This window comes from Arachis ipaensis, chromosome B1 (genome assembly GCF_059453495.1).
Source record: "Arachis ipaensis isolate K30076 ecotype BB chromosome B1, ASM5945349v1, whole genome shotgun sequence".
NCBI classification, from domain to species: domain Eukaryota; kingdom Viridiplantae; phylum Streptophyta; class Magnoliopsida; order Fabales; family Fabaceae; genus Arachis; species Arachis ipaensis.
In genome coordinates, this window is record NC_142436.1 from 133,655,938 (window position 1) to 133,728,026 (window position 72,089).

Here is a 72,089-nt window from a genome sequence, read left to right on the forward strand (position 1 = left end):
CCCTGCACCAATTTGGGCATGCAAAATGCCCTTGCACACAACTCTGGGCGTTCAGCGCCAGGTTGGTGCCCATTTTGGGCGTTCAACGCCAGAACCATGCTCTGTTCTGGCGTTGAACGCCAGACAGGTGCTTCCTCCAGGGTGTGATTTTTCTTCTGCTGTTTTTGATTCCGTTTTCAATTTTTACTATTTGTTTTGTGACTCCACATGATCATGAACCTAATAAAACATGAAAAACCATGAAAGTAAATAAAAATTGGGTTGCCTCCCAACAAGCGCTTCTTTAATGTCCTTAGCTGGACCTTGCTGAGCTTTTAATCTAGCTTCAGCCTTGAGCATTCTTGCTCAATGTTGCTTTCTAGATAATGCTTGATTCTCTGTCCATTGACAATGAACTTCTTATCAGAATCAATATCTTGAAGCTCCACATAACCATATGGTGATACACTTGTAATCACGTATGGTCCCCTCCACCGGGATTTCAGTTTCCCGGGGAATAGCCTGAGTCTAGAGTTAAACAACAGAACCTTCTGTCCTGGTTCAAAGATTCTAGATGACAGCTTTCTGTCATGCCATTTTTTTGATTTTTCTTTATAAAGCTTGGCATTTTCGAAAGCTGTGAATCTGAATTCCTCTAGCTCATTTAGCTGGAGCAATCGTTTTTCTCCTGCTAATTTGGCATCAAAGTTTAGAAATCTGGTTGCCCAGTAGGCCTTATGTTCCAGTTCCACGGGCAGGTGACATGCCTTACCATACACGAGTTGGTATGGAGAGGTCCCTATAGGGGTCTTGAATGCTGTTCTGTAAGCCCACAGAGCATCATCCAAGCTCCGTGCCCAATCCTTTCTACGGGTATTTACTGTCCGTTCCAGGATTCTCTTTAATTCTCTGTTAGAGACTTCAGCTTGCCCATTGGTTTGTGGATGATATGGAGTGGCCACCTTGTGGCGAATTCCGTACCGAACCATGGCAGAGTAAAGCTGTTTATTGCAGAAGTGAGTGCCCCCATCACTGATTAACACTCTAGGGACACCAAACCTGCTAAAGATATATTTTTGGAGGAACTTCAGCACTGTTTTAGTATCATTGGTGGGTGTGGCAATAGCCTCAACCCATTTTGATACATAGTCAACTGCCACCAGAATATAAGTGTTTGAATATGATGGTGGGAAAGGTCCCATGAAGTCAATTCCCCATACGTCAAACAACTCAATTTCCAAGATTCCTTGTTGAGGCATGGCGTAACCATGAGGCAGATTACCAGCTCTTTGGCAATTGTCACAATTACGTACAAACTCTCGGGAATCTTTATAGAGTGTGGGCCAATAGAAGCCACATTGGAGGACCTTGGTGGCTGTGCGCTCACCTCCGAAATGGCCTCCATATTGAGATCCGTGGCAATGCCACAGGATCCTCTGTGCTTCTTCTCTAGGCACACACCTACGGATAATTCCGTCTGCACATCTCTTAAAGAGATAAGGTTCATCCCACAAGTAGTACTTTGCATCAGTAATTAATTTCTTCTTTTGTATCCTGTTGTACTCCTTGGGTATGAACCTTGCAGCTTTATAGTTTGCAATATCGGCAAACCATGGTGCTTCCTGAATGGCGAATAAATGCTCATCAGGAAACGTCTCAGAGATCTCAAGAGAAGGGAGGGACGTCCCTTCCACTGGCTCTATCCGGGACAGATGATCAACCACTTGGTTCTCTGTCCCTTTTCTGTCTCTTATTTCTATATCAAACTCTTGCAGAAGCAATACCCATCTGATGAGCCTGGGTTTTGAATCCTGCTTTGTGAGTAGATATTTAAGAGCAGCATGGTCAGTATACACAATCACTTTTGATCCTACTAAGTATGATCTGAACTTGTCAATGGCATAAACCACTGCAAGTAGTTCTTTTTCTGTGGTTGTGTAATTTTTCTGGGCATCATTTAGAACGCGACTGGCATAATAAATGACATGCAGAAGCTTGTCATGCCTCTGTCCCAATACTGCACCAATGGCATGATCACTGGCATCACACATTAGCTCAAATGGTAATGTCCAGTCTGGTGCAGAAATGACTGGTGCTGTGACCAGCTTAGCTTTCAGCGTTTCAAACGCCTGCAGGCACTCTGTGTCAAACACAAATAGCGTGTCAGCAGCTAGCAGATTGCTTAGAGGTTTTGTGATTTTTGAAAAATCCTTTATAAACCTCCTATAGAATCCTGCATGCCCCAGAAAGCTTCTGATTGCCTTAACATTAGCAGGTGGTGGTAATTTTTCAATTACCTCTATTTTTGCTTGATCCACCTCTATTCCCTTGTTTGAGATTTTATGCCCAAGAACAATTCCTTCAGTCACCATGAAGTGACACTTTTCCCAGTTTAAAACTAGGTTGGTTTCTTGGCATCTTTTCAGAACAAGTTTCAGGTGATCAAGACAAGAGCTGAATGAGTCTCCATATACTGAGAAGTCATCCATGAAGACTTCCAGAAATTTTTCCACCATGTCAGAGAAAATAGAGAGCATGCATCTCTGGAAGGTTGCAGGCGCATTACATAGCCCAAAGGGCATCCTTCTATAAGCAAACACTCCAGATGGACATGTGAATGCTGTTTTCTCTTGATCCTGGGGATCCACTGTAATCTGGTTATAGCCTGAATAGCCATCCAAAAAGCAGTAATAATCATGACCTGCTAGTCTTTCTAGCATCTGGTCTATGAATGGTAAAGGAAAATGATCCTTTCTGGTGGTTGTATTGAGCCTTCTGTAGTCAATACACATGCGCCACCCTGTAACTGTTCTTGTAGGAACTAGTTCATTTTTTTCATTATGAATCACTGTCATGCCTCCCTTTTTTGGGACGACTTGAACAGGGCTCACCCAGGGGCTATCAGAAATGGGATAAATAATCCCAGCCTCTAGTAATTTGGTGACCTCTTTCTGCACCACTTCCTTCATGGCTGGATTTAGCCGCCTCTGTGGTTGAACCACTGGTTTGGCATTATCTTCCAATAGGATTTTGTGCATACATCTAGCTGGGCTTATGCCCTTAAGGTCACCTATGGACCACCCAAGAGCTGTCTTGTGTGTCCTTAGCACTTGAATAAGTGCTTCCTCTTCCTGTGAATTTAAAGCAGAGCTTATGATCACTGGAAAAGTGTCACCTTCTCCCAGAAATGCATATTTCAAGGATGGTGGTAGTGGCTTGAGCTCGGGTTTAGGAGGTTTTTCCTCTTTCAGAAGAAAGTTCAGAGGCTCCTTCATGTCCTCTGAATCCTCCAAATCAGGCTGAACATCTTTAAAGATGTCTTCCAACTCTGATTCGAGACTCTCAGCCATGTTGATCTCTTCTACCAAAGAGTCAATAAGATCAACTTTCATGCAGTCTGTTGATGTGTCTGGATGCTGCATGGCTTTGACAGCATTCAACTTGAACTCATCATCGTTGACTCTCAGGGTTATTTCCCCCTGTTGGACGTCAATGAGGGATCGTCCAGTTGCTAGGAAGGGTCTTCCTAGAATGAGAGTAGCACTCTTGTGCTCCTCCATTTCCAGCACAACAAAGTCAGTGGGAAAGGCGAATGGCCCAACTCTAACAATCATGTCTTCAATCACGCCTGATGGGTATTTAGTGGAACCATCAGCAAGTTGGAGACATATCCGGGTTGGTTTAACTTCTTCAGTTAAGCCAAGCTTCCTGATAGTGGATGCAGGTATTAGGTTGATGCTTGCCCCAAGATCGCATAACGCTGTCTTGATGCAATCACCTTCTAATATGCATGGTATCAGAAAACTCCCAGGGTCTTTAAGCTTTTCAGGAAAGCTTTTCAGAATGACTGCACTGCATTCTTCAGTGAGGAGAACTCTTTCTGTTTCTCTCCACTCCTTTTTATGACTCAAGATCTCTTTCATGAACTTGGCATAAGAAGGTATTTGCTCAAGTGCCTCTGCAAATGGAATCTTTATTTCAAGAGTCCTTAGATAATCTGCAAAGCGAGCAAATTGCTTATCCTGCTCTTCTTTCCGGAGTTTTTGAGGATAAGGTATCTTGGCTTTATATTCCTCAACCTTAGTGGTTAAAGAAGCCTTTTTAGAGGGGTTGTTATCAGCACTTGTGTGTGTCTGATCCCTCACTGGCAACTGAGTGCCAGAGTCAGAAGCTGGAGTGACGTTAGACGCCAGCTCACTGTCTGTTCCTGGCGCCTGAACGCCAGAAATGTGCCCCTTTTGGGCGTTCAACGTTGGATTCTGCCCCATTTGGGCGTTCAACGCCAGATTCTTGCCCATTTCTGGTGTTGAACGCCAATTCTGCCTTGTTTCTGGCATTGAACGCCAGTTTTGGGCATGGTCTGGGCGTTCAGCGCCAGCCTTCCACCCATTTTCTGGCGTTTTAGTGCCAGAATTATTTTTCCCTGGGCTCTTACTGTCCTCAGGTGAATCTTTGGTGGGTTGCTCATTTCTTGAATTTTTGATGCCTTGAGGTGGGGTATTTAATGTTTTCCCACTTCTTAATTGAACTGCTTGGCATTCTTCTGCTATTTGCCTTGATAGCTGCTGCTTTGTTTGCTTAAACTGTTCGTCCATATGTATATTAGCTATCCTTGTCTCTTGTAGCCTGTCCTTGAATTCAGCTAGCTGCTTTGTTAGAAAATCCAATTGCTGATTGAATTCAGCAGCTTGCTTTACAGTACTGAATTCAGCAGTTACTGTTTTAACCTCTTCATTCATGGAAGGGTTGCTGCTTAGGTACAGATGCTGATTCCTAGCAACTGTATCAATGAGCTCTTGAGCCTCTTCAATTGTCTTTCTCATGTGGATAGATCCACCAGCTGAGTAATCTAGAGACATCTGAGCTCCTTCTGCAAGCCCATAGTAGAAGATGTCTAACTGAACCCACTCTGAAAACATTTCAGAGGGGCATTTTCGTAGCATCTCTCTGTATCTCTCCCAGGCATCATAAAGAGATTCATTATCTCCTTGTTTAAAGCCTTGGATGTCCAGCCTTAGCTGTGTCATCCTTTTTGGAGGAAAATACTGATTCAGGAATTTTTCTGTCAGCTGTTTCCATGTTCTTATGCTGGCCTTAGGTTGGTTATTTAACCACCTCTTAGCTTGATCTTTTACAGCAAATGGAAACAGTAATAGTCTGTAGACATCCTGATCTATTTCCTTATCATGCACTGTGTCAGCAATTTGTAAAAATTGTGCCAGAAACTCTGTAGGTTCTTACTGTGGAAGACCGGAATACTGACAACTTTGCTGCACCATGATAATGAGCTGAGGATTCAACTCAAAGCTACTAACTCCAATGGAGGGTATGCAGATGCTACTCCCATATGAAGCAGTAGAGGGGTTAGAATATGACCCCAGAGTCCTCTTGGACTGTTCATTTCCACTTATGTCCATGATGAACAAAGGGATATAACTTGGATTGATTTACCTTTTTAATTATTTTATTTTATTTATTTATTATTATTATTATTTTTTTTTATTTCGAAAATAAAATGAATTAAAATAAAATAAATGAAAATAGGTGGAGATTTTCGAAAAAATGAGGAGAGAGAAAGTGGTTAGGAAGTTTTGAAAAAGATATGATTTGGAAAAGATTTAAAAATTTTTTTTAAAAAATCTGAAAATTTTTTTTTATTTTGAAATAAAAATCTGAATTTTATAAATATATTTCGAAAATTTGTTTTTAAAATAGAGAGAAAAGATATTTTTGAATTTAAAGAGGAGAGAGAAAAACAATAAGATAGCACAGGATTTAAAATTTTTAGATCTAATGTTCCCTATTTTCGAAAATTTTGGAGGGAAAACACCAAGGAACACCAAACTTAAAAATTTTAAGATCAAGTCACAAGGAAAACTCAAGAACACGAAGAAAGAACACCAAACTTAAAATTTTTAGAAAACCAGAATAATTTTTCGAAAATTTTAAGGAAAATCAACAAGAAAACACCAAACTTAAAGTTTGGCACAGGATTCAATAGAGAAAATATTATTTATGAAAAAGATTTTAAAAAAATATGATAGCCAATTACTATGAACATAAACACCACGTTCTAACTAATTGAGCTATAAATTTAAAGTATTTTAACAAGGGATAAATAGTAAGAGACTCTAAACTAAAAAGAAAAATTTTTCCTAATCTAAGCAACAAAATAATCCGTCAGTTGTTCAAACACGAAAAATCCCCGGCAACGGCGCCAAAAACTTGGTGCACAAATTGTGAATCACACTTTTCACAACTCGTACCACTAACCAGCAAGTGCACTGGGTCGTCCAAGTAATACCTTACGTGAGTAAGGGTCGAATCCCACAGAGATTGTTGGATTGAAGCAATCTATGGTTATTTTGTAAATCTTAGTCAGGAAGTCAATTATGTTTATCAGTTGAATTGTGAATAACCAAGAGAGCATAAATTAAAGGTTACTTGTTGTGCAGTAATGGAGAATATGTTGGAGTTTTGGAGATGCTTTGTCTTCTGAATCTCTGCTTTCCTCTGTCTTCTGATTCACGCACGCACGTCCTCCTATGGCAACCTGTGTGTTGGTGGATCACCGTTGTCAATGGCTATCTTCCATCCTTCCAGTGAAAACTACGCTCACGTGCTCTGTCACAGCACGGCTAATCACCGGTTGGTTCTCGATCCGGTTGGAATAGGATTTACTATCCTTTTGCGTCTGTCACTAACGCCCAGCCTTCAGGAGTTTGAAGCTCGTCACAGTCATTCAATCCTTGAATCCTACTCGGAATACCACAGACAAGGTTTAGACTTTCCGGATTCTCATGAATGCCGCCATCAGTTCTAGCTTATACCACGGAGATTCTGATTAAGGAATCTAAGAGATACTCATTCAATCAGATATAGAACGGAGGTGGTTGTCAGGCACACGTTCGTGGTTTGAGGAAGGTGATGAATGTCACAGATCATCACCTTCATCACAGTTAAGCGCGAATGAACATCTTAGATAGGAACAAGCGTGTTTGAATGGAAAACAGAAATACTTGCATTAATTCATCGAGACACAGCAAAGCTCCTCACCCCCAACAATGGGGTTTAGAGACTCATGCCGTCAGAGAATACAAAGTTTAGATCTAAAAATGTCATGAGATACAAAATAAGTCTCTAAAAGTTGTTTAAATACTAAACTAGTAGCCTAGGTTTACAACAAATGAGTAAACTATGATGGATGATGCAGAGGCCCACTTCTGGGGCCCACTTGGTGTGTGCTGGGGCTGAGAATTAAGCAATCCACGTGCAGAGGCCATTTGTGGAGTTGAACGCCAGTTTTTGTGCCAGTTTGGGCGTTCAACTCCAGCTTTTGATCCTTTTCTGGCGCTGGACGCCAGAATTGGGCAGAGAACTGGCGTTGAACGCCAGTTTACGTCGTCTATCCTTGTGCAAAGTATGGACTATTATATATTGCTGAAAAACCCTGGATGTCTACTTTCCAACACAATTGGAAGCATGCCATTTCGAGTTCTGTAGCTCCAGAAAATCCATTTTGAGTGCAGGGAGGTCAGAATCCAACAGCATCAGCAGTCCTTTTTCAGCCTGAATCAGATTTTTGCTCAGCTCCTTCAATTTCAGCCAGAAAAATACCTGAATTTACAGAAAAACACACAACTCATAGTAAAGTCCAGAAATATGAATTTTCCTTAAAAACTAATGAAATTAAACTAAAAACTAACTAAAACATACTAAAAACTATATGAAATTAACCCCAAAAAGCGTATAAAATATCCGCTCATCAACCACCTAACTAATTTTTCCTTTCTAATTTTCGAAAATCACTAACCTCTTTTTCAAAATCTCTTTTAATTAACTAATTGTTTTAAATTCTAATTTAATTTAATTTAATTTTTTTTTAAAGACTTTCGAATTTTAACTTTAATTTTAAAATAAAAACAAAAATATTTTTACTTTATGTTATTTTCGAAATCTTCCCTCTCTCATCCCCTTCTATTTATTTATTCTTCTACTAACACTTTACTCCCACTCAAAAAATTCGAACCCTATCTTCTTTTCTGTGTTCGAATTTTTCTCTTCTCCTTCTTCTATTTTTCTCTTCTTATACTTACATAAGAAATCTCTATACTGTGACATAGAGGATTCCATATTTTCTTTTGTGTTCTCTTATTTTTCATATGAGTAGGAACAAGGATAAAAACATTCTTGTTGAAGATGATCCTGAACCTGAAAGGACTCTAAAAGAGGAAGCTAAGGAAAGCTAAAGCACAACTCTCTGGAGAAAATCTGACAGGAATTTTCAAAAAAGAAGGAGACATGGCCGAAAATAATAACAATGCAAGTAAGATGCTTGGTGACTTTATTGCACCAAATTCCAATTTACATGGAAGAAGCATCTCAATCCCTGCCATTGGAGTAAACAATTTTGAGCTTAAACCTCAATTAGTTTCTCTGATGCAACAGAACTGCAAGTTTCACGGACTTCCATCTGAAGATCCTTTTCAGTTCTTAACTAAATTCTTGCAAATCTGTGATACTGTTAAGACCAATGGGGTTGATCCCGAGGTCTACAGGCTTATGCTTTTCCCGTTTTCTGTAAGAGACAGAGCTAGAATATGGTTGGACTCTCAACCTAAAGATAGCCCGAACTCTTGGGATAAGCTGGTCACAGCTTTCTTAGCCAAGTTCTTTCCTCCTCAAAAGCTTAGCAAGCTTAGAGTGGATGTTCAAACCTTCAAACAGAAAGAATGTGAATCCCTCTATGAAGCTTGGGAGAGATACAAGGAACTGACCAAAAAGTGTCCTTCTGACATGCTTTCAGAATGGACCATCCTGGATATATTCTATGATGGTCTGTTTGAGTTATCAAAGATGTCATTGGACCATTCTGCAGGTGAATCCATTCGCCTAAAGAAAATGCCTACAGAAGCTCAGGAACTCATTGACATGGTTGCAAATAACAGTTCATGTACACTTCTGAAAGGAATCCTGTGAGTAATGGGACGCCTCAGAGGAAGAGAGTTCTTGAAATTGATGCTCTGAATGCCATATTGGCTCAGAACAAAATATTGACTCAGCAAGTCAATATGATTTCTCAGAGTCTGAATGGATTGCAAGCTGCATCCAACAGTACTAAAGATGCATCTTCTGAAGAAGAAGCTTATGATCCTGAGAACCCTGCAATAGCAGAGGTAAATTACATGGGTGAACCCTATGGAAACACCTATAATCCCTCATGGAGAAATCATCCAAATTTCTAATGGAAGGATCAACAAAAGCCTCAACAAGGCTTTAATAATGGTGGAAGAAACAGGTTTAGCAACAGCAAGTCTTTTCCATTATCCACTCAGCAACAGACAGAGAATTCTGAGCAGAACCCATCTAACTTAGCAAATATAGTCTCTGATCTATCTAAGGCCACTCTAAGTTTCATGAATGAAACAAGGTCCTCCATTAGAAATCTGGAGGCACAAGTGGGCCAGCTGAGTAAAAGGGTCACTGAAACTCCTCTTAGTACTCTCCCAAGCAATACAGAAGAGAATCCAAAATGAGAGTACAAGGCCATTACCTTCCTTGGTGTGGACGAACCCAAAGAGGAGGAGGAGGACGTGAATCCTAGTGAGGAAGACCTCCTGGGACGTCCATTGACCTATAAGGAGTTTCCCTTTGAGGAACCAAAGGAATCTGAGGCTCATCTAGAGACCATAGAGATTCCATTAAACCTCCTTTTACTATTCATGAGCTCAGATGACTATTCATCTTCTGAAGAAGATGAAGACATTGCTAAGAGCAATTTGATCAGTATTTAGGAGCAATCATGAAGCTGAATGCCAAATTATTTGGTAATGAGACTTGGGAGAATGAACCTCCATTGCTCATCAAGGAACTAAATACCTTGGTTCAGCAAACTCTACCTCAAAAGAAATAGGATCATGGTAAATTCTTAATTCCCTGTAACATAGGCACCATGACCTTTGAGAAGGCTCTGTGTGACCTGGGGTCAGGCATAAACTTAATGCCACTCTCTGTAATGGAGAAACTAGGAATCTTTGAGGTACAGGCTGCCAAGTTCTCATTAGAAATGGCAGACAAATCCATGAAATAGGCTTATGGACTAGTAGAGGACGTGTTAGTAAAGGTTGAAGACCTTTACATCCCTGCTGATTTCATAATCCTAGACACTGGGAAGGATGAGGATGAATCCATCATCCTTGGAAGACCCTTCCTAGCCACAGCAAAAGCTGTGATTGATGTGAACAGAGGAGAGTTGGTCCTGCAACTGAATGAGGACAACCTTGTGTTTAAAACTCAAGGATCTCCTTCTGTAACCATGGAGAGGAAGCATGAAAAGCTTCTCTCACTGCAGAGTCAACCAAAGCTCCCACAGTCAAACTCTAAGTTTGGTGTTGAACCCCTCCGTTCAAACTCTAAGTTTGGTGTTGAGAGGTCCCAACAATGCTCTGAACATCTGTGAGGCTATATAAGAGCTCACTGTCAAGCTATTGACACTAAAGAAGCGCTTGTTAGGAGGCAACCCAATGTTATTTAACTATATCTATTTATTTTCTATTGTTATTTTATGTTTTTTTAGGTTGATGATCATGTGGAGTGACAAAAACTACTAAAAAATTAAAAACAGAATAAAAAATAGCATTAAAAATAGTACACCCTGGAGGAAGAGCATTCTGGCATTTAAACGCCAGAAACAAGCATCTGTCTGGCATTTAACGCCAAAAACAAGCACCAAGCTGGCGTTTAACGCCAGAAACAAGCATCAACCTGGCGTTAAACGCCAGAAACAAGCAGCAAGCTGGCGTTTAACGCCAGACATGCATGCTAAGGGCGTTTTACATGCCTAATTGGACCAAGGATGTTAAGTCCTTGACCCATTGGATCTGTGGACCCCACAGGATCCCCACAGGATCTGTGGACCCCACAGGATCCCCACCTACCCCACCTCTTCTTCTCTCCTCTTTACACCTTCTCATAACTCTCTTCCCCAAATACCCTTCACCAATCACCTCAATCACTCTTCCCCATCACCTCTTAACCACTATCATCCATCCACTCTTCCCCATAAACCCCACCTACCTCCAAAATTCAAACTCTTTTCCCTCCCAAACCCAACCCTAATGGCCGAACCCTAAACCTTCCCCACCTCCTATATAAACCCCTCATTCCTTCTTCATTTTCACACAACACAACCCTTTCTTCTTCCCCTTGGCCGAATACACACCTCTCTCCCTCTCCTCCATTTTTCTTCTTCTTCTCCTTCTTTCCTTCTTCTTTTGCTCGGGGACGAGCAAACATTTTAAGTTTGGAGTGGTAAAAGCATTGCTTTTTATTTTTCCATAACCATTAAAGGCACCTAAGGCCAGAGAAACCTCAAGAAAGAGGAAAGAGAAGGCAATTGCTTCTACCTCTGAGTCATGGGAGATGGAGAGATTCATCCCAAAGGTCCATCAAGACTACTTCTATGAAGTTGTGGCCAAGAAGAAAGTGATCCCTGAGGTTCCTTTCAAGCTCAAAAAGAATGAGTATTCGGAGATCCGACATGAAATCCAAAGAAGAGGTTGGGAAGTTCTCACCAACCCCATTCAACAAGTCAGGATCTTAATGGTTCAAGAGTTCTATGCAAACGCATGGATCACTAGGAACCATGATCAAAGTGTGAACCTGAATCCAAAGAATTTGCTTACCATGGTTCGGGGGAATTACTTAGATTTCAGTCCGGAAAATGTAAGGTTGGCGTTCATCTTGCCAATGATGCAAGAAAAAGCATGCCCCTACACTAGAAGGGTCAACTTTGATCAAAGGTTGGACCAAGTCCTCATGGACATATGTGTGGAAGGAGCTCAATGGAAATTTGACTCAAGAGGCAAGCCGGTTCAATTGAGAAGACTGGACCTTAAGCTTGTAGCTAGAGGATGGTTGGAGTTCATCCAACGCTCAATTATTCCTACTAGCAACCGGTCTGAAGTTACTATAGACCGGGCCATCATGATCCATAGTATCATGATTGGGGAGGAAGTGGAAGTTCATGAGATTATACCTCAAGAACTCTATAAGGTGGCTGACAAGTCATCCATGTTGGCAAGGTTAGCCTTTCCTCACCTCATTTGCCACCTATGCAATTCGGCTGGGATTGACATAGAGGGAGACATCCTCATTGATGAAGATAAGCCCATCACTAAGAAAAAGATGGAGCAAACAAGAGATCATGGACCTCAACAAGAGCATGAGGAAATTTCTCACCATGAAATCCCTGAGATGCCTCAAGGGATGCACTTCCCTCCACAAAATTATTGGGAGCAAATCAACACCTCCCTAGGAGAATTAAGCTCCAACATGGGACAACTAAGGATGGAGCACCAAGAGCACTCCATCATCCTCCATGAAATTAGAGAAGATCAAAGAGCTATGAGGGAGGAGCAACAAAGGCAAGGAAGAGACATAGAGGAGCTCAAGAGCACCATTGGTTCTTCAAGAAGAGGAAGATGCCACCCTCACTAAGGTGGACCCGTTTCTTAATCTCCTTGTTCTTATTTTCCTGTTTTTCGTTTACTATGCTTCATGTTTAATTATGTTTGTGTCTTTACTATATGATCATTAGTGTCTAAGTGTCTATGCCTTAAAGCTATGAATGTCCTATGAATCCATCACCTCTCTTAAATGAAAACTGTTCTAAAAACAAAAGAACAAGAAGTACATGGTTTCGAATTCATCCTTGAAATTAGTTTAATTATTTTGATGTGGTGACAATATTTTTTATTTTCTGAATGAATGCTTGAACAATGCATATGTCTTTTGATATTGTTGTTTATGAATGTTAAATATGTTGGCTCTTGAAAGAATGATGAAAAAGGAGAAATATTATTTGATAATCTGAAAAATCATAAAAATGATTATTGAAGCAAGAAAAATTAGTGAATAGAGAAAAGCTTGCAAAAAAAGAAAAGAAAAGAAAAGAAAAATGGCGAAAAAAAAAGAGAGAAAGAAAGAAAAAGAAAAAGTAAGCAGAAAAAGCCAAGAGCTCTTTAAACCAAAAGGCAAGAGCAAAAAGCCAATAGCCCTTAAAACCAAAAGGCAAGGGTAAAAAGGATCCAAGGCTTTGAGCATCAGTGGATAGGAGGGCCTAAAGGAATAAAATCCTGGCCTAAGCGGCTAAACCAAGCTGTCCCTAACCATGTGCTTGTGGCATGAAGGTGTCAAGTAAAAACTTGAGACTGAGCGGTTAAAGTCAAGGTCCAAAGCAAAAAAAGAGTGTGCTTAAGAACCCTGGACACCTCTAATTGGGGACTTTAGCAAAGCTGAGTCACAATCTGAAAAGGTTCACCCAATTATGTGTCTGTGGTATTTATGTATCCGGTGGTAATACTAGAAAACAAAGTGCTTAGGGCCACGACCAAGACTCATAAAGTAGCTGTGTTCAAGAATCAACATACTAAACTAGGAGAATCAATAACACTATCTAAATTCTAAGTTCCTATAGATGCCAATCATTCTGAACTTCAATGGATAAAGTGAGATGCCAAAACTATTCAAGAGGCAAAAAGCTACTAGTCCCGCTCATCTGATTGGAGCTAAGTTTCATTGATATTTTGGGATTTATAGTATATTCTCTTCTTTTTATCCTATTTGATTTTCAGTTGCTTGGGGACAAGCAACAATTTATGTTTGGTGTTGTGATGAGCGGATAATTTATACGCTTTTTGGCATTGTTTTTACATAGTTTTTAGTATGATTTAGTTAGTTTTTAATATATTTTTATTAGTTTTTAAATAAAAATCACATTTCTGGACTTTACTATGAGTTTATGTGTTTTTCTATGATTTCAGGTAATTTCTGGCTGAAATTGAGGGACTTGAGAGCAAAAATCTGATTCAGAGGCTGAAGAAGGACTGCAGATGCTGTTGGATTCTGACCTCCCTGCACTCAAAGTGGATTTGCTGGAGCTACAGAAGTTCAAATGGCGCACTCTCAATTGAGTTGGAAAGTAGACATCCAGGGCTTTCCAGTAATATATAATAGTCCATACTTTTCCTGAGTTTAGATGACGCAAACTGGCGTTCAATGCCAGCTCTCTGCCCTATTCTGGAGTTAAACGCCAGAAACAGGTTACAAACTGGCGTTCAACTCCAAGGAAGACCTCTACACGTGAAAGCTTCAATGCTCAGCCCAAGCACACACCAAGTGGGCTTGGAAGTGGATTTTTGCATCATTTACTCATTTCTGTAAACCATAGTATCTAGTTTAGCATAAATAGAACTTTTTACTATTATACTTGGGGTCTTTTTTCCCTAATTTCGAATTCATATGCCATTTGGGGAGGCTGGCCATTCGGCCATGCCTAGACCTTGTTCTTATGTATTTTCAACGGTAGAGTTTCTACATACCACAGATTAAGGTGTGGAGCTCTGCTGTTCCTCATGAATTAATGCAAAGTACTATCGTTTTTCTATTCAATTCAAGCCTATTTCTTCTCTAAGATATCCATTCGCACCCAAGAACATGATGAATGTGATGATTATGTGACACTCATCACCATTCTCACCTATGAACGCGTGCCTGACAACCCCTTCCGTTCTACATGCAAACAAGCTTAAATGTGTATCTCATAGCCTTCTGATCTACGATCAGAGTCTTCGTGGTATAGGCTAGCATTATTGGCAGCCATTCTTGAGATCCAGAAAGTCTAAACCTTGTCTATGGTATTCCGAGTAGGATCTGGGAAGGGATGACTGTGACGAGCTTCAAACTCGCGAGTGCTGGGCGTAGTGACAGACGCAAAAGAATTACTGAATCCTATTCCAGCAGGATCGAGAACCGACAGATGATTAGCCGTGCGGTGACAGCGCATTTTGGACCATTTTCACTGAGAGGACAGGATGTAGCCATTGACAACGGTGATGCCCAACATAAAGCTTGCCATGGAAAGGAGTATGAAGGATTGGATGAAAGCAGTAAGAAAGCGGAGGTTCAGAAGGAGTAAAAGCATCTCTATACACTTATCTAAAATTCTCACCAATGAATTACATAAGTATCTCTATCTTTATTTTATGTTTTATTTATATTTTAATTATCAATTCACCATAACCATTTGAATCTGCCTGACTGAGATTTACAAGGTGACCATAGCTTGCTTCAAGCCGACAATCTCCGTGGGATCGACCCTTACTCACGTAAGGTTTATTACTTGGACGACCCAGTGCACTTGCTGGTTAGTTGTGCGAAGTTGCGACAAAGAACTAAAATTATAAACGTACGCGTGAAGTTTTTGGCGCCGTTACCAAGGAATGAACGATCACGATTTTGCATACCAAGTTTTTGGTGCCGTTGCTGGGGATTGTTCGAGTTTGGACAACTGACGGTTCATCTTGTTGCTCAGATTAGGTAATTTTATTTTAATTTAAGCTTTTTGTTTTTATTATTTTTATTTTCGAAAAATCTTCAAAAAAAATTAATTTTATTTTTCTATGGCTTTAGAATTTTTAAGAATGAATTCTAGAGTTTCAAGAGATATGTTGAATCCTGGCTGGCTGTTAAGCCATGTCTAATCTTTTGGACTGAGGTTTCACTTATCCTTAAGAGAAGAGCTTCTTTGTCTTCTTTATCAATTCAGCTGTTATATGCCTGATTTGTATTTGCTAAAGCTTGGCTGGCCATTGGCCATGTCTAATTCCTGGACCGAAGCTTTAGGCTAACATTGCATGATTCCTGGAATTCTTATTAAAAATTTTGGAAATCCTTATTTTTCTTTTCCAATTAATTTTCGAAAAATCCAAAAAATTTTAATAAATCATAAAACCAAAAATATTTTATGTTTCTTGTTTGAGTCTAGATTCAAGTTTTAAGTTTGGTGTCAATTGCATGTTTTTAAAATTTGTGCATTTTTCGAAAAATTCATGAATTGCATTCTTCATGATCTTCAAGTTGTTCTTGATAAGTCTTCTTGTTTGATCTTCATATTTTCTTGTTTTGTGTCTTTTGTTGTTTTTCATATACATTCTCAAGTTGTTAGTGTCTAAAGTTTGAAAATTTCTAAGTTTGGTGTCTTGCATGTTTTTCTTTTCTTAAATATTTTCAAAAATAAGTTCTTGGTGTTCATCTTGACATTCAAAGTGTTCTTGCATGCATTGTATGTTTTGAGTCTTTTCATTATTTTTCTCTTTCACCATTAAAAATTCAAAAATAAAAAAATCTTTCCTTTATTTATCTCATAAATTTTCAAAAATTTGAGTTGACTTTTTCAAAACTTTTTAAAATTTAGTTGTTTCTTATGAGTCAAGTTAAATTTTCAATTTAAAAAATCCTATCTTTTTCAAAAATCAAATTCTTTTTCAATTTTTCTTTCATAATTTTGAAATTTTCAAAATTTATTTTCAAAATCTTTTTCTTATTTCTATTTCATATTTTCGAAATTCATGCTAACAATTAATGTGATTGATTAAAAAATTTTTAGTTTGTTACTTGCCTAGTAAGAAAGGTTCAATCTTTAAACTCTAGAATCATATCTTTTTAGTTTCTTGTTAGTCAAGTAATCAACTTTAATTTTCAAAATCAAATCTTTTTAAGTTTCTTTTTCAAATCTTTTTCAAAATAAATTTCAATCACATCTTTTTCAAAATCAATTTCAAAATCTTTTCTAACTTCTTATCTTTTCAAATTTAATTTTCAAATCCTTTTCAATTAACCACTTGACTTTTTGTTTGATTTTAAAAGTTTTATGTTTCAATCATATCTTTTTCAAAACCACCTAACTAATTTTTTCTTTCTAATTTTCGAAAATCACTAACCTCTTTTTCAAAATCTCTTTTAATTAACTAATTGTTTTAAATTCTAATTTAATTTAATTTAATTTTTCTTTTTTTTAAAGACTTTCAAATTTTAACTTTAATTTTAAAATAAAAACAAAAATATTTTTATTTTATGTTATTTTCGAAATCTTCCCTCTCTCATCCCCTTTTATTTATTTATTCATCTACTAACACTTTACTCCCACTCAAAAAATTTGAACCCCATCTTCTTTTCTGTGTTTGAATTTTTCTCTTCTCCTTCTTCTATTTTTCTCTTCTTATACTTACATAAGGAATCTCTATACTGTGACATAGAGGATTCCATATTTTCTTTTGTGTTCTCTTCTTTTTCATATGAGCAGGAACAAGGATAAGAACATTCTTGTTGAAGCTGATCCTGAACCTGAAAGGACTCTGAAGAAGAAGCTAAGGGAAGCTAAAGCACAACTCTCTGGAGAAAATCTGACAGAAATTTTCGAAAAAGAAGGAGACATGGCCGAAAATAATAACAATGCAAGTAAGATGCTTGGTGACTTTACTGCACCAAATTCCAATTTACATGGAAGAAGCATCTCAATCCCTGCCATTGGAGCAAACAATTTTGAGCTTAAACCTCAATTAGTTTCTCTGATGTAATAGAACTGCAAGTTTCACGGACTTCCATCTGAAGATCCTTTTCAGTTCTTAACTGAATTCTTGCAAATCTGTGATATTGTTAAGACCAATGGGGTTGATCCCGAGGTCTACAGGCTTATGCTTTTCCTGTTTGCTGTAAGAGACAGAGCTAGAATATGGTTGGACTCTCAACCTAAAGATAGCCTGAACTCTTGGGATAAGCTGGTCACATCTTTCTTAGCCAAGTTCTTTCCTCCTCAAAAGCTTAGCAAGCTTAGAGTGGATGTTCAAACCTTCAAACAGAAAGAATGTGAATCCCTCTATAAAGCTTGGGAGAGATACAAGAAACTGACCAAAAAGTGTCCTTCTGACATGCTTTCAGAATGGACCATCCTGGATATATTCTATGATGGTCTGTTTGAGTTATCAAAGATGTCATTGGACCATTCTGCAGGCGGATCCATTCACCTAAAGAAAATGCCTACAGAAGCTCAGGAACTCATTGACATGGTTGCAAACAACCAGTTCATGTACACTTCTGAAAGGAATCCTGTGAGTAATGGGACGCCTCAGAGGAAGGGAGTTCTTGAAATTGATGCTTTGAATGCCATATTAGCTCAGAACAAAATATTGACTCAGCAAGTCAATATGATTTCTCAGAGTCTGAATGGATTGCAAGCTGTATCCAACAGTACTAAAGAAGCATCTTCTGAAGAAGAAGCTTATGATCCTGAGAACCCTGCAATAGCAGAGGTGAATTACATGGGTGAACCCTATGGAAACACCTATAATCCCTCATGGAGAAATCATCCAAATTTCTCATGGAAAGATCAACAAAAGCCTCAACAAGGCTTTAATAATTGTGGAAGAAACAGGTTTAGCAACAGCAAGCCTTTTCCATCATTCACTCAACAACAGACAGAGAATTCTGAGCAGAACCCATCTAGCTTAGCAAATATAGTCTCTGATCTATCGAAGGCCACTCTAAGTTTCATGAATGAAACAAGGTCCTCTATTAGAAATCTGGAGGCACAAGGGGCCAGCTGAGTAAAAGGGTCACTGAAACTCCTCCTAGTACTCTCCCAAGCAATACGGAAGAGAATCCAAAAAGAGAGTGCAAGGCCATTACCTTCCTTGGTGTGGCCGAACCCAAAGAGGAGGAGGAGGACGTGAATCTTAGTGCGGAAGACCTCCTGGGACGTCCATTGACCTATAAGGAGTTTCCCTTTGAGGAACCAAAGGAATCTGAGGCTCATCTAGAGACCATAGAGATTCCATTGAACCTCCTTTTACCATTCATGAGCTCTGATGACTATTCATCTTCTGAAGAAGATGAAGACATTGCTGAAGAGCAAGTTGCTCAGTATTTAGGAGCAATCATAAAGCTGAATGCCAAATTATTTGGTAATGAGACTTGGGAGAATAAACCTCCATTGCTCATCAAGGAACTAAATACCTTGGTTCAGCAAACTCTACCTCAAAAGAAACAGGATCCTGGTAAATTCTTAATTCCCTATAACATAGGCACCATGACCTTTGAGAAGGCTCTGTGTGACCTGAGATCAGGCATAAACTTAATGCCACTCTCTGTAATGGAGAAACTAGGAATCTTTGAGGTACAGGCTGCCAAGTTCTCATTAGAAATGGCAGACAAATCCATGAAACAGGCTTATGGACTAGTAGAGGACGTGTTAGTAAAGGTTGAAGGCCTTTACATCCCTGCTGATTTCATAATCCTAGACACTGGGAAGGATAAGGATGAATCCATCATCCTTGGAAGACCCTTCCTAGCCACAGCAAAAGCTGTGATTGATGTGGACAGAGGAGAGTTGGTCCTGCAACTGAATGAGGACAACCTTGTGTTTAAAACTCAAGGATCTCCTTCTGTAACCATGGAGAGGAAGCATGAAAAGCTTCTCTCACTGCAGAGTCAACCAAAGCCCCCACAGTCAAATTCTAAGTTTGGTGTTGGGAGGCCACATCCAAACTCTAAGTTTGGTGTTGGGAGGTCCCAGCAATGCTCTGAACATCTGTGAGGTTCCATGAGAGCTCACTGTCAAGCTATTAACACTAAAGAAGCGCTTGTTGGGAGGCAACCAATGTTATTTAACTATATCTATTTATTTTCTATTGTTATTTTATGTTTTTTTAGGTTGATGATCATGTGGAGTCACAAAAACTACTGAAAAATCAAAAACAGAATGAAAAACAACATTAAAAATAGCACACCCTGGAGGAAGAGCATTCTGGCATTTAAACGCCAGAAACAAGCATCTGTCTGGCGTTTAACGCCAGAAACAAGCACCAAGCTGGCGTTTAATGCCAGAAACAAGCATCAACCTGGCATTAAACGCCAGAAATAGGCTACATTTGGGCGTTTAACGCCAAAAACAAGCAGCAAGCTGGCGTTTAACGCCAGACATGCATGCTAAGGGCGTTTTACACGCCTAATTGGAGCAGGGATGTTAAGTCCTTGACCCACTGGATCTGTGGACCCCACAGGATCCCCACAAGATCTGTGGACCCCACAGGATCCCCACCTACCCCACCTCTTCTTCTCTCCTCTTTACACCTTCTCATAACTCTCTTCCCCAAATACCCTTCACCAATCACCTCAATCACTCTTCCCCATCACCTCTTAACCACTATCATCCATCCACTCTTCCCCATAAACCCCACCTACCTCCAAAATTCAAACTCTTTTCCCTCCCAAACCCAACCCTAATGGCTGAACCCTAAACCTTCCCCACCTCCTCTATAAACCCCTCATTCCTTCTTCATTTTCACACAACACAACCCTTTCTTCTTCCCCTTGGCCGAATACACACCCCTCTCTCTCTCTCCTCCATTTTTCTTCTTCTTCTCCTTCTTTCCTTCTTCTTTTGCTCGGGGACGAGAAAACATTTTAAGTTTGGTGTGGTAAAAGCATTACTTTTTATTTTTCCATAACCATTAATGGCACCTAAGGCCAGAGAAACCTCAAGAAAGAGGAAAGGGAAGGCAATTGCTTCCACCTCTGAGTCATGGGAGATGGAGAGATTCATCTCAAAGGTCCATCAAGACCACTTCTATGAAGTTGTGGCCAAGAAGAAAGTGATCCCTGAGGTTCCTTTCAAGCTAAAAAAGAATGAGTATCCGGAGATCCGACATGAAATCCAAAGAAGAGGTTGGGAAGTTCTCACCAACCCCATTCAACAAGTCAGGATCTTAATGGTTCAAGAGTTCTATGCAAACGCATGGATCACTAGGAACCATGATCAAAGTGTGAACCTGAATCCAAAGAATTGGCTTACCATGGTTCGGGAGAATTACTTAGATTTCAGTCCGGAAAATGTAAGGTTGGCGTTCATCTTGCCAATGATGCAAGAAAAAGCATGCCCCTACACTAGAAGGGTCAACTTTGATCAAAGGTTGGACCAAGTCCTCATGGACATATGTGTGGAAGGAGCTCAATGGAAAGTTGACTCAAGAGGCAAGCCGGTTCAATTGAGAAGACTGGACCTTAAGCCTGTAGCTAGAGGATGGTTGGAGTTCATCCAACGCTCAATTATTCCTACTAGCAACCGGTCTGAAGTTACTATAGACTGGGCCATCATGATCCATAGTATCATGATTGGGGAGGAAGTGGAAGTTCATGAGATTATACCTCAAGAACTCTATAAGGTGGCTGACAAGTCATCCACGTTGGCAAGGTTAGCCTTTCCTCACCTCATTTGCCACCTATGCAATTTGGCTGGGATTGACATAGAGGGAGACATCCTCATTGATGAGGATAAGCCAATCACTAAGAAAAGGATGGAGCAACCAAGAGATCATGGACCTCAACAAGAGCATGAGGAAATTCCTCATCATGAAATCCCTGAGATGCCTCAAGGGATGCACTTCCCTCCACAAAATTATTGGGAGCAAATCAACACCTCCCTAGGAGAATTAAGCTCTAACATGGGAAAACTAAGGATGGAGCACCAAGAGCACTCCATCATCCTCCATGAAATTAGAGAAGATCAAAGAGCTCTGAGGGAGGAGCAACAAAGGCAAAGAAGAGACATAGAGGAGCTCAAGAGCACCAATGGTTCTTCAAGAAGAGGAAGACACCACCCTCACTAAGGTGGACCCGTTCCTTAATCTCCTTGTTCTTATTTTCCTATTTTTCATTTACTATGCTTCATGTTTAATTATGTTTGTGTCTTTACTATATGATCATTAGTGTCTAAGTGTCTATGCCTAAAAGCTATGAATGTCCTATGAATCCATCACCTCTCTTAAATGAAAACTGTTCTAAAAACAAAAGAACAAGAAGTACATGGTTTCGAATTCATCCTTGAAATTAATTTAATTATTTTGATGTGGTGACAATACTTTTTGTTTTCTGAATGAATGCTTGAACAGTGCATATGTCTTTTGATATTGTTGTTTATGAATGTTAAATATGTTGGCTCTTGAAAGAATGATGAAAAAGAAAAAATGTTATTTGATAATCTAAAAAATCATAAAAATGATTCTTGAAGCAAGAAAAAGCAGTGAATAGAGAAAAGCTTGCGAAAAAAGAAAAGAAAAGAAAAGAAAAATGGCGAAAAAAAAGAGAGAAAGAAAGAAAAAGAAAAAGCAAGCAGAAAAAGTCAAGAGCTCTTTAAACCAAAAGGCAAGAGCAAAAAGCCAATAGCCCTTAAAACCAAAAGGCAAGGGTAAAAAGGATCCAAGGCTTTGAGCATCAGTGGATAGGAGGGCCTAAAGGAATAAAATCCTGGCCTAAGCGGCTAAACCAAGCTGTCCCTAACCATGTGCTTGTGGCGTGAAGGTGTCAAGTAAAAAACTTGAGACTGAGCGGTTAAAGTCAAGGTCCAAAGCAAAAAAAGAGTGGGCTTAAGAACCCTGGACACCTCTAATTGGGGACTTTAGCAAAGCTGAGTCACAATCTGAAAAGGTTCACCTAATTATGTGTCTGTGGCATTTATGTATCCGGTGGTAATACTGGAAAACAAAGTGCTTAGGACCACGGCCAAGACTCATAAAGTAGTTGTGTTCAAGAATCAACATACTGAACTAGGAGAATCAATAACACTATCTAAATTCTAAGTTCCTATAGATGCCAATCATTCTGAACTTCAATGGATAAAGTGAGATGCCAAAACTATTCAAGAGGCAAAAAGCTACTAGTCCCGCTCATCTGATTGGAGCTAAGTTTCATTGATATTTTGGGATTTATAGTATATTCTCTTCTTTTTATCCTATTTTATTTTCAGTTGCTTGGGGACCAGCAACAATTTAAGTTTGGTGTTGTGATGAGCAGATAATTTATACGCTTTTGGCATTATTTTTACATAGTTTTTAGTATGATTTAGTTAGTTTTAATATATTTTTATTAGTTTTTAAATAAAATCACATTTCTGGACTTTACTATGAGTTTGTGTGTTTTTCTGTGATTTCAGGTAATTTTTGACTGAAATTGAGGGACTTGAGAGCAAAAATCTGATTCAGAGGCTGAAGAAGGACTACAGATGCTGTTGGATTTTGACCTCCCTGCACTCAAAGTGGATTTTCTGGAGCTACAGAAGTTCAAATGGCACGCTCTCAATTGTTTTGGAAAGTAGACATCCAGGGATTTCCAGAAATATATAATAGTCCATACTTTTCCCGAGTTTAGACGACATAAACTGGCGTTCAACGCCAGCTCTCTGCCCTATTCTGGAGTGAAACGCCAGAAACAGGTTGCAAAGCAGAGTTAAATGCCAGAAAAAGGTTACAAATTGGTGTTCAAATCCAAGGAAGACCTCTACACATGAAATCTTCAATGCTCAGCCCAAGCACACACCAAGTGGGCCCGGAAGTGGATTTCTGCATCATTTACTCATTTCTGTAAACCCTAGTAACTAGTTTAGCATAAATAGAACTTTTTACTATTGTACTAGGGGTCTTTTTTCCCTAATTTCAAATTCATATGCCATTTGGGGAGGCTGGCCATTCGGCCATGCCTAGACCTTGTTCTTATGTATTTTCAACGGTAGAGTTTCTACACACCATAGATTAAGGTGTGGAGCTCTACTGTTCCTCATGAATTAATGAAAAGTACTATCATTTTTCTATTCAATTCAAGCCTATTTCTTCTCTAAGATATCCATTCGCACCCAAGAACATGATGAATGTGATGATTATGTGACACTCATCACCATTCTCACCTATGAACGCGTGCCTGACAATCACTTCCGTTCTACATGCAAACAAGCTTGAATGTGTATCTCTTAGCCTCCTGATCTACGATCAGAGTCTTCGTGGTATAGGCTAGCATTATTGGCGGCAATTCTTGAGATCCGGAAAGTCTAAACCTTGTCTGTGGTATTCCGAGTAGGATCTGGGAAGGGATGGCTGTGACGAGCTTCAAACTCGCGAGTGCTGGGCGTAGTGACAGACGCAAAAGGATTACTGAATCCTATTCCAGCAGTATCGAGAACCGACAGATGATTAGCCATGCGGTGACAGCACATTTTGGACCATTTTCACTGAGAAGACGGAATGTAGCCATTGACAACGGTGATGCCCAACATAAATCTTGCCATGAAAAGGAGTATGAAGGATTGGATGAAAGCAGTAGGAAAGCGGAGGTTCAGAATGAGTAAAAGCATCTTTATACACTTATCTGAAATTCTCACCAATGAATTACATAAGTATCTCTATCTTTATTTTATGTTTTATTTATATTTTAATTATCAATTCACCATAACCATTTGAATCCGCCTGACTGAGATTTACAAGGTGACCATAGCTTGCTTCAAGCCGACAATCTCCGTGGGATCGACCCTTACTCACGTAAGGTTTATTACTTGGACGACCCAGTGCACTTGCTGGTTAGTTGTGCGAAGTTGTGACAAAGAACTAAAATTATAAACGTGCTGATGAGCGGATATTTTATACACTTTTTGGGGTTAATTTCATATAGTTTTTAGTATATTCTAGTTAGTTTTTAGTTTATTTCCATTAGTTTTTAGGAAAAATTCATATTTCTGGACTTTACTATGAGTTGTGTGTTTTTCTATAATTTCAGGTATTTTTCTGGCTGAAATTGAGGGAGCTGAGTAAAAATCTGATTCAGGCTGAATAAGGACTGCTGATGCTGTTGGATTCTGACCTCCCTGCACTCAAAGTGGATTTTCTAGAGCTACAGAACTCAAAATGGCGCGCTTCCAATTGAGTTGGAAAGTAGACATCCAGGGCTTTCCAGCAATATATAATAGTCCATACTTTGCTCAAGGATAGATGACGTAAACTGGCGTTCAACGCCAGTTCTCTGCCCAATTCTGGCGTCCAGCGCCAGAAAAGGATTAAAAGTTGGAGTTCAACGCCAGAAATGGATCCAAACCTGGCGTTGAACGTCCAAAACAGCCTTATGCACGTGAATTGCTTAAGTCTCAGCCCCAGCACACACCAAGTGGGCCCCAGAAGTGGATCTCTGCACCATCCATCATAGTTTACTCATTTTTTGTAAACCTAGGCTACTAGTTTAGTATTTAAACAATTTTTAGAGACTTATTTTGTATCTCATGACATTTTCAGATAAAAACTTTGTATTCTCTGACGGCATGAGTCTCTAAACCCCATTGTTGGGGCTGAGGAGCTCTGCTGTGTCTCGATGAATTAATGCAAGTATTTCTGTTTTCCATTCAAACATGCGTGTTCCTATCTAAGATATTCATTTGCACTTCAATATGAATGTGAGGAACGTGACAATCATCATCATTCCTCCACGAACGCGTGCCTGACAACCACCTACGTTCCACTATAGAATGAATGAATATCTCTTAGATTTCTTAATTGGAATCTCCGTGGTAAAAGCTAGATTGATGGCGGCATTCATGAGAATCCGGAAAGTCTAAACCTTGTCCGCGGTATTCAGAGTAGGATTCTGGGATTGGATGGCTGTGACGAACTTCAAACTCGCGAGTGCTGGGCGTAGTGACAGACGCAAAAGGATAGTAGATCCTATTCCGGTATGACTGAGAACCTACAGATGATTAGCCGTGTGGTGACAGCGCACTGGAACCCTTTTCACTGGAAGGATGGATGGTAGCCGTTGACAACGGTGATCCACCTACACACAGCTTGCCATAGGAGGACATGCGTGCGTGATTCAGAAGATAGAGGAAAGCAGAGATTCAGAAGACAAAGCATCTCCAAAACCCCAACATATTCTCTATTACTACATAACAGGTAACCTTTAATCCATGCTCTCTTGTTTATTTGCAATTCAACTGATAAATATAATTGACTTTCTAACTAAGATTTACAAGATAACCATAGATTGCTTCAAACCAACAATCTCCGTGGGATTCGACCCTTACTCACGTAAGGTATTACTTGGACGACCCAGTGCACTTGCTGGTTAGTGGTATGAGTTGTAAAAAGTGTGATTCACAATTTGTGCACCAAGTTTTTGGCGCTGTTGCCGAGGATTGTTCGTGTTTGACAACTAACGGTTTATTTTGTTGCTTAGATTAGGAAAAATTTCTCTTTTTGTTTAGAGTCTCGTATTAGTGTCGTGTTAAAATTTTAGAATCCTTATTTTCTTATTAAAACCTTTTTCAAAAATAAATTTTCTATTAAATCCTGTGCCAAACTTTAACTTTGGTGTTTTCTTGTTGATTTCTCTGTGTTTTTCAAAAATTTTAGTTTGGTTTTCTAAAAATTTTTAAGTTTGGTGTTCTTGTGTTCTTGTGAATCTTCAAAGTGTTCTTGAGTTTTCCTTGTGTCCGGATCTTAAAATTTTTAAGTTTGGTGTTCCTTAGTGTTTTTCCCTTAAAAATTTTCGAAAACAAGGAGCATCAGATCTAAAAATTTTAAATCTTGTGCTATCTTATTGTTTTTCTCTTTCCTTACTAAATTCAAAAATATCTTTTCTCTCTAATTTTAGAACAAATTTTCAAATTTTTTTTTTAAAAATTCAGATTTTTTTTTTCAAAATTGAAAATCTTTTCCAAATCATATCTTTTTCAAAACTTCCGTACCACTTTCTCTCCCCTCATTTTTTCGAAAACCTTCACCTATTTTTATTTATTTTATTAATTTATTTTATTTTCGAAATAAATAAATAAATAAATATTTTCTCTATTTTACATCATCTTCCTTTCTCCATCATGGACCTAAGCGGAAATGAACAGTCCAGGAGGACTCTGGGATCATATTCTAATCCCTCTACTGCTTCATATGAGAGTAGCATCTGCATACCCTCCATTGGAGTCAGTAGCTTTGAGTTGAATCCTCAGCTCATTATCATGGTGCAGCAAAGTTGCCAGTATTCCGGTCTTCCACAGGAAGAACCTACAGAGTTTCTGGCACAGTTTCTACAGATTACTGACACAGTACATGATAAAGAAATAGATCAGGATGTCTATAGACTATTACTGTTTCCATTTGCTGTAAAAGATCAAGCTAAGAGGTGGTTGAATAACCAACCTAAGGCCAGCATAAGGACATGGAAACAGCTGACAGAAAAATTCCTGAATCAATACTTTCCCCCAAAATGGATGACACAGCTAAGGCTGGACATCCAAGGCTTTAAACAAGGAGATAATGAATCTCTTTATGATGCCTGGGAGAGATACAGAGAGATGCTATGAAAATGCCCCTCTGAAATGTTTTCAGAGTGGGTTCAGTTAGACATCTTCTACTATGGGCTTGCAGAAGGAGCTCAGATGTCTCTAGATTACTCAGCTGGTGGATCTATCCACATGAGAAAGACAATTGAAGAGGCTCAAGAGCTCATTGATACAGTTGCCAGGAATCAGCATCTGTACCTAAGCAGTAACCCTTCCATGAAAGGAGAGGTTAAAACAGTAACTGCTGAACTCAGTCCTGTAAAACAAGCTGCTGAATTCAACCAGCAATTGGACTTTCTAACTAAGCAGCTAGCCGAATTTAAAGATAGGCTACAAGAGACAAGAATGGCAAATATACATATGGAAGAATAGTTTAGGCAAACAAAGCAGCAGCTATCAAGACAAATAACAGAAGAATCCCAAGCAGTTCAATTAAGAAGTGGGAAAACATTAAATACCCCACCTCAAGGCAGCAAAAAGCCAAGAAATGATCAAACCACCCAAGATTCACCTGAGGACAATAAGAGCCCAGGGAAAAATTATTCTGGCGCTAAAACGCCAGAAAATTGGTGGAAGGCTGGCGCTGAACGCCCAGATCATGCCCAAAACTGGCGTTCAACGCCAGAAACAAGGCAGGACTGGCGTTCAACGCCAGAAATAGGCAAGGGTCAGGCGTTGAGCGCCCAAAATGGGCAGGATCTGGCGCTGAACGCCCAAAATGGGCACAGTTCTGGCGTTCAGACGCCAGGAACAGACAAGGAGTTGGCATCTAACGTCACTCCAGTTTCTAACTCTGGCACTCAATTGCCAGTGAGGGATCAGACACACACAAGTGCTGATAACAACCCCTCTAAAAAGGCTTCTTCAACCACTAAGGTTGAGGAGTATAAAGCCAAGATACCTTATCCTCAAAAACTCCGGAAAGAGGAGCAGGATAAGCAATTTGCTCGCTTTGCAGATTATCTTAGGACTCTTGAAATAAAGATTCCATTTGCAGAGGTACTTGAGCAAATACCTTCTTATGCCAAGTTCATGAAAGAGATCTTGAGTCATAAAAATGATTGGAGAGAAACAGAAAGAGTTCTCCTCACTGAAGAATGCAGTGCAGTCATTCTGAAGAGCTTTCCTGAAAAGCTTAAAGACCCTGGGAGTTTTCTGATACCATGCACATTAAAGGGTAATTGTACCAAGACAGCTTTATGTGATCTTGGGGCAAGCATCAACCTAATACCTGCATCCACTATCAGAAAGCTTGGTTTAACTGAAGAAGTTAAACCAACCCGGATATGTCTTCAACTTGCTGATGGCTCCACTAAATACCCATCCGGCGTGATTGAAGACATGATTGTCAGGGTTGGGCCATTCGCCTTTCCCACTGACTTTGTTGTGCTGGAAATGGAGGAGCACAAGAGTGCTACTCTCATTCTAGGAAGGCCCTTCCTAGCAACTGGACGATCCCTCATTGACGTCCAACAGGGAGAAATAACCCTGAGAGTCAATGATGATGAGTTTAAGTTGAACGCTGTTAAAACCATGCAGCATCCAGACACATCAACAGACTGCATGAAAGTTGATCTTATTGACTCTTTGGTAGAAGAGATCAACATGGCTGAGAGTCTCGAATCAGAGTTGGAAAATATCTTTAAAGATGTTCAGCCTGATTTAGAGGATTCAGAGGACATGAAAGAGCCTCTGAAATTTCTTCTAGAAGAGGAAAAACCTCCTAAACCCGAGCTCAAGCCACTACCACCATCCTTGAAATATGCATTTCTGGGAGAAGGTGACACTTTTCCAGTGATCATAAGCTCTGCTTTAAATTCACAGGAAGAGGAAGCACTTATTCAAGTGCTAAGGACACACAAGACAGCTCTTGGGTGGTCCATAGGTGACCTTAAGGGCATAAGCCCAGCTAGATGTATGCACAAAATCTTATTGGAGGATAATGCTAAACCAGTGGTTCAACCACAGAGGCGGCTAAATCCAGCCATGAAAGAAGTGGTGCAGAAAGAGGTCACCAAATTACTAGAGGTTGGGATTATTTATCCTATTTCTGATAGCCCCTGGGTGAGCCCTGTTCAAGTCGTCCCAAAAAAGGGAGGCATGACAGTGATTCATAATGAAAAAAATGAACTGGTTCCTACAAGAACAGTTACAGGGTGGCGCATGTGTATTGACTACAGAAGGATCAATACAGCCACCAGAAAGGATTATTTTCCTTTACCATTCATAGACCAGATGCTAGAAAGACTGGCAGGTCATGAGTATTACTGCTTTTTGGATAGCTACTCAGGCTATAACCAGATTGCAGTAGATCCCCAGGATCAAGAGAAAACAGCATTCACATGTCCATCTGGAGTGTTTGCCTATAGAAGGATGCCATTTGGGCTGTGTAATGCGCCTGCAACCTTCCAGAGATGCATGCTCTCTATTTTCTCTGACATGGTGGAAAAATTTCTGGAAGTCTTCATGGATGACTTCTCAGTATATGGAGACTCATTCAGCTCCTGTCTTGATCACCTAAAACTTGTTCTGAAGAGATGCCAAGAGACCAACCTAGTTTTAAACTGGGAAAAATGTCACTTCATGGTGACTGAGGGGATTGTCCTTGGGCATAAAATCTCTAACAAGGGAATAGAGGTGGATCAAGCAAAAATAGAGGTAATTGAAAAATTACCACCACCTGCCAATGTTAAGGCAATCAGAAGCTTTCTGGGGCATGCAGGATTCTATAGAAGGTTTATAAAGGATTTTTCAAAAATCGCAAAACCTCTAAGCAATCTGCTAGCTGCTGACACGCCATTTGTGTTTGACACAGAGTGCCTGCAGGCGTTTGAAACGCTGAAAGCTAAGCTGGTCACAGCACCAGTTATTTCTGCACCAGACTGGACATTACCCTTTGAGCTAATGTGTGATGCCAGTGATCACGCCATTGGTGCAGTACTGGGACAGAGGCATGATAAGCTTCTGCATGTCATTTATTATGCTAGTCGCGTTTTAAATGATGCCCAGAAAAATTACACAACCACAGAAAAAGAATTACTTGCAGTGGTTTACGCCATTGACAAGTTCAGATCATACTTAGTAGGATCAAAAGTGATTGTGTATACTGACCATGCTGCTCTTAAATATCTACTCACAAAGCAGGATTCAAAACCCAGTCTCATCAGATGGGTGTTGCTTCTGCAAGAGTTTGATATAGAAATAAGAGACAGAAAAGGGACAGAGAACCAAGTGGCTGATCATCTGTCCCGGATAGAGCCAGCAGAAGGGACGTCCCTCCCCTCTCTTGAGATCTCTGAGACTTTTCCGGATGAGCATTTATTTGCCATTCAGGAAGCACCATGGTTTGCCGATATTGCAAACTATAAAGCTGCAAGGTTCATACCCAAGGAGTACAACAGGATACAAAAGAAGAAATTAATTACTGATGCAAAGTACTACTTGTGGGATGAACCCTATCTCTTTAAGAGATGTGCAGACGGAATAATCCGTAGGTGTGTACCTAGAGAAGAAGCACAGAGAATCCTATGGCATTGCCATGGATCTCAATATGGAGGCCATTTCGGAGGTGAGCGAACAGCCACCAAGGTCCTCCAATGTGGTTTCTATTGGCTCACACTCCATAGAGATTCCCGAGAGTTTGTACGTAACTGTGACAGTTGCCAAAGAGCGGGTAATCTGCCTCATGGTTATGCTATGCCTCAATAAGGAATCTTGGAGATTGAGTTGTTTGACGTATGGGGAATTGACTTCATGGGACCTTTCCCATCATCATACTCAAACACTTATATTCTGGTGGCAGTTGACTATGTATCAAAATGGGTTGAGGCCATTGCCACACCCACCAATGATACTAAAACAGTGCTGAAGTTCCTCCAGAAACATATCTTTAGCAGGTTTGGTGTCCCTAGAGTACTAATCAGTGATGGGGGCACTCACTTCTGCAATAAACAGCTTTACTCTGCCATGGTTCGGTATGGAATTCGCCATAAGGTGGCTACTCCATATCATCCACAAACTAATGGGCAAGCTGAAGTCTCTAACAGAGAATTAAAGAGAATCCTAGAACGGACAGTAAGTACCCATAGAAAGGATTGGGCACGGAGCTTGGATGATGCTCTGTGGGCTTACAGAACAGCATTCAAGACCCCTATAGGGACCTCTCCATACCAACTTGTGTATGGTAAGGCATGTCACCTGCCCGTGGAACTGGAACATAAAGCCTATTGGGCAACCAGATTCCTAAACTTTGATGCCAAATTAGCAGGAGAAAAAAGATTGCTCCAGCTAAATGAGCTAGAGAAATTCAGATTCACAGCTTTCGAAAATGCCAAGCTTTATAAAGAGAAATAAAAAAATGGCATGACAGAAAGCTGTCATCTAGAATCTTTGAGCCAGGACAGAAGGTTCTGCTGTTCAACTCTATACTCAGGCTATTCCCCGGGAAATTGAAATCCCGGTGGAGGGGACCATACATGATTACAAGTGTATCACCATATGGTTATGTGGAGCTTCAAGATATTGATTCTGATGAGAGGTTCATTGTCAATGGACAGAGAATCAAGCACTATCTTGAAGGCAAAGTTGAGCAAGAGTGCTCAAGGCTGAAGCTAGCCTAAAAGCTCAGCAAGGTCCAGCTAAAGACAATAAAGAAGCGCTTGCTGGGAGGCAACCCAGCCATGGGGCATCAATCCTCTAAGCATTTTGCCCTATTTCTATTTCTATTTTTATTTGTTTATATAGAGTTCATTGATAACCAGGTAAAGAATCAATTGCATGAGTTCACAGGGTTACAGAAGGAATCTGCACACAAAACAGAGAAAAAGAGCTCACTGGCAAGAAAACGCCAGTAAGAGCCTATTTTGGGCGTTCAGCTCCCAAAAGGGGCAGCCAGTGGGCGCTGAACGCCAGTAAGGATAGCAATCTGGCGTTCAACGCCAGAAAAGGGCAACAACTGGGCGTTGAACGCCCAGGAGAACAGCATTTGGGCGTTGAACGCCCAAAACAGGCAGTGTTTGGGCGTTCAAACGCCAGGATAGTGGGGAGGAGCTCTCCTTCTACCCATCTCCTTTTTTTCTTTTGCTTGAGGACAAGCAAACCTCTAAGTTTGGTGTGCTTATCCGTGATCACTAAGATCATGGCCCCTAAAGGAAAACAACCCACTCCAAGAGCAGCAAGGGCGTGACTTAAAGGAACTGAAGCGTCAGGAGTTATCTCTTGAAGGACCAAGCACCTCACAGAGTAGAGGAACATCCACTTCCAAACCTCAAGGTTGTTGAGCTCTAATCTTAGCCTTAACTCTGTGATAATTGTTCTTATTTTAGTTTTACCTTAGGAGTCATATAGTAGTAATTAGTATCTATTTTGATTTTATCTCCAACTAAGTTATAGTCTATTTTTCTCATCATCAACAAACATGAATAAAATAGTAGATCTTTTGAATAAGAGGCAATAAAATTTTGAGTTTTTAATAAGAGAAATTCTAATTAGTTACATGTGGTGGCAATACTTTCTGTCTTCTGAATGAATGCTTGAACAGTGCATATGTCTTTTGAATTTGTTGTTTAAGACTGTTAAATATGTTGGCTCTTGAAAGAATGATGAACATGAGACATGTTATTGATAATCTGAAAAATCATAAAAATGATTCTTGAAGCAAGAAAAAGCAGCAAAAAAAAAAATAGGATAAAAAAAAGAAAAAAAAGAGCCAATAGCCCTTAAAACCAAAAGGCAAGGGTAATAAAAAGGATCCCAAGGCTTTGAACATCAGTGGATAAGAGGGCCTAAGGGAATAAAATCCTGGCCTAAGCGGCTAAACCAAGCTGTCCCTAATCATGTGCTTGTGGCGTGAAGGTGTCAAGTGAAAATTTGAGACTGAGCGGTTAAAGTCAAGGTCCAAAGCAGAAAGAAGAGTGTGCTTAAGAACTCTGGACACCTCAAATTGGGGACTTTAGCAAAGCTGAGTCACAATCTAAAAGGTTCACCCAATTATGTGTCTGTGGCATTTATGTATCCGGTGGTAATACTGGAAAACAAAGTGCTTAGGGCCACTGCCAAGACTCATGAAATAGCTGTGTTCAAGAATCATCATACTGAAATAGGAGAATCAATAACACTATCTGAATTCTAAGTTCCTATAGATGCCAATCACTCTGAGCATCAATGGATAAAGTGAGATGCCAAAACTGTTCGGAAGCAAAAAGCTACTAGTCCCGCTCATCTAATTAGAATCTGAGCTTCACTCAAAAACTCTGAGATATTATTGCTTCTCAACCTATTAGTCTTCTATTTTATTTGTCTAGTTGCTTGAGGACAAGCAACAGTTTAAGTTTGGTGTTGTGATGATCGGATATTTTATACACTTTTTGGGGTTAATTTCATATAGTTTTTAGTATATTCTAGTTAGTTTTTAGTTTATTTCCATTAGTTTTTAAGAAAAATTCATATTTCTGGACTTTACTATGAGTTGTGTGTTTTTCTGTAATTTCAGGTATTTTTCTGGCTGAAATTGAGGGAGCTGAGTAAAAATCTGATTCAGGTTGAATAAGGACTGCTGATGTTGTTGGATTCTGACCTCCCTGAACTCAAAGTGGATTTTCTGGAGCTACAGAACTCGAAATGGCGCGCTTCCAATTGCGTTAGAAAGTAGACATCCAGGGCTTTCCAGCAATATATAATAGTCCATACTTTGCTCAAGGATAGATGATGTAAACTGGCGTTCAACGCCAGTTCTCTGCCCAATTCTGGCGTCCAGCGCCAGAAAAGGATTAAAAGTTAGAGTTCAACGCCAGAAATGGATCCAAACCTGGCGTTGAACGCCCAAAACAGCCTTATGCACGTGAATTGCTTAAGTCTCAGCTCCAGCACACACCAAGTAGGCCCCAGAAGTGGATCTCTGCACCATCCATCATAGTTTACTCATTTTTTGTAAACCTAGGCTACTAGTTTAGTATTTAAACAATTTTTAGAGACTTATTTTGTATCTCATGACATTTTCAGATAAAAACTTTGTATTCTCTGACGGCATGAGTCTCTAAACCCCATTGTTGGGGGTGAGGAGCTCTGCTGTGTCTCGATGAATTAATGCAAATATTTCTGTTTTCCATTCAAACATGCGTGTCCCTATCTAAGATATTCATTTGCACTTCAATATGAATGTGATGAACGTGACAATCATCATCATTCCTCCATGAACGCGTGCCTGACAACCACCTACGTTCCACTATAGAATGAATGAATATCTCTAAGATTTCTTAATTGGAATCTCCGTGGTAAAAGCTAGATTGATGGCGGCATTCATGAGAATCCGGAAAGTCTAAACCTTGTCTGTGGTATTCAGAGTAGGATTCTGGGATTGAATGGCTGTGACAAACTTCAAACTTGTGAGTGCTGGGCGTAGTGACAGACGCAAAAGGATAGTAGATCCTATTCCGGTATGACTGAGAACCTGCAGATGATTAGCCGTGTGGTGACAGCGCACTGGAACCCTTTTCACTGGAAGGATGGATGGTAGCCATTGACAACGGTGATCCACCTACACACAGCTTGCCATAGGAGGACATGCGTGCGTCATTCAGAAGATAGAGGAAAGCAGAGATTCAGAAGACAAAGCATCTCCAAAACCCCAACATATTCTCCATTACTGCATAACAAGTAACCTTTAATTCATGCTCTCTTGTTTATTTGCAATTCAACTGATAAATATAATTGACTTTCTAACTAAGATTTACAATATAACCATAGGTTTCTTCAAACCAACAATCTCCGTGGGATTCGACCCTTACTCACGTAAGGTATTACTTGGACGACCCAGTGCACTTGCTGGTTAGTGGTACGAGTTGTGAAAAGTGTGATTCACAATTTGTGCACCACGTGCGCATGAAGTTTTTGGCGCCGTTACCAAGGAATGAACGATCACGATTTCGCATACTAGCCCCGGAAGTGGATTTCTGCACTATCTGCACTTAGTTACTCATTTTCTGTAAACCTAAGTTACTAGTTTAGTATAAATAGCACTTTTTTCTATTGTATTTATATCTTATCATCTTTTGATGAACTTTATCATCCTTGGATTTGGAGGCTGGCCATTCGGCCATGCCTAGACCTTTTTCTTTTATATATTTTCTACGGTGGAGTTTCTACACCTCATAGATTAAGGTGCAGAACTCTGCTGTTCTTCATGAATTAATGCAAGTACTATTGTTTCTCTTTCAATTCACGCTTACTTCTTTTCCAAGATATACTCTCGTACTTAATTCAGTAAAGTCAGAATGAAGGGGTGACCCGTGACAATCACCCACTATCTTCATTACTCGCTTAGCCAAGATCCGCATGCCTGACAACCACAAGCAGTCTACATGATGTTCAACGTAGTCATTGGACGACAGTCGGAGTATAATCTCTTGGGCGTCTGATCCACGGACCGAGTCTGTGAGATTAGAACTTTCGTGGTATAGGCTAGAACTAATTGGCAGCATTCCTGAGATCCGGAAAGTCTAAACCTTGTCTGTGGTATTCCAAGTAGGATCTGGAAAGGGATGACTGTGACGAGTTTCAAACTCGCAAATGTTGGGCGCAGTGACAGTGTGCAAAAGGATAGAGAGATCCTATTCCGACGCTAGTGAGAACCGACAGATGATTAGCCGTGCGGTAGCTGTACCTGGTATTTTTCATCCGAGACGAGAAATCTGACAGTTGATTAGCCGTGCAGAAACTGTACCTGGTATTTTTCATCCGAGAGGATCATACAGCTTGCCATTGAAGGGAGCACGCATGATTGGAAGAAGACAATAGGAAAGCAGAGGTTCAGAAGTAACAAAGTATCTCCAAACGCTTATCTGAAATTCCCACCAATGAATCACATAAGTATCTTATTTTATTTTATGTTTTATTTATCTTTTAATTATCAAAACCTCATAACCATTTGAATCCGCCTGACTAAGATTTACAGGATGACCATAACTTGCTTCAAGCTGACAATCTCCGTGGGATCGATCCTTACTCACGTAAGGTATTACTTGGACGACCCAGTGCACTTGCTGGTTAATTGTGCGTAGTTGTGAAAAGTGTGATCACAATTTCGTGTACTAAGTTTTTGGCGCCGTTGCCGGGGATTGTTCGAGTTTGAACAACTGACAGTTCATCTTGTTGCTTAGATTGGGTAATTTTATTTTATGTTTAAAGTTTTTTATTTTTATTTTTGAAAAATTCAAAAAAAAATAAATATATTTTTAGTTTTCAAAAAATTCATAAAAATTTTTAAGAATGAATTCTAGAGCTTCTTGAGATATGTTAAAGTCTAGCTGGCTATTAAGCCATGTCTAATCTTTTGGACCGAGGTTTCCACTTTCCATTGTAGAAAGGACATGTCTATATTTGTTATGTTAAAGCTTGGCTGGTCATTTGGTCATGTCTAATTCTTTTGGACCGAAGCTTTAGACTAACAGTGCATGAATCCTGGAATTCTTATTAAAAATTTTGAATTTCTTTATTTGTTTTTCCAAAATAATTAAAAAAAATACAAAAGTTTAATAAAATCATAAAAACCAAAAAAAAAAAAATTTGTGTTTCTTGTTTGAGTCTTGTGTCAAATTTTAAGTTTGGTGTCAATTGCATTTTTTTTAATTTTCTTAAAATTTTCGAAATTTCATGCATTATGTTCTTCATGATCTTCAAGTTGTTCTTGATGATTTTCTTTGTTTGATCTTTACATTTTCTTGTTTTGTGTCTTTTCTTGTTTTTCTTGTGCATTTTCGAATTGTTAGTGTCCCTAGTACAAAAGTTCTTAAGTTTGGTGTCTTGCATGTCTTTCTTTTCTTAAAAATTTTCAAAAATATGTTCTTGATATTCATCATGATCTTCAAAGTGTTCTTGGTGTTCATTTTGACATTCAAAGTGTTCTTGCATGCATTATTTGTTTTGATCTTAAATTTTCATGTTTTGTGTCATTTTATTGTTTTTCTCTTTCTTCATTAATTCAAAAAAATAAAAAATAATATCTTTTTCTTATTTTACTCATAAATTTCGAAATTTTGGATTGACTTAGTAAAAAAATTTTAAAATTAATTGTTTCTTATTAGTCAAGTCAAAATATCAATTTAAAAATTTCTATCTTTTCAAATCTTTTTCAAAATCAAATCTTTTTCATTTTTCTTTCATGTTTTTCGAAAATTCTTCAAAATAAATTTTCAAAATCTTTTTCTTATTTTTATTTCATATTTTCGAAATTATTGCTAACATTTAATGTTTTGATTCAAAAAAAAAAATTCAAGTTTGTTACTTTCTTGTTAAGAAAGGTTCAATCTTTAAATTCTAGAATCATATCTTTTAGTTTCTTGTTAGTCAAGTCATCAACTTTAATTTTCAAAATCAAATCTTTTTAAATTTCTTTTTCAAATCTTTTTCAAAATAAATTTCAATCATATCTTTTTCAAAATTTAATTTCAAAATCTTTTTCTAACTTCTTATCTTTTCAAAATTTATTTTCAAATCTTCTTCAATTAACTACTTGATTTGTTTGTTTTAATTTTAAAAAGTTTACTATTTCTTATCTTTTTCAAAACCACCTAACTACTTTTCTCTCTCATTCATTTTTGAAAACAACTAACCACTTTTTCAAAATTCTTTTTAATTAACTAATTGTTTTAAATTCTAATTTTATTTTATTTCTTTTCTTAAATTTCGAATTCTAACTTAATTAATTAAATAAAAATAAAAATATTTTTCTTCTCCCTCTTTTTAAAATTTGAATACTCTCTCTCATCTCTTTCTATTTATTTAATTATTTACTAACATTTCTCTTCTACTCATAATTCGAACCCTCTCCCTCTCTGTGTGTTTGAATTCCTCTTATTCTCTCTCTACCTCATTCTTCTATTCTTCTATTCTTATACTCACATAAAGGAATCTCTATACTGGGACATAGAGGATTCTACTATTCTCTTTGTTCTCTTCTTTTTCATATGAGCAGGAACAAGGATAAGAACATTCTTGTTGAAGCTGATCCTGAACCTGAAAGGACTCTAAAGAGGAAGCTAAGAGAAGCTAAAGCACAACACTCTAGAGAGGACCTTACAGAAATTTTCGAAAAAGAAGAAGACATGGCAGCCGAACCCAATAACAATGGTGGAGATGCAAGGAGATGCTTGGTGACTTTACTGCACCAACTCCCGACTTCTATGGAAGAAGCATCTCAATTCCTGCAATTGGAGCAAACAACTTTGAGCTTAAGCCTCAATTAGTTTCTCTAATGCAGCAGAATTGCAAGTTTCATGGACTTCCATTGAAAGATCCTCATCAATTCTTAGCTGAATTCTTGCAAATCTGTGACACTGTTAAGACCAATGGAGTTGATCCCGAGGTCTACAGACTTATGCTTTTTCCCTTTGCTATAAGAGACAGAGCTAGGATATTGTTGGACTCACAACCTAAAGAAAGCCTAAACTCTTGGAAAAAGTTGGTCAATGCTTTCTTGGCCAAATTCTTTCCACCTCAAAAGATGAGCAAGCTTAGAGTGGAAGTCCAAACTTTCAGACAGAAAGAAGATGAATTCCTCTATGAAGCTTGGGAAAGATACAAGCAATTGATCAGAAGGTGTCCTTCTGACATGCTTTCAGAATGGAGCATCTTATGTATATTCTATGATGGTCTGTCTGAATTATCTAAGATGTCATTGGACCACTCTGCTGGTGGATCTCTTCATCTGAAGAAAACACCTGCAGAAGCCCAGGAACTCATTGAAATGGTTGTAAATAACCAGTTCATGTATACTTCTGAAAGAAATCCTGTGAGTAATAGGATGACTCAGAAGAAAGGAGTTCTTGAGATTGATACTCTTAATGCCATATTGGCTCAGAACAAAATATTGACTCAACAAATCAATATGATTTTTCAGAATCTGACTAAAATGCAAGCTGCATCCGGCAGTACTAAAGAAGCCTCCTCTGAAGGAGAGGCTTATGACCCTAAGAATCCTACAATGGAAGAGGTGAATTAACTGGGAGAATCCCATGGAAACACCTACAATCCTTCATGGAGGAATCATCTTAGATTCTCATGGAAGGATCAGTAGAAGCCTAATTAAGGCTTCAATAATAATAATGGTGGGAGAAATAAGTTTAGCAATAGCAAGCCTTTTCCATCATCTTCTCAGCAACAAACAGAGAATTCTAAGTAGAACCTCTCTGACTTAGTAACCATAGTCTCTGATCTATCTAAGACCACTCTTAGTTTCATGACTGAAACAAGGTCTTCCATCAGAAATTTGGAGGCACAAGTGGGTTAGCTGAGTAAAAGAGTTACTGAAATCCCTCTTAGTACTCTCCTAAGCAATATAGAAGAGAATCCAAAGAGAGAGTGCAAGGCCATCAATATACCCAAGGTGGCCGAAACTATAGAGGAGGAAGAGGCAATGATTTCCAGTGAGGAAGACCTCAATGGACATCCACTGACCACCAAGGAGTTCCCTAATGAGGAACCAAAGGAATCTGAGGCTCATACAAAGACCATAGAGATTCCACTGAACTTACTGTTGCCATTCATGAGCTCTGATGAGTATTCTTCCTCTGAAGAGGATGAAGATATTATTGAAGAGCAAGTTGCTCGGTATCTAGGAGCAATCATGAAGCTAAATGCCAAGTTATTTGGTAATGAGACTTGGGAGGATGAACCTCCTTTGCTCATCAACGAACTAAATGCCTTGGTTCAGCGTAAATTACCTCAGAAGAAACCAAATCCTGGAAAGTTCTTAATACCTTGTACCATAGGCATCATGACCTTTGAGAAGGCTCTGTGTGATCTGGAATCAAGAATAAACCTCATGCCACTCTCTGTAATGGAGAAACTGGGGATCTTTGAGGTACAAGTTGCAAGAATCTCACTAGAGATAACAGACAGATCAATGAAATAGGCTTATGGACTTGTAGAGGATGTCTTAGTAAAGGTTGAAGGCCTGTACATCCCTGCTGATTTCATAATCCTAGACACTGGGAAGGATGAGGATGAATCCATTATCCTTGGAAGACCCTTCTTAGCCACAGCAAGAGCTGTGATTGATGTGGACAGAGGAGAGTTAGTCCTTTAATTGAATGAGGACTACCTTGTGTTTAAGGCTCAAGGATCTTCTTCTGTAACCATGAAGAGAAAGCATGAAAAGATTCTCTCAATACAGAGTCAAACAGAGCCCCCACACTCAACTTCTAAGTTTGGTGTTGGGAGGCCACCATTAAGCTCTGAGTCTCAGTAAAGCTCTCTAAGAGCTCACTGTCAAGCTATTGACATTAAAGAAGCGCTTATTGGGAGGCAACCCAATGTTATTTAATTATACTTATTTTTATAGACATTTGTTTTCCATTGTCATGTTATGTTTTCTTTAGGTAGATGATCATGTGGAGTCACAAAAATAGCTGCAGAATTAAAGCAGAATCAAAAATAGCATCAAAAATAGCACACCCTGGAGGATAGGCTTACTGGCGTTTAAACGCCAGTACAGATAGCAGAATGGGCGTTTAACGCCCAGTCTGATAGCATTCTGGGCGTTAAAAGCCAGAATTGGCAGACAGACTGGCGTTTAACGCTAGAAAAGGGTGTCCGGTGTCTGGCTGGCGTTAAACACTAGAATTGGCAGACAGACTGGCGTTTAACGCCAGAAAAGGTAGTAGAGATGGCATTAAACGCCAGAAATGGCACACAGTGGGCGTTTAAACGTCAGAAAGGTGCAGGGACCAGAATTCTTTGACACCTCAAGATCTGTAGACCCCACAGGAATCCCACCTACCCCATATTTCTTTCTCTCCTCTTCACACCTTTCCATAACACTCTTCCCCAAATACCCTTGACCAATCACATCAACACCTATTCCCTTTTACCTATCAACTCCTACCCTCTTCCCCGCACACTCTTCACCACTCACATTCATCCACTACTCCCCAAAAACCCATCATAAAACCCCACCTACCTCACAATTCGAATTCAAAACATTTCCCTCCCAAACCCAACCCCTTCATACACGACTTCCCTCTCTCTCTTATCCTATAAATACCCCTCCTTACCACCTTCAAATTCACACATCATAAACATTCCTACCCCCCTTGGCCAAATCCAAAACACCCCTCTATCTCCTCCATTTCTTTTTTTCCTCCTCCTTTCTTTCTTCTTTTACTCGAGGACAAGCAAACCTTTTAAGTTTGGTGTGGGAAAAAGCTCTACTTTTTGTTTTTCTATAACCATTGATGGCACCTAAGGCCGGAGAAACCTCTAGGAAGAGGAAAGGGAAGGCAATTGCTTCCACCTCCGAGTCATGGGAGATGGAGATATTCATCTCAAAAGTCTATCAAGACCACTTCTATGAAGTTGTGGCAAAAAAAAGGTGATCCCCGAGGTCCCCTTCATGCTCAAAAAGAGTGAATATTCGGAGATCCGACGTGAGGTTCAGAGAAGAGGTTGGGAAGCTCTCATCAACCCCATCCAAAAAGTTAGAATCTTAATGATTCAAGAGTTCTATGCTAATGCATGGATCACTAAGAACCATGATCAAAGTGTGAACCCGAACCCAAAGAATTGGCTCACAATGGTTTGGGGGAAATACTTAGATTTCAATCCAGAAACTGTAAAGTTGGCATTTAACTTGCCAATAATGAGAGGAGATCCTCATCCTTTCACTAGAAGAGTCAACTTTGATCAAAGGTTGGACCAAGTCCTTACAGACATTTGTGTGGAAGGAGCACAATGGAAGAGAGACTCCAAAGGCAAGCCAGTTCAATTGAGAAGGCTTGACCTCAAGCCCGTGGCTAGAGGATGGTTAGAGTTCATCCAATGCTCTATCATTCCTACTAGCAACCGGTCTGAAGTTACTGTGGACTGGGCTATCATGATCCATAGTATCATGATTCGAGAGGAAGTAGAAGTTCATGAGATCATATCTCTAGAACTATACAAGGTGGCTGACAAGCCCTCCACTTTGGCAAGGTTAGCCTTCCCTCATCTCATCTGTCACCTATGCAATTCAGCCAAAATTGTCATAGAGGAAGACATCCTCATTGAAGAGGACAATCCCATCACTAAAAAGAGGATGGAGCAAACAAGAGAGCCCACTCATGGACCTCAATAAGAGCATGAGGAAGTCCCTCATCAAGAAATCCCTGAGATGCCTCAAGGGATACACTTTCCTCCACAAAACTATTGGGAGTAACTCAACACCTCTTTAGGAGATTTGAGTTCCAACATGGAGCAACTAAGAGTGGAGCACCAAGAGCACTCCATCATTCTCCATGAAATCAGAGAGGACCAAAAGGCTATGAGAGAGGAGCAACAAAGGGAAGGAAGAGACATAGAGGAGCTCAAGCACTCCATAGGATCTTCAAGAGGAAGAACTAGCTGCCGTCACTAAGGTGGACCCGTTCTTTAATTTTCTTGTCCTTATTTTCCTATTTTTCGTTTCTATGATTTATGTTTTGTCTATGTTTGTGTCTTTATTACATGATCATTAGTGTCTAGTGTCTATGTCTTAAAGCTATGAATGTCCATGAATCCTTCACCTTTCTTAAATGAAAAAAAATGTTTTCTGAAGAAGAAAAAGAAGTACATGAATTTCGAATTATATCTTGAAAATAATTCAATTATTTTGATGTGGTGGCAATACTTTTTGTTTTCTAAATGAATGCTTGAACAGTGTATATTTTTTATAGTGAAATTCATGAATGTTAAAATTGTTGGCTCTTAAAAGAATAATGAAAAAAAGAGAAATGTTATTGATAATCTAAAAAATCATAAAACTGATTCTTGAAGCAAGAAAAAGCAGTGAAAAACACAAAGCTTGCAGAAAAAAATTGGCGAAAAAAATAAAGAAAAAGAAAGAAAAAGAAAAAAGCAAGCAGAAAAAGCCAATAACCCTTTAAACTAAAAGGCAAGGATAAAAAAGATCCAAGACTTTGAGCATTAATGGATAGGAGGGCCCAAAGGAATAAAATTCTGGCCTAAGCGGCTAAATCAAGCTATCCCTAACCATGTGCTTGTGGTGTGAAGGTGTCAAGTGAAAAGCTTGAGACTGAGCGGTTAAAGTCGTGGTCCAAAGCAAAAAAAAGAGTGTGCTTAAGAGCTCTGGGCACCTCTAACTGGGGACTCTAGCAATGCTGAGTCACAATCTGAAAAGGTTCACCTAGTTATGTGTCTGTGGCATTTATGTATCCGGTGGTAATACTGGAAAACAAAATGCTTAGGGTCACGGCCAAGACTTATAAAGTAGCTGTGTTCAAGAATCAACATACTGAACTAGGAGAGTCAATAATACTATTTGAATTCTGAGTTCCTATGGATGCCAATCATTCTGAACTTCAAAGGATAAAGTGAGATGCTAAAACTGTTCAGAAGCAAAAAGCTACTAGCCCCGCTCATCTAATTAAAACTAATCTTCATTGATAATTTTGGAATTTATTGTATTTTCTCTTCTTTTTATCCTATTTTGTTTTTAGTTGCTTGGGGACAAGCAACAATTTAAGTTTGGTGTTGCGATAAGCGGATATTTTATACCCTTTTTGGCATTGTTTTTACATAGTTTTTAGTATGTTTTAGTTACTTTTTATTATATTTTTATTATTTTTTATGCAAAAATCATATTTCTGGACTTTACTATGAGTTTGTGTGTTTTTCTGTAATTTAGGTATTTTCTGACTGAAATTGAGGGACCTGAGCAAAAATCTGATTCAGAGGCTGAAAAAGGACTGCAAATGCTGTTGGATTCTGACCCTCTTGTGCTCGAAGTGGATTTTATGGAGCTACAAAAGTTCAATTGGCACGCTCTCAATTGAGTTAGAAAGTAGACATCTTGGACTTTCCATCAATATATAATAGTCTATACTTTGCACGAGATTTGATGGCCCAAACTGGCGTTCAAACGCCCACCAGAGACCCTTTTCTAGCATAAAACGCCAGAACTGGCACCAGAACTGGAGTGAAACGCCCAAACTGGCACCCAAGCTGGTGTTTAACAACAAGAATGGCCTATGCACGTGAAAGCTTCAATGCTCAGCCCAAGCACACACCAAGTGGGCCCCAGAAGTGGATTTCTGCATTATCTGCATTTAGTTACTCATTTTCTGTAAACTTAAGTTACTAGTTTAGTATAAATAGCACTTTTTACTATTGTATTCGTATCTTATCATCTTTTGCTGAACTTTATCATCCTTGGATTTGGAGGCTGGCCATTCGGCCATGCTTAGACCTTTTTCTCTTATGTATTTTCTACGGTGGAGTTTCTACACCTCATAGATTAAGGTGCGGAGCTCTGCTGTTCTTCATGAATTAATGCAAGTACTATTGTTTCTCTTTCAATTCACGCTTACTTCTTCTCCAAGATATACTCACATACTTAATTCAGTTAAGTAAGAATGAAGGGGTGACCCGTGACAATCACCCACTATCTTCATTACTCGCTTAGCCAAGATCCGCGTGCTTGACAACCACAAGCGGTCTACATGATGTTCAAAGTAGTCATTGGACGACAACCGGAGTATAATCTCTTGGGTCTCTGATCCACGGACCGAGTCCGTGAGATTAGAACCTTCGTGGTATAGGCTAGAACCAATTGGCAGCATTCCTGAGACCCGGAAAGTCTAAACCTTGTCAGTGGTATTCCATGTAGGATCTGAGAAGGGATGACTGTGACGAGCTTCAAACTCGCGAATGTTGAGCGCAGTGACATTGTGCAAAAGGATAGAGAGATCCTATTCCGACGCTAGTGAGAACCGACAGATGATTAGCCGTGCGGTAGCTGTACCTGGTATTTTTCATCCAAGACGAGAAATCCGACAGTTGATTAGCCGTGCAGAAACCGTACCTGGTATTTTTCATCTGAGAGGATCATACAGCTTGCCATGGAAGGGAGCACGCATGATTGGAAGAAGACAATAGGAAAGAAGAGGTTCAGAAGCAACAAAGCATCTCCAAATGCTTATCTGAAATTCCCACCAATGAATCACATAAGTATCTTATTTTATTTTATGTTTTATTTATCTTTTAATTATCAAAACCTCATAACCATTTGAATCCGCCTGACTAAGATTTACAGGATGACCATAGATGGCTTCAAGCTGACAATCTCCGTGGGATTGACCCTTACTCACGTAAGGTATTACTTGGACAACCCAGTGCACTTGCTGGTTAGTTGTGCGGAGTTGTGAAAAGTGTGATCATAATTTCGTGCACCAACAATGCATAGACTTGAACAAGTCGGAGATGTCTTTTAGCCGAAATGTGCCAACTAACAGAAAGATTCTTATACAAGAGTGGATAGGGATAAAGGCTATGAAAATACACTCGAAGTACCTTGGACTCCCAATCTTTGTTGGAAGATCCAAGAAACAAGTTTTTGAATTCGTACAGGATAGCGTGTGGAAGAAATTGAAGGGCTGGAAAGAAAAACTCATCTCTAGAATTGGAAAAGAGGTGCTAATCAAAGCGGTGGTCCAATCAATACCCACTTATATAATGGGTTGCTTTCGATTACCAACAGGACTTTGCAACCACATTGCATCAATGATCAATAAGTTCTATTGAGGATCAAAAGACGGGGAAAGGAAAATACACTGGATAAAATGGAATAAACTTTGTCAGTCAAAATAAAAAGGGGGATTGGGCTTTTGAGATCTAGAGGCTTTCAATATGACCCTATTATCAAAGCAAGGGTGGAGGTTAATGAAGAACCTTGAGTCGCTGGCAGCCAAGACCCTCAGTAGCAGATATTACAATAGAAAATATTTTCTGAGCTCTGGTGCACGAAATTGTGATCTCTGACAATGGCATCAAAAACTCAATACGCCCGTTCATAATCTCAATTCTTTTTCACAACTCCGCACAACTAACCACCAAGTGCACTGGGTCGTCCAAGTAATAAACCTTACGTGAGTAAGGGTCGATCCCATGGAGATTGTCGGCTTGAAGTAAGCTATAGTCATCTTGTAAATCTCAGTCAGGCAGATTCAAATGGTTATAAGATTTTGATAATTAAAATATAAATAAAATATAAAATAAAGATAGAGATACTTATGTAATTCATTGGTGGGATTTCAGATAAGCGTATGGAGATGCTTTGACCTTCTGAATCTCTACTTTCCTACTGCCTTCATTCAATCATTCATACTCCTTTCCATGGCAAGCTGTATGTTGGGCATCACCGTTGTCAATGGCTACTTCCCGTCCTCTCAGTGAAAATGGTCCAAATGCGCTGTCACCGAACGGCTAATCATCTTTCGGTTCTCACTCATGTTGGAATAGGATCCATTGATCCTTTTGAGTCTGTCACTACGTCCAGCACTCGCGAGTTTGAAGTTCGTTACAGTCATCCCATCCCAGATCCTACTCGGAATACCACAGACAAGGTTTAGACTTTCCGGATCTCAAGAATGGCCGCCAATAATTCTAGCTTATACCATGAAGACTCCGATCTTTCGGAATAGAGGCTAAGAGATATACGCTCAATCTAAGGTAGAACGGAGGTGGTTGTCAGGCACACGTTCATAGGTTGAGAATAGTGATGAGTGTCACGGATCATCACATTCATCATGTTGAAGTGCAAGCGAGTATCTTGGAATAAGAATAAGCTTGAATTGAATAGGAAAACAATAGTACTTTGCATTAATTCATGAGGAACAGCAGAGCTCCACACCTTAATCTATGGGGTGTAGAAACTCCACCGTTGAAAATACATAAGTGAAAGTGGTCCAGGAATGGCCGAATGGCCAGCCCCTATAAAAGTCTAAGATAGCATAAAACTGATCAAAGATCCTCAATACAATAGTAAAAAGTCCTATTTATACTAAACTGGTTACTAGGGTTTACAGAGATAAGTAAATGATGCAGAAATCCACTTACGGAGTCCGCTTGGTGTGTGCTTGGGCTGAGCATTGAAGCTTTCATGTGTAGAGACTTCTTTTGGAGTTAAACACCAGGTTGTAGCCTGTTTCTGGCGTTTAACTATGATTTGCAACCTGTTTCTGGTGTTTAACTTCAGAATAAGACAGGTAATTGGCGTTTGAACGCCAGTTTGCATCGTCAAAACTCGGGCAAAGTATGGACTATTATATATTTCTGGATAGCCCTAGATGTCTACTTTCCAACGCTATTAAGAGTGCGCCAATTGGGTTTCTATAGCTCCAGAAAATCCATTTCGAGTGCAGGGAGGTCAGAATCCAACAGCATCTGCAGTCCTTTTTCAGCCACTGAATTAGATTTTTGCTCAAGTCCCTCAATTTCAGCCAGAAATTATCTGAAATCACAGAAAAATACACAAACTCATAGTAAAGTCCAGAAGTGTGATTTTTATTTAAAAACTAATAAAAATATACTAAAAACTAACTAAATTATACTAAAAACTACTTAAAAACAATGCCAAAAAGTGTATAAATTATCCGCTCATCAAGCTCAGATGTGGGTTTCTCTCGAAGCTTCACATGGAGAAGCATATGGCAAGCAAGGGGTGTGTTGGAAAAAAAGGGGGTGCTGGAGAATTGGAAATAGTAAAACAGTAAAGATTTGGAAAGACATTTGGCTCCCTAAACAAAACGGATCAAAACTATGGTCGACCCCAACAACACTGAACCCAAACGCAAGAGTAGCAGAACTAATGCTAGAAGAAGAAAAGGAGTGGAACACATCTAATCAACCAGATCTTTCTACCCTTTGAGACCCAACAAATCCTACACATTCCTATTCCTAGATCCGATCAAGTGGATTGCTTCTATTGGAAAAAAGCTAGAGATGGTGAATTCAGAGTAAAATTAGCCTACCATGAACTAAGAGCCAAAACCAGATCACAATCAGAGATTTTCAGAAGAGAACAAAGTGAAGAACAAACCTGAAAAGATGTTTGGAGAATAAGGGCACCACCCAGAGCTGTGAACTTCCTCTGGAGACTTCTCCATAAATCTTTCCCTACAGAAAAGAACCTGAATAGGAGGGGGATAAATTGCTCTCCTTTGTGCCCGAGATGCTGGGAAGATACTGAATCTGAAGAACACATATTCAGGGAATGTTGGTTTGTTAGAAAATTCTGGTTTGCATTTCCATTCACCCTGAGATCAGGTATGGGAATGTTTTCATATGTAAAAGAATGGGTCAAAGAAATTATGAAAAATATTCAGAGTGAAAAGAGGAGTCTATTTTGTACCTTGTTGCAGCAACTGTGGAGAGCAAGAAATTCCCTCGTCTTTGAGGAAAACTCGGCACCGATTGAGGAAGAAGTATAAAAAGCTTGCATGTGCTTTGATGAATTTTGGAAAGCTCATATGATAGAAAAAATAAAACACCTAATAGAGAATCCCCAAATCTCAGTGAACCAAAAGTGGAAATGCCCACCAACCAATATAATGAAGATTAATGTAGATGCAACGGTCCCACACGACATTAATAGAGGAGTTGGTGTTGTAATTAGGAATGATATGAGAATCATAACGGCTTCAAGAACCCAGGCAATACCTTATCCCCTTGAAGCACATGAAGCGGAAGCATATGCAACATTTTGGGGATTGAATTTTGCAAAAGACTATTGTTTCTTAAAGGTGATTCTAGAAAGTAATAACATAGAAGTAATGGATGCTCTCAAACAGAGAAGGTATTTTAATTCTTGTTTTAGAACCTTTATCATTGATGCTATTTCACTTATTAGAAATTTTAGAATAGTGGAGTTTAGTCATGTTAAGAGGAAAAAGAATAGAGTAGTTCATGAGTTAGCAACTTTAGCTCTTACTAATCCAAGCTGCATGTGGATGGAAGATGCCCCAAGCCATGTCCAGAATCTAGCTTTGTTAGACGTTCTTCCTTTTTCTGAATGAACTTCCCTTTATTTCAAAAAAAAAAAAAATTCTACAAACTTGTGCAGAATGTAATTATATTCTATATTAGGTTAGCCCAGCTGTAGGTTAACAGCTGAAAGTATTGTGTATTAATTTTATATAGATCAAAACTCTCCAACAGAAGAACATATATTTTTAACTAGACATTATGAACCTGGCCCCTACTGTCTTAAAGGTGTCTTACGCCTTTGACTACCTTGTCAAAGGCTTAAAGCCAATATATTCCCGAAATGATAATAGTTAGCAAAGACAACACTTTGAAAAATTGTCAAATTTGGCACATTAGAAGGTTTGTTCATCTTGAGCCATATTATGAGTGTTAGAATATCTATGAATTTATGAACAAAATAGTTAGGACATTATAAGATCAAATAAAATATTAAAAATTATTATAATACAATAGTTAATTGTATATATTTTCTGTTTCAAGTTATATAAAACAATTTCTATTGTATAACCAAGATATAAGGAATAGACTTTAAGCCATAGACTTTTGTGTGTAGAGCCCAACCATTCTTCCCAAGAAGATTTGAATTCACTATCACACTAAGAATGACATTATTTAGTTGTACTAATACATTTTAAATGAATCATGATGATAAGAAAATATTTTGAGAACTACTTCAGGTCTTTTAAAGAAGATTGCACTTAGGATTTGATTGACTTGATCTTTTTTTCTAATTTCTTCGACCTACCCTCTCAAACATTGTTATATTTGTAAGAACTGACTTAACCGATTTAGTAAAATAATAATTTTTAAGTGCCCGGAGTAGATTTAAAATTTAGAAGTTTTAATTTGAAAATATAAAGGTGAAATTTGATTTCAATGAATTTTTCTGAGTTGAAAAATGTATCTTTTGTGAAAGACTTTTTTTTGTAAAAAATGTGTACCGGTACTTAAGCCGGCAGTACCGGCTCTAGACTGTCCGGTACCGTGTTTTGAGAAAAATAAGATTTTGAAAATTGATTGATTGTTTTGAAAGGATAAAAATAATTTAGATTTGAAAACCAGGCACTAATCTTAGAGGTTTCAGCTCAAAGTGGGCCAAACGGACTAAAAATACTTAGCGGGTTGGACCGGGTCCAAGTGGACCCAAGTCCAATATATATACTGCTCTAATTAAGAGGTATTCAGCCTCATTTTTAGAAAATAGAGAGAGAGGGGCGGTGAGAAGAGAGAAGAGAAGAGGTTTGGGGTTACTTTTCATCCAAACCTTGTTTTGATCATAACTTGAGCTATAGAGCTCCGATTGACGAGCCGTTTATGACCACGTGAAGCTCTTGCCGAGCCCGTCATTTCTAGCTAAGTCTTGTAGGTAAGATCTCTCAAATTGTGCTCCAGTTTCCAGTCCTAAAGTTTCTGCATTTTGGGTTTAGTTTTGAGTAAGTTTTGTAGTTTTGGTTGTTTAGGGTGATCTAGCATTAGAATATTGTTGGATTTTATCCCTAATCTCGTTGAGTAAGGTAAGATTTCACTAAACCCTTGTGTTTAGTTATTTTTGTGAACCCTAAGCTTGATGTTAGTATGTTATATGTGTATGGCTTGATAGTTGGTGAGTCTTGGAGGTGGTGTTGGTGCTTGAGGCTTATTAATCTTGTTGGAATCAAGCTTTTGGTATTTTGTGCATATTGGGAATCAGCCAAGGTATGGTTTTGATTTTCTTTATGTAATATGTAATGTTTCTGGACACTTAGGCTAGTTGACCTTAAGATAGGATTGAATTGAATGTATATGTTACTTGAATGTGAAATGTGATTTAGTGGTTGATATAATGTTGTATGGAGTGGATATGGTTGAGGAGTGATATTATATGTTGATGGTTATTGATGTTGAGCAATTTGATGATGAATATTGCGATTTATTATGGTTGTTGAGAGTTGTTGGTATTGTTGATGATTGATGATGATGTATGGAAATGTTATTGATGAATGAGGAGAATTAAGAGTGGTTATGATGTATGATGACTTTGAGTTTATGTAGCATGATGATGGATTATTGATATTGTGTTAAGGTTAGTGTTGGGTGACTATTATGATAATGATGGGTAGTAAGGGATGGATTTATGTATGAGAAATTATTGATGTGTAATGTTGTTGTGTAATGTTTGGGAGCTTAATGATTTGATTGATGAATTTGGTATGGAAATGATGAAAATGTGAGTTTTAGGCTGTGGAATGAATTAGAGGATATGTGAATATGATCTAGGTACATTAGGATTATTTTGAATATGGAATAAGTAATTTTGGATTGAGAGTTGGTTACACTTGAGGTTTAGAGATTTTTGGTAAAAATGGATTTTTAGTGAACTTTGACAGATCATATCTTGAGCTACAATTTTTGAAACTGAATGATTTTTAAATCAAATTAAAGATAATTTAAAGAGCCTTAAAATGGTATAAATTTTGTAGAAATCAGAATTTTGTAGAGAAAGATATTATCGTCGAAAGTTGGTGCCAGAAATTTGAATTCTGTGATGTTGCAGAATTTGTAATTTCTGGTTTATGTGCGCACGCACACTGCGGTGCACATGCTCTAAACAGTGGATATGTTTTAACTTGTGCGTATGCACAGTCTTGTGCGCACGCACACCCTGTGAGATTTTGAAAACGTGTATACGCACACTCTGGTGTGCACGCACACACAGGGAGATGCCTACTGTTGAGAGCGATCGCACACTTTGGTGTGCACGCACACGCTGGAAGGTACATTCTATTGAGGGCGTTCGCACACATCTGTGCGTATACGCAGAATGGAAACTTTTACTTATCGTGCGTATGCACACCTCTATGCGTACGCACACTTCTTGAAAATCATTCTGGGCGTGCATACGCACAACCCTAGGCGTACCCATACTGCCTTGTTATTCAAAGAAAACCTTGTTTTTAACTGTTTTACCTTTCTGGAAAGATTCCAAACTTCAGTAACGTTTTTTTTTGTATGTCTTAACTTGTTTTTAGGCCTTGGAACATAGAGACTACCCCAAGTGAGTTTAACTCGATATTTTCCAGTAATAAGTTACAAGACGAAGGTTTAGGTTGCTGGTGTACGTGGGGATAGACTAGTTGGGTATCTGACGGTGTGCTATATTGATGATGAACTTGTGATATTAAGGATGGATGATAAGTTTAAGGCTTGGAAATTAATGATTACGGTTAATGGAATGAGTATGAGCGCAAGTGTACTATGAGCAGTGGCCTCTGAAATTGAATATGTGATGACAATATGCATTGTTCTTCGTCATAGGGGCTGTGGCAGTCTCCCGCCTACGTTCGGATGTGAGGGTTGAAGCTGGGCTTCTCACTCATATTTACCTCTCAAGAGGAAGGTGGTAGGGCACTCTCCCTCGGAACGTTTCCCCCTGAAAGGAGACGGTGGTAGGGCACTTATCTCTCGAAATTATTCCTGATGAGCATGTGTTTTCTCTCTGGTTGCAAGGTGGTAGGGCACTATCCCTCGGAATCATGCGGCATCCATAGGAAGGTGGTAGGGCACTCCCCTCGGAATGTTTCCCTCTGAAGGAGAATGTGGTAGGGCACTCATCCCTTGGAATTATTCCTCCTAAGTATGCGCAACAAAGAGACTAATCCGGGAGTTTTCGTCTGGATTTTGTGTCGGGTTTGGCATTATAACCGACATGTGATATCACAGCCAATAAGACAGACATTCATCATATGCATCTTCAATATGTTTGCTTGCTTTGATTACATGAGTTTGCCTAATTGTATAATATGCCTACTTGCTTCTTGAATTACTTGTTATATATGAATACTACCTGTGTTTTACTTGCGTGCATTATTGATGAGCGGATAATTTATATGCTTTTTGGCATTGTTTTTAGTATGTTTTTAGTATATTTTAATTAGTTTTTATTATATTTTTATTAGTTTTTATTTAAAATTCACTTTTCTGGACTTTACTATGAGTTTGTGTGTTTTTCTGTGATTTCAGGTATTTTCTGGCTGAAATTGAGGGACCTGAGCAAAAATCTGATTCAGAGGCTGAAAAAGGACTGCAGATGCTATTGGATTCTGACCTCCCTGCACTTAAAGTGGATTTTCTGGAGCAATAGAAACCCAATTGGCGCGCTCTCAATTGCGTTGGAAAGTAGACATCCTGGGCTTTCCAGCAATATATAATAGTCTATACTTTGCCCGAGATTTGATGGCCCAAATAGGCATTCCAAGTCAGCTCAAGAATTCTGGCGTTTAACGCCGGAACTGGCATAAAAACTGGAGTTAAACGCCCAAACTGGCACAAAAGCTGGCGTTTAACTCCAAGAAAAGTCTCTACACATGAAAGCTTCAATGCTCAGCCCAAGCACACACCAAGTGGGCCCCGGAAGTGGATTTTTACATTAAACACCCTAGCTTACTCATTTTCTGTAACCCTAGGTCACCAGTTTACTATAAAAACTACTTTTAGTGATTCATCTTGTACCTCATGACACTTTACATGTTTCTTATTGTATTCTCTATGGCATGAGTCTCTAAACCCCATTGTTGGGGGTAAGGAGCTCTGCTGTTCTTCATGAATTAATGCAATTACTACTGTTTTCCATTCTATCACGCTTGCTTCTATTCTAAGATATTCATTTGCACTTCAACCTGATGAATGTGATGATCCGTGACAATCATCATCATTCTCATCTATGAACGTGTGCCTGACAACCACCTCCGTTCTACATGCAATCAAGCTTGAATGTGTATCTCTTGGGTTTCTAATCTAAGATTGGAACCTTCGTGGTATAGGCTAGAATTATTGGCGGTCATTCTTGAGATCCGGAACGTCTAAACCTTGTCTGTGGTATTCTGAGTAGGATCTGGAAAGGGATGACTGTGACGAGCTTCAAACTCGTGAGTGTTGGGCGTAGTGACAGACGCAAAAGGATCAATGGATCCTATTCCGACATGATCGAGAACCGACAGATGATTAGCCGTGCGGTGACAGCGCATTTGGAACATTTTCACTGAGAGGACGGGAAGTAGCCATTGACAACGGTGATGCCCAACTTAAAGCTTGCCATGGAAGGAGCCTTGCGTGCATGAAGAAGAAGATAGTAGGAAAGCAGAGATTCAGAAGACAAAGCATCTCCAAAGCCTCAACCTGTTCTTCATTACTGCATAACAAGTATTTATTTCATGTTCTTTTAATTTTTACAATTAAATCTGAGAATTATTGATATCCTGACTAAGAGTTACAAGATAACCATAGCTTGCTTCAAACCGACAATCTCCGTGGGATCGACCCTTACTCACGTAAGGTATTACTTGGACGACCCAGTGCACTTGCTGGTTAGTTGTGCGGAGTTGCAAAAGTGTGATTGTAATTTCGTGCACCAAGTTTTTGGCGCCGTTACCGGGGATTGTTCGAGTTTGGACAACTGACGGTATCTTGTTGCTTAGATTATGAATAATTTATTTTTGTTGGTTTAGAGTCTTTTATTTGAGTTTAGTTTTATATTTTAAGTTTGGTGTCAATTGCATGATTTTATTTTCTTTTAATTTTCGAAATTGCATGTCCTTAGTTCTTTCTTGATCTTTAAAAATTCCAAGTTTGGTGTCTTCTTTGTGTTTTCCTTTAAATTTTCGAAAAAGTTGTGTTTGATTTTCTAAAAATTTTAAGTTTGGTGTCCCTTGTGCTTTTATTTACTTAAAAATTTTTCAAAAATTTGTTCTTGGTGTTCATCTTGATCTTCAAAGTGTTCTTGGTGTTCATCTTGACATTCAAAGTTTTCTTATTTGTTCTCTGTGTTTTGATCTAAAATTTCTAAATTTAGTATCATTTTGTTGTTTTTCTCTTTCCGCATTAAAATTCAAAAATAAAAAAAAATATCATTTCCTTATTTTACTCATAAATTTCGAAATTTTGCATTAATTTAGTCAAAGATTTTTAAAATCATATCTTTTTTTTAGTCAAGTCAATATTCTAATTTCAAAAATTGATCTTTTCAAATCTTTTTCAAAAATCAAATCTTTTTAATTTCTTCAATCATATCTTTTTTTTTTAATTTGCAATCATATCTTCTCAATCATATCTTTTTCAAAATAATTCTCAATCATATCTTTTTTTTATTTGCAATCATATCTTCTAAATCATATCTTCTTCAAAATAATTTTCAATCATATCTTTTTAATTGCTAATTTCAAAATCTTTTTAATTAATTAATTAATTTAGTTTTCAATTTGCTTTGATTTTATTTTCTTTTAGTTTTCAAAATTTTATTTTATTTTCTTTTTATTTTATTTTATTATTTTCGGTCACTTTTAATTAAAAAAAAATAATAATAATAATAATAAAATATATAATTCATATCAATTCCCTTTTCTTCATCATGGACATAAGTGGAAGTGAACAGTCCAAAAGGACTCTGGGGTCATATGCTAACCCCATTACAGCTGCATATGGGAGTAGCATCTGTATACCTCCCATCAAAGCAAGCAGCTTTGAGCTAAATCCTCAGCTCATTATCATGGTGCAGCAAAATTGCCAGTATTCCGGTCTTCCACAGGAAGAACCTACTGAGTTTCTGGCACAGTTCTTACAAATTGCTGACATAGTACGTGATAAAGAAGTGGATCAGGATGTCTACAGATTATTACTGTTTCCATTTGCTGTAAAAGATCAAGCTAAGAGGTGGTTAAATAACCAACCCACAGCAAGCATAAAAACATGGAGACAGTTATCAAACAAATTCTTGAATCAATTTTACCCTCCAAAAAGGATGACACAGCTAAGATTGGACATCCAAGGCTTTAAACAAGAGGATCATGAATCCCTTTATAATGCCTGGTAGAGGTACAAAGGGATGCTAAGAAAATGCCCCTCTGAAATGTTTTCAGAGTGGGTACAGTTAGACATCTTCTACTATGGGCTTACAGAAAAAGCTCAGATGTCCCTAGACCACTCAGCTGGTGGATCTATACACATGAGAAAAATAATTGAAGAAGCTCAAGAGCTCATAGATACAGTTGCTAGAAATCAACATCTGTACTCAAACAGTGAGTCCTCCATAAAAGAAGAGGCTATGGCAGTAACTACTGATCCCAATCCTCAAGAACAGATTGTTGAACTTAATCAGCAATTACTCCTTATGACAAAACAATTAGCAGAATTCAAAGAGATGATCCAAGACACTAAAAATGCTAACAAGAATATAGAAGCACAATTGAATCAGACAAGACAGCAGCTATCTAAACAGATAACAGAAGAATGCTAAGCTGTCCAACTAAGGAGCGGGAAGACATTGAATAACTCAGCTCAAAAAAGCAAAAAGTCAAGAAAGGAACAAATGACAGAGGATGACCAAACCACTGCCCAAAATCCCTCTGAGGACATCAAGAGCCCAGAGAGGAATAACTCTGGCATTCAAACGCCAGAAAAGGGGGAAAAATTGGCGTTAAATGCCCAACCCTTGCCCAGTTCTTGCGTTCAAATGCCAGAAAAGGGTGGGAAGCTGGCGTTAAACGCCCATCCAGCACCCAATCCTGGCGTTCAAATGCCAATGAGGAATCAGACACCTGCAAGTGCTGATAGTAACCCCTCTAAGAAGGCTTCTCCAACCACTTCTGTAGGGAATAAACCTGCAGCAACTAAGGTTGAAGAATATAAAGCCAAGATGCCTTATCCTCAGAAGCTCCGCCAAGCAGAACAGGATAAACAATTTGCCCGCTTTGCAGACCTTCTCAGGACTCTTGAAATAAAGATCCCGTTTACAGAGGCACTTGAGCAAATACCCTCTTATGCTAAGTTCATGAAAGAGATCTTAAGTCATAAGAAGGATTGGAGAGAAACTAAAAAAGTGTTCCTCACTGAAGAATGCAGTGCAGTCATTTTGAAAAGCTTACCAGAGAAGCTTCAAGATCCAGGGAGCTTTATGATACCATGCACAATAGAGGGTGCTTGTACTAAGACAGCTCTATGTGACCTTGGAGCAAGTATCAATCTAATACCTGCATCCACCATCAGAAAGCTTGGCTTGACTGAAGAGGTCAAACCAACCCGGATATGTCTTCAACTTGCTGATGGCTCCATTAAATACCCATCAGGCATAATTGAGGACATGATTGTCAAGGTTGGGCCATTTTCCTTTCCCACTGACTTTGTAGTGCTGGAAATGGAGGAGCACAAGAGTGCAACTCTAATTCTAGGAAGACCTTTCCTAGCAACTGGACGAACTCTCATTGATGTCCAAAAAGGGGAAGTGACCCTGAGAGTCAATGAGGATGAGTTCAAGTTAAATGTTGTCAAAGCTATGCAGCATCCAGACACGTCAAATGACTGCATGAGCATTGATATTATTGACTCCCTGGTGGAAGAGGTCAATATGACTGAAAGTCTTGAATCAGAGCTAGAGGACATCTTTAAAGATGTTCAGCCTGATCTGGAGGAATCAGAGGAAATAAAAGAACCTCTGAAAATCCCTCAGGAAGAGGAGAAACCTCCTAAACCAGAGCTCAAACCACTACCACCATCCCTAAAATATGCATTTCTGGGAGAGGGTGACACTTTTCCAGTGATCATAAGCTCTGCTTTAAATCCACAGGAAGAGAAAGCACTAATTCAAGTGCTAAGGACACACAAGACAGCTCTTGGGTGGTCCATAAGTGACCTTAAGGGCATTAGCCCAGCAAGATGTATGCACAAGATCCTATTGGAGGATGATGCTAAGCCAGTGGTTCAACCACAAAGGCAGCTAAATCCAGCCATGAAGGAAGTGGTGCAGAAAGAGGTCACTAAGTTACTAGAGGCTGGGATTATTTATCCTATTTCTGATAGCCCCTGGGTGAGCCCTGTCCACGTTGTCCCCAAGAAGGGAGGCATAATAGTGGTTCATAATGAAAAGAATGAACTGGTTCCTACAAGAACAGTTACAGGGTGGCGTATGTGTATTGACTACAGAAAGCTCAATACAGCCACCCGAAAGGATCACTTTACTTTACCATTCATAGACTAGATACTAGAGAGACTAGCAGGTCATGAATATTACTGCTTTTTGGATGGCTATTCAGGTTATAACCAAATTGCAGTGGATCCTCAGGACCAAGAGAAAACAGCATTCACATGTCCTTCTAGAGTATTTGCCTACAGAAGGATGCCCTTTGGTCTATGCAATGCACCTGCAACCTTTCAGAGGTGTATGCTCTCTATCTTCTCTGATATGGTAGAAAAATTTCTGGAAGTCTTCATGGATGACTTTTCAGTATTTGGAGACTCATTCAGCTCCTGTCTTGACCATTTAGCACTTGTTCTGAAAAGATGCCAAAAGACCAACCTAGTTTTAAACTGGGAAAAATGTCACTTCATGGTGACTGAAGGAATTGTCCTTGGGCATAAAATTTCAAACAAGGGAATAGAGGTGGATCAAGCTAAAGTGGAAGTAATTGAAAAATTACCACCATCTGCCAATGTAAAGGCAATCAGAAGCTTTCTGGGACATGCAGGATTCTACAGGAGGTTTATAAAGGATTTTTCAAAAATTGCAAAACCTCTAAGCAATCTGCTAGCTGCTGACACGCCATTTGTATTTGACACAGAGTGTCTGCAAGCGTTTGAAACCCTGAAAGCTAAGCTGGTCATAGCACCAGTCATCTCTGCACCAGACTGGACATTACCATTCGAACTAATGTGTGATGCCAGTGACCATGCCATTTGTGCAGTGTTGGAACAGAGGCATAACAAGCTTCTGCACGTCATTTACTATGCTAGCCGTGTTTTAAATGATGCACAGAAGAATTACACAACCACAGAAAAAGAGCTACTTGCAGTGGTTTATGCCATTGACAAGTTTAGATCCTATTTAGTAGGTTCCAAAGTGATTGTGTATACTGACCATGCTGCTCTTAAATACCTACTCATAAAGCAGGATTCAAAACCTAGGCTCATAAGATGGGTGTTGCTTCTGCAAGAGTTTGATATAGAAATAAGAGACAGAAAAGGGACAGAGAACCAGGTAGCTGATCACCTGTCCCGGATAGAACCAGTAGCAGGGGCATCCCTCCCTCCTACTGAGATCTCTGAAACCTTTCTGGATGAGCAACTCTTTGCCATTCAGGAAGCACCATGGTTTGCAGACAGGAAAGGGAAGAAGCATGAAAGGCTTCTCTCAATACAGAGTCAAATAAAACCCCCACATTCAAACTCTAAGTTTGGTGTTGGGAGGCCACAACCAAACTCTAAGTTTGGTGTTAAGAGGCCATCATCATGCTCTGAGTATCTGTGAGGCTCCATGAGAGCCCACTGTCAAGCTACTGACATTAAAGAAGCGCTTGTTAGGAGGCAACCCAATTTTACTTATCTATGTTAATTTCTATGTTTCATTGTTATTTTATGTTTTCTGTAGTTTGACGATCATGTGAAGTCACAAACAATTGAAAAAGCAAAAGCAAACTGAAAAATAGAATGAAAAATAGCACACCCTGGAGGAGAAGCATACTGGCGTTTAAACGCCAGTAAAGGCAGCAGAATGGGTGTTAAACGCCCAGTCTGGCACCATTCTGGGCATTTAACGCCAGAAATGGGCACCAGACTGGCGTTTAACGCCAGAAAAGGGCAAGAAGCTGGCGTTAAACGCCAAAAATGGGCAGCAACCTGGCGTTTAACGCCAGGATTGGCAGCAAAGGGCGTTTTGCAAGCCTAATTGGTGCAGAGATGGGAAATCCTTGACACCTCAGGATCTGTGGACCCCACAGGATCCCCACCAACCTCAACTCACGCTCTCACTTCTTCACACCTTTTCATAATACTCTTCCCCAAATAACCTCCACCAATCACCTCCATTACTCCTCCAAAACCATCATACAAACCACCTACACCCACCCACTCAAATTCAAACCATCACTCCTTCCTTTTCCACATCATAACCACCTAAAAACCCCCTTGGCCGAATAATTCACACACCTCCATCTCATCCTTCTCTTCTTCTTCTCCTCATTTCTTTATTCTTTTGCTCAAGAACGAGCAAACCTTTTAAGTTTGGTGTGGAAAAGCCCAGCTTTTTTTGTTTTTCCATAACCATTTATGGCACCTAAGGCCGGAGAAACCTCTAGAAAGAGGAATGGAAAGGCAATTGCTTCCACTTTCGAGTCATGAGAGATGGAGAGATTCATCTCAAAGGTCCATCAAGATCACTTCTATGAAGTTATGGCTAAGACTCCTCATTGAAGAGGACAAGCCCATCACTAAGAAAAGGATGGAGCAAACAAGAGAGCCCACTCATGGACCTCAACAAGAGCATGAGGAAAATTATCATCATGAAATCCCTGAGATGCCTCAAGGGATGCATTTTCCTCCACAAAACTATTGGGAGCAAATTAACACCTCCCTAGGAGAATTAAGTTCCAATATGAGACAACTAAGGGTGGACCTCCTTCATGAAATTAGAGAAGATCAAAGAGTCATGAGAGAGGAGCAACAAAGGCAAGGAAGAGACATTGAGGAGCTCAAGCACTCCATAAGATCTTCAAGAGGAAGAACTAGCCGCCATCACTAAGGTGGACCCGTTCTTTAATCTCTTTGTTCTTTATCTTCTGTATTTTTCGAATTTTTATGCTTTATGTTTATCTATGTTTGTGTCTTTATTACATGATCACTAGTGTCTTAGTGTCTATGCCTTAAAGCTATAAAAATGAATCCATCACCTCTCTTAAATGAAAAATGTTTTCAATTGAAAAAGAAAAAGAAGTGCATGAATTCCAAATTTTAAAACAGATTAATTATTTTGATGTGGTGGCAATACTTTTATTTTTCTGAATGAATGCTTGAACAGTGCATATTTTTGAATTTCTTGATTCATGAATGTTAAAATTGTTGGCTCTTGAAAGAATTATGGGAAAAGGAGAAATGTTATCTGATGATCTGAAAAATCATAAAATTGATTCTTGAAGCAAGAAAAAGCAGCGAATAGAAAGCTTGCAGCAAAAAAAATCCAGAAAAAAAAAAGAGAAAAGAGGGAGAAAAAGAAAGAAAAAGAAAAGCAAGCAGAAAAAGCCAATACCCCTTTAAACCAAAAGGCAAGGGTAATAAAAAGGATCCAAGGCTTTGAGCATCAGTGGATAGGAGGGCCCACAGGAATAAAATCCTAGCCTAAGCGGCTGAACCAAGCTGTCCCTAACCATGTGCTTGTGGCGTGAAGGTGTCAAGTGAAAACTTGAGACTGAGCGGTTAAAGTCATGGTCCAAAAGCAAAAAGAGTGTGCTTAAGAGCTCTGGACACCTCTAATTGGGGACTCTAGCAAAGCTGAGTCACAATCTGAAAAGGTTCACCCAGTTATGTGTCTGTGGAATTTATGTATCCGGTGGTAATACTGAAAAACAAAATGCTTAGGGTCACGGCCAAGACTCATAAAGTAGCTGTGTTCAAGAATCAACATACTTAACTAGGAGAATCAATAACACTATCTGGATTCTGAGTTCCTATAGAAGCCAATCATTCTGAACTTCAAAGGATAAAGTGAGATGCCAAAACTATTCAGAGGCAAAAAGCTAAAAGCCCCGCTCATCTAATTAATACTGATCTTCATAGATGTTTTTGGAATTCATTGTATATTCTCTACTTTTTATCCTATTTGATTTTTAGTTGCTTGGGGACAAGCAACAATTTAAGTTTGGTGTTGTGATGAGCGGATAATTTATACGCTTTTTGGCATTGTTTTCAGTATGTTTTTAGTATATTTTAATTAGTTTTTATTATATTTTTATTAGTTTTTATTTAAAATTCACTTTTCTGGACTTTACTATGAGTTTGTGTGTTTTTCTGTGATTTCAGATATTTTCTGGCTGAAATTGAGGGATCTGAGCAAAAATCTGATTCAGAGGCTGAAAAAGGACTGCAGATGTTGTTAGATTCTGACCTCCCTGCACTCAAGTGGATTTTCTGGAGCTACAGAAGCCCAATCGGCGCGCTCTCAATTGCGTTGGAAAGTAGACATCCTGGGCTTTCCAGCAATATATAATAGTCCATACTTTGCACGAGATTTGATGGCTCAAATAGGCATTCCAAGTCAGCTCAAGAATTCTGGCGTTTAATGCCGGAACTGGCATAAAAACTGGAGTTAAACGCCCAAACTGGCACAAAAGCTGGCGTTTAACTCCAAGAAAAGTCTCTACACATGAAAGCTTCAATGCTCAGCCCAAGCACACACCAAGTGGGCCCCGGATGTGAATTTTTACATTAAACACCCTAGCTTACTCATTTTCTGTAACCCTAGGTCACCAGTTTACTATAAAAACTACTTTTAGTGATTCATCTTGTACCTCATGACACTTTACACGTTTCTTATTGTATTCTCTACGGCATGAGTCTCTAAACCCCATTGTTGGGGGTGAGGAGCTCTGCTGTTCTTCATGAATTAATGCAATTACTACTGTTTTCCATTCTATCACGCTTGCTTCTATTCTAAGATATTCATTTGCACTTCAACCTGATGAATGTGATGATCCGTGACAATCATCATCATTCTCATCTATGAACGCGTGCCTGACAACCACCTCTGTTTTACATGCAATCAAGCTTGAATGTGTGTCTCTTGGGTTTCTAATCTAAGATTGGAACCTTCGTGGTATAGGCTAGAATTATTGGCGGTCATTCCTGAGATCCGGAACGTCTAAACCTTGTCTATGGTATTCTGAGTAGGATCTGGGAAGGGATGACAGTGACGAGCTTCAAACTCGCGAGTGTTGGGCGTAGTGACAGATGCAAAAGGATCAATGGATCCTATTCCGACATGATCGAGAATCGACAGATGATTAGCCGTGCGGTGACAGCGCATTTGGAACATTTTCACTGAGAAGACGGGAAGTAGCCATTGACAACGGTGATGCCCAACTTAAAGCTTGCCATGGAAGGAGCCTTGCGTGCATGAAGAAGAAGATAGTAGGAAAGCAGAGATTCAGAAGACAAAGCATCTCCAAAGCCTCAACCTGTTCTTCATTACTGCATAACAAGTATTTATTTCATATTCTTTTACTTTTTACAATTAAATCTGAGAATTATTGGTATCCTGACTAAGAGTTACAAGATAACCATAGCTTGCTTCAAGCCGACAATCTCCGTGGGATCGACCCTTACTCACGTAAGGTATTACTTGGACGACCCAGTGCACTTGCTGGTTAGTTGTGTGGAGTTGCAAAAGTGTGATTGTAATTTCGTGCACCAATTATCTGTAATTGTCTGGTGCTGAGGAGGTTAGGTAGGCGGTGGCGATGAGATTGCACGGAAGGTAGGTTGGTGAAGGCTGTGGGACAGCGGTGACTAGTTTTAGTTAGAAATTTCCTAAGTTTAGATACCCTTGTTTATTGTTTACGGGTTAAGTTATTTATTTTGTTTTGAGCTTGGATATCTGTATCAATGTAAAGTTCTAGGATTGCCTTCGACATCCTGGAACCTTACATCTTACATTATTGGGCACTGTTAGCATACTGAGAACCTCCGGTTCTCATTCCATACTTTGTTGTTGTTTTTCAGATGCAGGTTGTAACCCACCTTGGTGAGTTGCGGAATGGTGACAGAGCGGAGGATCTTTTGTTATCTTTTTGGTATTTTTTCTTATTTTATTGTAGTACTTTTTCTCACCTTTCTGTTTTAGACTTTATGGCCTTAGAGGCTTGATTTGAGAGATAAGTTGTATAAGTTGTTTTAAACTTCAAAAACTCTGTTGTGTTCAGTTTAACTAGCTGGCCTAAACTCTACAGGCTGTGACTAGTTCTCTTTTTGGTATTTCATACTTATATATGTATATCTTGTTAACTTGATTATTGCCTTGTGTATCCTGGAGCTATTTGCAAGGTTTATATGTATTATGTCTCGTCCTGTTTGTGCTTAAGCGTTTAGTTATCGTGTGTGAGCGTTTCGCATTTTGTATTTCTGCTTTACGCGACTATGAGCTTTATTCCTTGATCGGGCTTCTAGTTATATAAATTCTTAGACATATATTATATATATCATAAGTTTTAGAACTGTCGTGGTACTTTGATATCCTTTGCTTTATGGCTAGAGGTAAGGCTTAGGGTAACGGGGTGTTACAATATTCTTTGATTAATTTTTCAAGGGATGAAACAGTCTTGACACATTCTTCATAAAAAAGTTATTTTTCTTTTATTGTAACTTTTGCTTCCTCAAGTTCTTGTTCAATCTTATTTACTAACTCCCCAAGCTACAAAGAGAAACAAGAAAGGAAGCATGTTGATAGAGATATTTAACATGAAGAAAAAAGAATCCAAAAATTGATGAAATCAAGGTAAAATTAGAGTATCTAGTATGGGATTAAATTTTAGAACGAAAAGAAAGGAATAAAACCTTATGATGTTTATTTTGTTTAGTTCTACTCTAAAATAGTGAAAGATCATATGACTTAAGTTCTAACTGTGGTGTGTAATAAGTTTTAAAATGATTTTTAGTTCATGGAATGTTAGAGGGTTAAGGGGTGATGGGAAGTGTAGGATGGTGAAGGACATCAGGAGGAAACATAGGTTGAATATGTTAGGTCTAGTTGAGACTAAAAGATAGATAGTGATAAGGTTTGATCTGTTAAAAAGGGAATGGTGTGGGGTGGGAGTATGTAGGGTCTGTTGGTGCATTTGGTGGGCTGTTGTTAATATGAGCTTATGTATGGTTTAAAATGACAAATTGCTATAAAGGTGATAGATGGTTGTGTGTTGAAGGGGTATTGTCGGAGAATAATGTTAACTATACCTTTTTCTTGGTTTATAGTACACATACTTGAGATGAGAAACTTGTTGTGTGGGAGGAGTTGAGCTACGTTGTTGGCTTGTGTCAGGGTTCCTGTTGTTTCTTGGGAAACTTTAATGAGATTGTACAGGTGGAGGAAAGGCGAGGTACTGATAGATTACCTTTGTCAGCAGAAGATTTCAAGAATTGGATAAATGACATGGGTTTGGTGGATTTTCCGATTACTGACCAAAAGTTTACATGGTTTAGAGGACGCTCCAGTACCCGTATTGATAGAGCTCTGGTTAGCTTGGAATGACTTGAGGAGTTTCCAGAGACTCGATTGAGAGGTGGTACGGAATCTATCGGATCACTGCCCTATCATAGTGAAAAATAAGAGACTCAGGAACGGACCGAGGCTATTCCAAAGTCTAGATTCGTGGTTTATCCATGAAGGATTTCTAAGGTTGGTTAAGGAGGAATGGAGAGGGTTAGGAGAGGTACAATTCACCAATAAATTGAAGGTTTTGACAGTTTCTTTGAGAAGATGGCATAGAGACAATTTTGGTGACATGGACAAGAAAATTATGAAGTCTGAGGAAGATATTAAGAAGATAGATGACATGGTGGGTAATGGGATTATGATGGAACGGTGGAACCAAGAAGGCGGGCGCTAGTTGTATATTGTGAGAAATGGTATATGAGAAAAGAACTACATTGGAAGCAGATGTCGAGGTCAAAGCATGTGAAAAAGATGGATAGAAACAAGAGATACTTCCACAACTTAGCTTCTACAAGAAAGAGGAATAATATGATTGATGCTCTGGTTATTAATGGAAGATTGATAAAGAATCAAGCTAGGATTAAGATTGCTATTAGAAAATTTTATAAGGAATTATATCATCAAGAGAAGTCTCCTATGGTGGGTTTTAGAGATGGTCTGGTGAAAATGATTAGTGATGAGGATGCTTTGTCTTTAGAGATGCTACCAACACCTGAGGATGTTAGAGAGGCAGTTTGGGAGCGTAAATCATTCAAGGCTCTAGGTAGTGATGGCCACAACATAAACTTTTTTAAAAAGTGTTGGGATAAAATTGGTGTTGAATTCACCACAGCAGTACTGGGCTTCTTCCAATCCACCAGGTTACCGGCAAATGCTAATGTCACTTGGGTGGCGTTGGCTAGGGGTGTTTGCGGTGCGGTTTGGTTCTGTTATTTAGGAAAAAGCCATCCGATCCGATCGATTATTAAAATTACTGTTTGATTTGGTTCGGTTTTTTTGCCAAAACCATCCGAACTAAACCAAACCAATTAAAATCGGTTTGGTTTAGTTCAGTTTTTTTGGTTTTTTTAATTATTTAAAAAGATTTAAATAAACAAAAAATGAAAAAAATTATATTTTAATAGAGACCAAATCTTAAATTCATTATTATAATCCAATTTCACAAACCCTAACCTCAATTTCACAGCAAGAATCTAACTCAATCCAAATTTATCAATTACAGAATTCAAACCATAAACCTAATCCTAATTTCACATTAACAGAATTCAAACTATAGCAATTTCATCAATCGAAAATCAAAATATATATTAAAATCGGTGACAACGGCGGAACAGAGGCGGAGGCGGTATCGGTGGCGGTGGCGAAGCTATGAGCAGAATGCAGTGAGCAACAAACTGCTTAATTACACAATTCACAAAATAAATAAAAAATAGAATTAAAGATCACTATTGTAAAAACAAAATGAGAGAAAAACAGAAGCATGAGCAAACAAAATATAATCATAGAAAAATAGATGCAGAAGCACAAAAAGAAAAATCACTAACAGAATCATAAAACAGAATTAAAAATAAAAAAAAGTAAACACAGAGTTATAGAATCATAAAAACAGAAATAGAGCCTACTTGTGCGACAAAGGCAATAGCGTGAACGACGACGGCGCTTACTTGTGCGTGGAGGAGGCGGCGACTGCAGTGCGTGGAGGAAGACGACAGCTGTTGTGCATCGAGGACGACGAATGGAGAGAGAAAAAGAGCCGCGCCAAGTTGAGGGAATTTGCGCGACGAGGAAGGAAGGGAGGACCGCGCCGAGAAGATGGAACCGTGACGAGGAAAGGCCGCCGCGAAGGTGCTGTCCAGCGATGGCAGGGGCTGAGAAGACGACGACTTTGTGGAGGGTGGGAAGAGAGTACTCGAGTGTGGAAAATGGAAGGTGGAGAGAGTGGCAGCTAGGTAATCTTAGGGGAAGGGGGTTTGGTTTATTTTTATTAGGGTTTTTAAATAAACTGGTTTGGTTCGGTTTGGTTAGGGTTTTCACTAGCAGAACCAAAAAATGAAATGAACCACAAAAAATAGCAAAAAATTATTTTTTTTGGGTTTTTCGGTTTATTCAATTTTTGGTTTTTTCGACTCGATTGATCGGTTTTGTTTAGTTTGGATCGGTTTTGAACACCCCTAGCGTTGGCCCCTAAGTTTACTGGGGCTAAGGAAATCAAAGACCTGCGATCGATTAGCATGGTGGGGTGTGTGTATAAGGTAATCTCGAAGATGCTGGTTAGGAGAATGCGAGCAGTTATGCCAGGGCTAGTAGGCGAGAGATAGAGTGCTTTTGTCAAGGGTCGAAAGATATATGATGGGGCCCTTATTGCGTGCGAAACGGTCCAGTGGATCAAACTGAGGAAGAAGCAAACGGCAATAATAAAGTTAGACTTCCAGAAAGCATATGATAGAGTCAAGTGGAGTTTTGTCGACCTTGTCCTGTAAAAGATGGGGTTTGGACGAAAATGGAGGGTTTGGGTTATGGAGTGTATCAGTACGTGCTCTATGTCAGTGTTGATAAACGGCTCACCTTTTAAGCCGTTCAAGATGAAAAGGGGCTTGCGACAAGGTGATCCACTGTCTCTATTTTATTTGTTCTTGTTGTTGATGTCCTATATAGGATGATTGGAGAGGCTGTTAGAAATGGTCGCATATCTCCGTTGTTGGTTAAGAGAGATCATATTGAGTTGTCGCATTTTCAGTTTGCAGATGATACTATTTTGTTCTGCCCACTTGAGGAAAAAACCATTAAAAATTATAGGAGGCTACTTCGTTGCTTTGAGCTGATGTCGGGTTTAAGCATTAATTTTGATAAATCTAGCTTGATTTCTATTAACTGTGATGAGCAGTGGGTATAACGTATGTGTAGTGTGCTGGGCTGTAAGAAAGCCACTCTTCTAGTCAAATATCTGGGTATCTTGCTAGGAGCAAACCCGAGGTTGGTTAAGACTTGGAGCCAATAATAGAAAAAATCGATAAGTTGGTGCTTATCAAATCTGTGTTGAATAGCCTGCCAGTTTATTATTTGAGCTTATACAAAAGGTGTTGCAGAGAAACTAATTTCTTTGCATAGAAGATTTCTATGGAGTAAAGAGGATGGGAGGAATGGTATGAATTTGGTTAAGTGAGAAGTGGTGCAGGCTCCTAAAATGTTAGGTGGGTTAGAAGTTGGGGATGCTATGATTCGCTACACAACTCTTCTGTTTAAGTGGTGGTGGCGCTTTTCTAAGGAGGAATGTCCGTTGTAAAAGAAGGTGGTGTGCTCATATAACAACTTGAATCCAAATGAGTTTCTGTCAACCCGGGAACTACCTGCTAGGGGGTTCGTGAAAGGATATTTTTCAATCATTTGTGAGTCAACAAGTTAGACAGAAGTTGATTACTAGATTTTCTATGGAGGTCGGTGATGGGAGAGGAACTAGATTCTGGGAGGATGTTTGGCTTATTAGAAGCTCTTTGAAAGATCGTTTTCCAAGACTTTTCTCGGTTTCAAACCAAAGAGGATCAGTGATAAGGGATTGTGGGTTTTGAGATGGGTTTGAATAGATATGGAACTTCCAATGGAGGCGAGATTTGTTCCAATGGGAGTTGGATCTAGTGAACTAGCTACATGATACGTTAAGGCTAGTCAAACTTGCATATGGCAGAGAGGATAGAGTTGTATGGAAATATGATAAACAAGGTATTTTTTCTACTAACTCATTTGTGCAAATATTGCAGGCAAAATTAGTCCCTGAGGATGTAACAAGCTACAACTTTACTAGGACTATATGAAAAGGGCTAGTGCCACCAAGAGTTGAGTTATTTGTCTGGTTTGTTTTGACTGACAGGATCAATACGAAGGAGAGACTGAGTCGGTTTGGGATCATTAACCAAAAAGATAATCTTTATATTTTATGTAACAAAGGTGTTGAAAATGGTCACCACTTGTTTCTTGGTTGTAGTTTTTCTTGGCAGGTATGGTGTGCATAGATATCATATGTTGGTAGACTATAGTCTTGTCTGGATATGTTAAAGGAGCATTTCCTAAGTTGGACTAAGATATCAAACAAGAAGGAGGAATGCAAGAGATGGATGGTATGCTTTTGTGCGATTATTTGGAACATATGACAGGAAAGAAACAGAAGGATATTTCAGAATAAAGGAAAAATGGCTGCGGAGATAATTAACATGTGCTTTTTGAACTACAAAGAGTGGCTAGGTGCAGACCCTTTTTGTTGTTGATGGCTATGCTAGATATGACAAGGGTTATTCTTTTTCTTTTCTTGGTGTGTTTGTCTCTGATGAGCAGATTATTTATACGCTTTTTGGCATTGTTTTTACATAGTTTTTAGTATGATTTAGTTAGTTTTTAATATATTTTTATTAGTTTTTAGATAAAAATCACATTTCTGGACTTTACTATGAGTTTGTGTGTTTTTCTGTGATTTCAGGTAATTTCTGGCTGAAATTGAGGGACTTGAGCAAAAATCTGATTCAGAGGCTGAAGAAGGACTGCAGATGTTGTTGGATTCTGACCTCCCTGAACTCAAAGTGGATTTTCTGGAGCTACAGGAGTCCAAATGGCGCACTCTCAATTGAGTTGGAAAGTAGACATCCAGGGCTTTCCAAAAATATATAATAGTCTATACTTTGCCCGAGTTTAGACGACGCAAACTGGCGTTCAACACCAGCTTTCTGCCCTATTCTGGAGTTAAACGCCAGAAACAAGTTGCAAAGCAGAGTTAAACGCCAGAAATAGGTTACAAACTGGCGTTCAACTCCAAGGAAGACCTCTACATGTGAAAGCTTCAATGCTCAGCCCAAGCACACACCAAGTGGGCCCGGAAGTGGATTTCTGCATCATTTACTCATTTCTGTAAACCCTAGTAACTAGTTTAGCATAAATAGAACTTTTTACTATTGTACTAGGGGTCTGTTTTCCCTATTTTCGAATTCATATGCCATTTGGGGAGGCTGGCCATTCGGCCATTCCTAGACCTTGTTCTTATGTATTTTCAATAGTAGAGTTTCTACACACCATAGATTAAGGTGTGGAGCTCTGCTGTTCCTCATAAATTAATGCAAAGTACTATTATTTTTCTATTCAATTTAAGTCTATTTCTTCTCTAAGATATCCATTCGCACCCAAGAACATGATGAATGTGATGATTATGTGACGCTCATCACCATTCTCACCTATGAACGCGTGCCTGACAACCACTTCCGTTCTACATGCAAACAAGCTTGAATGTGTATCTCTTAGCCTCCTGATCTACGATCAGAGTCTTCGTGGTATAGGCTAGCATTATTGGCGGCCATTCTTGAGATCCGAAAAGTCTAAACCTTGTCTATGGTATTTTGAGTAGGATCTGGGAAGGGATGGATGTGACGAGCTTCAAACTCGCGAGTGTTGGGCGTAGTGACAGACGCAAAAGGATTACTGAATTCTATTCCAGTAGGATCGAGAACCGACAGATGATTAGTCGTGCGGTGACAGCGCATTTTGGACCATTTTTACTGAGAGGACGGGATGTAGCCATTGACAACGGTGATGCCCAACATAAAGCTTGCCATGGAAAGGAGTATGAAGGATTGGATGAAAGCAGTAGGAAAGCGGAGGTTCAGAAGGAGTAAAAGCATCTCAATACACTTATCTGAAATTCTCACCAATGAATTACATAAGTATCTCTATCTTTATTTTATGTTTTATTTGTATTTTAATTATCAATTCACCATAACCATTTGAATTCGCCTGACTGAGATTTACAAGGTGACCATAGCTTGCTTCAAGCCGACAATCTCTGTGGGATCGACCCTTACTCACGTAAGGTTTATTACTTGGACGACCCAGTGCACTTGCTGGTTAGTTGTGTGAAGTTGCGGCAAAGAACTAAAATTATAAACATGCGCATGAAGTTTTTGGTGCCGTTACCAAGGAATGAACGATCACGATTTCGCATACCAGTCTCCCCTTTATTAGGTTTGTGTATTTGTTTTTCTGTGCTGTTGTCTTCTACGCTCTACTTTTGGTGGAGTTTTTTTTTTCGAAAAAAAAACTTAAGTTCTAACTGTGCTTTGAGATCTTTAAATTTTTTTTGAAGAGGGTGAAGCTTTGTAAGTATTATGGTGCGCGTGTACGCAAACCCCACACTGTTCGTGCAGCAGCCGTACCAGCAAGTGCACTGGGTCGTTCAAGAAATACCTGAGTGAGTCAGGGTCGATCCCACAAGGATTGTGGCTTGAAGCAAGTAATGGTTGTCTTCCAGATCTTAGTCATGCAAAATTAGAAGGTTGTTTGAGGTTGTAAGAGTAATGTATACCTTAAAATCATCAATAGGAATAAATCAATAAAAGGAATAGAGTTGAGAGTCGGAGTTGCTTTGTCTTTCTGAATGAACTCTGGTATTACTGTCTTCCTTGCTTGTGAATAATCTTCTTCTATGACAGGCTGTATGTGATTGACACTGGTTTGAGCAGCTGCCAATACTCCTCCGGATCTGAACCCCAGGTTTAGTGTGGATCCATCTCTACTTGAGAGTGAAGCGCGTACAGTCCATTCTCTTGGCGATCCTACTCAAAACGCCACAGACAAGGTCGGATCTTCCGGATCAGAGAATGCTGTATCTTTGGGTTCTAGCCTCTACCACAGAGACCCTAATCTCCCCAGAAATTGGCTGAACTGATGTCTCAAGAAGTCCCTAACGAAGTCGTGGATTAGCCGTCTGAGAGATGTATAAACATAGCTGTTGGCTCATGCTTTCCTTCCAAGTATTCACACGAACCCAAGTAGACGCGGGTGTTTTTTAGGTACGTTCATCTTAATGTGATGAACAGAACTAATTTATCAGATCATCCTATTCACCACGATGAAGATCAAATATACATCTTAGAGATAGATCAAACACGGATCGAAGAACAAACAGTAATACTTTTATTAATTCATGGTACTCAGCAGGGCTCCTCCCCTCAATCTAGGAGGTTTAGAAACTCATACTGAAGTAAAATACAATGTAAAACTCGAAAATAGTGTAAAAGGTCTGATTCTCTCTAAAAGATCTCTAAATTGCATAAATAAAATCCCTTAAATACTAAACAGATGACTAGTAAGGGTAAAACAGTCTATTTAGTGCTAAAATCTACTTATGGGGCCCACTTTGTGAGTGTTTGGGATGAGTATTGATGAAATCCACGTGCTTAGGCTTTCTTGGGCGTTGAACTCCAATCCTGGCACCTTTTGGACGTTGGACTCTAGCTTGGAATCCCTTTCTGGCGCTGGATGCTAGAACTAGTCAGATAGCTGGCGTTGAATGTCAGTTTTGGG

The 72,089-nt window shown here is 39.1% G+C and overlaps 3 non-coding genes across 3 annotated transcripts; all 3 read right to left on the minus strand.

Moving 5' to 3' along the window:
• Positions 1 to 8,673: 8,673 nt before the first annotated feature.
• On the minus strand, positions 8,674 to 8,781 carry LOC148578437 (small nucleolar RNA R71). The gene has a single exon (XR_015904585.1). It is a non-coding gene; the product is annotated as a small nucleolar RNA R71 (small nucleolar RNA).
• Positions 8,782 to 17,645: 8,864 nt separating this feature from the next.
• Positions 17,646 to 17,753, minus strand: LOC148578438 (small nucleolar RNA R71). The gene has a single exon (XR_015904257.1). It is a non-coding gene; the product is annotated as a small nucleolar RNA R71 (small nucleolar RNA).
• A 20,712-nt stretch (positions 17,754 to 38,465) lies between these two features.
• Positions 38,466 to 38,573, minus strand: LOC148578439 (small nucleolar RNA R71). Its single transcript, XR_015903534.1, has one exon. It is a non-coding gene; the product is annotated as a small nucleolar RNA R71 (small nucleolar RNA).
• Between the last annotated feature and the right edge of the window lie 33,516 nt (positions 38,574 to 72,089).